General features: G+C 39.7%; 2 protein-coding genes and 3 pseudogenes across 3 annotated transcripts; 1 reads left to right on the top strand and 4 right to left on the bottom strand.

Annotated features, from left to right (window-relative positions):
• The first annotated feature begins 793 nt into the window (after window positions 1-793).
• Window positions 794-6,803, top strand: LOC103328732 (exocyst complex component EXO84B). The gene is made up of 7 exons (XM_008231143.2): window positions 794-1,234; window positions 1,487-1,584; window positions 2,431-3,478; window positions 3,580-4,095; window positions 5,099-5,287; window positions 5,954-6,090; window positions 6,381-6,803. The coding sequence occupies exons 1-7, from the start codon at window positions 1,091-1,093 to the stop codon at window positions 6,541-6,543; spliced, it is 2,295 nt and encodes a 764-aa protein (XP_008229365.1). The 5' UTR covers window positions 794-1,090; the 3' UTR covers window positions 6,544-6,803.
• Window positions 6,804-11,625: 4,822 nt separating this feature from the next.
• Window positions 11,626-27,518, bottom strand: LOC103328810 (leucine-rich repeat receptor-like protein kinase PEPR1; annotated as a pseudogene).
• Window positions 27,519-27,620: 102 nt separating this feature from the next.
• On the bottom strand, window positions 27,621-28,191 carry LOC148918287 (putative leucine-rich repeat receptor-like protein kinase At5g63930; annotated as a pseudogene).
• A 17,565-nt stretch (window positions 28,192-45,756) lies between these two features.
• LOC103328811 (leucine-rich repeat receptor-like protein kinase PEPR1) lies at window positions 45,757-48,474 on the bottom strand (annotated as a pseudogene).
• Window positions 48,475-53,615: 5,141 nt separating this feature from the next.
• LOC103328733 (uncharacterized) lies at window positions 53,616-57,627 on the bottom strand. Of its 2 annotated transcripts, XM_089051048.1 has the most exons (3): window positions 54,523-57,627; window positions 54,056-54,438; window positions 53,616-53,943 (listed from the first exon to the last, which is right to left on the bottom strand). In XM_089051048.1, the coding sequence occupies exons 1-2, from the start codon at window positions 57,431-57,433 to the stop codon at window positions 54,089-54,091; spliced, it is 3,261 nt and encodes a 1,086-aa protein (XP_088907174.1). In that variant the 5' UTR covers window positions 57,434-57,627; the 3' UTR covers window positions 53,616-53,943; window positions 54,056-54,088. The 2 variants fall into 2 exon arrangements, with proteins under 2 accessions (XP_088907174.1, XP_008229366.2); XM_008231144.2 differs by having other exon boundaries at window positions 53,616-54,438.
• Between the last annotated feature and the right edge of the window lie 3,321 nt (window positions 57,628-60,948).

Below are 60,948 nucleotides of genomic sequence, written 5' to 3'. Positions count from 1 at the left end.
AAGCCAGCTAGCAGTTCAGAAATCATGAAAGAATAAATTACACAAACCCTGCATATATATATATATATATTTTGTGGGGATTATACAAACTAGCTAACAGCCAATTGACAAAACCGAATTAAGAAAATGACAAAAAATGTCGTGAACAATGTGAAAAATAATTTCATAATGTTCGACATGTGAAAATAAATATCCAACCATCACATTCCCTTGATATAAATAGGTACCTAATTCGAATTTGGGTGCGAGAGAGCATGCTCACTATTTTGGTCAATTAATCTAATCTACATATACACGAAGGTATTTTTTATTATGACAAAGTACATATTAACTTTTTCACTAAATAACATACCCGCACACATATTCAGAGGGGATTTATGCCTAGGCTGGGGTGGGCTCCAGCTTAGTGGAAGATTTCTAAATATTGAATATGATTTAAATTTTATAAGTTTATTTGGTTTAAAAATTATTTAGCCTACCCTTATAAAAATTTCTGGATCCGCCATTGCACATATTAACGTCTTATTTGTTAAAAATTTATAAGGTTAAGAATGAACTCAAATTTGAATAATGACACTCACATATCATATGTATGGATTTAAAGTGGGAAACCTATACGCTAACAATTCACGAAGGGTATGTGTTACACATGAATTGGGTAAATTTCAAAAATTACCTATTCCGTTAAAGGATAATTACTCAATAAAGAACACAGAAGAATTAGGAAGCCGTAATTCAGAGTCAGAGCTTATTCCTTTCTATTATTAACTGCTGTCAATGTTGAGTAAATCGCAGTCAAACAAAACCGTCCCTCCATCCAAAAACCAACTAGTCATCGCAGTCGCGTTGGCTTGGCTGGCTCTGTCTCTTCACCAAAACACGCCTCTTTACGACTCTCTCTCTCTCTCTCTCTCCGCTCCCTCTCTTTGCTTAGCTCAGAAGCTCAATTTCCATGGCCTAATTGCTATCGGCGAATAAATTTGAATTTCAGTTTTTACCCTCCTTGGATCGGTCACCACCTGTTTGCTCCTTGGAGCCCTAATTTTGGAGCTGGTTCAGCTGATTGATCTGTGATCTGTTTGGTGGACTGATGGCTTCGGCGAAGACGGCTCGGTCCAGAGGCACGCCGGTCAAAGAGAACGGCGTCAAGCTCGAGGAAGGCCTCAATGTCTTCAAGTCTGATAAGTTCGATTCCCAAGGCTATGTTCAGTCACGATGCTCTCTCAATGAAAAGGTAAGTTTTTGCTCTTGCTATACAGATAAATAGATATACACGTTGATTTGTTCCGCTGTTTGGTTGCTGAGAAACCATGGGAAAGTTGAAAAAGAAGGAACTCTTAGAATTATGAATGCAATGCTTTTTTGCTTAGTCGTAGGATTTGATTTCTTTTAGCAATTTCCAGATAGGCTCTGAACTTCGATTTTATGGAATTACGAAATTTCAAAGGGCAAATGTTAAATTTATATACTTGAACTTTGCTTGCAGGAAATAAGACAATTATGTTCATATCTTTTGGACTTAAAGAGAGCTTCTGCCGAGGAAATGCGTAGAAGTGTCTATGCTAACTACACGGCATTCATACGGTGAGTTTTCATTGAATGGTTAATGTGAGAAGTTTGTGAGTTTGTAACATCCTTCATATGCAATTTTATATGTTCATGTTCCGAGGTGCTTCACTTTAACAGCATTGTATTTGCTTGGTATATGCTTGGGTATTTGGGTTAGTTTTTGACTCATTTGACACAATATTTGGATAGCGAGATTCTTTAGATTTTAAGTGTGGTATGTAAAATATTCCCACCATTTCTAGCTCTAGGTAAAAAGTATAAGACACTCCGTTGGTTCATTTAAATTGTATTTCACATAGTATGAAATTTTATCAATGAAATCAGTTGCATGGACGTATCAAGTTTTCTTTTTTTATTAGTTTGGTTTTTGCTGCTGTGTTTATGGCAGGCTTACCCAGATTTTTTTCTTTCAACTTGTTCAGAGTTTAGAGATAATTAAATTTGAGATCCAAAATTTTATTCGTACTTGGTGCAAGGCATAGTAATTGTGTTTCGTTCTTTAAGTGAGAGTTGAAGCATTTTCGGTTTTTGTACCTTTGTGTGCTTTCTTGTTGCTTTAGTTTTATGATTGATAAAAATTGGTATCCAAGGTAATTTACCGCCAATATGGTCACACTCAAAGTGATTGTATTTGATATTTTCATTTTTGTAATTAGGAACTTCCAATTCTTGTCAACCTTTTTGCATAATCGACTCTTGTTTGGGTAACTTTCATGTATTTAGTTAACTTAAATGCCATTTTCACATTCCATTGGAAGGTTAAACTAGTTTGTTCTTCAATTATGGAGTCATTTCTTTTAATACACCATTCTTCGTTGTGTGTAATTTGGATTTTATGTTAACTGCACTTCTTACTCACAGCACTTCCAAAGAGATATCTGATTTGGAAGGGGAGCTTTCTTCTATCAGAAACCTGCTATCTACTCAAGCTGCTTTGATTCATGGTCTAGCTGAAGGAGTTAATATTGGTTCCTTATCTGTTTCTGAAGGTTCTACTGCAAATGGTGTATTAATTTCTGAAGATAAAGAACCTTCAGACCTGGAAAAGTGGTTAGTAGAATTTCCTGATCTCTTGGATGTTCTGTTGGCTGAGAGGAGAGTGGATGAAGCTTTAGATGCCTTGGATGAAGGTGAACGTGTGGCTGCTGAAGCAAAACAACTGAAGCTGTTGGATCCAGCTTTACTCATGTCTCTGCAGAATTCTATTGTCGAGCGCAGGCAAAGGTTAGCTGATCAGCTTGCCGAGGCTGCTTGCCAGCCTTCGACCCGCGGTGGTGAACTTCGTGCAGCTATATCAGCACTTAAAAGGCTTGGGGATGGCCCTCGTGCACACAGTTTGCTGCTCAATGCACATTTCCAGAGATATCAGTATAATATGCAAAGCCTTCGTCCATCGAGCACCTCATATGGAGGAGCATATACTGCTGCACTCTCACAGATGGTGTTCTCTGCTATTGCTCAAGCTGCCAGTGATTCCTCGGCTATATTTGGCAAAGAAACAGATTATACTTCCGAGCTTGTGATGTGGGCAATAAAGCAAACCGAGGCTTATGCCCTTCTCATTAAAAGGCATGCATTAGCTTCATCAGCAGCTGCTGGGGGATTAAGAGCTGCTGCAGAGTGTGTTCAAATAGCATTAGGTCATTGTTCCTTGTTGGAAGCTCGTGGTTTGGCACTTTGTCCTGTGCTTTTGAAACTCTTTAGGCCTAGTGTTGAACAAGCACTAGAAGCTAATTTAAAACGAATTGAAGAAAGCACTGCTGCCCTAGCTGCTGCTGATGACTGGGTTCTTACATATGCTCCAACAGCTACACGGCAACCTGGCAGGCCTTCAAGTACATCCCTTAATACGACAGCATTCCAACATAAACTCACAAGTAGTGCACATCGATTCAATTTGATGGTCCAGGTAAATGATTTTTCTCCCACATAAAATCAATTAATTAAGTTTCTGTGTGTGTGTGTGATCCCTCATTTCATTTTAGCTTCATAATTTACCTGATCTTGCAGGATTTCTTTGAGGATGTAGGACCATTGCTCAGTATGCAATTGGGTGGTCAGACATTGGAAGGTTTGCTCCAAGTTTTTAATTCATATGTGAACATGCTCATAAAAGCATTACCGGGTTCAATGGAGGAAGAAGCAAACTTTGAAGGTTCTGGGAATAAAATTGTTCGCATAGCTGAGAATGAAGCTCAACAGATTGCTTTGCTGGCGAATGCATCATTATTAGCAGATGAGCTACTTCCACGTGCAGCCATGAAGCTGTCTCCACTGAATCAGGCTGCATACAGGGATGATCTTCGTAGAAGATCATCAGATAGGCAAAACCGGCATCCTGAGCAAAGGGAGTGGAAAAGGCGGCTGGGCAGCTCGGTTGATAGATTAAAAGATAGTTTTTGTCGTCAGCATGCTCTAGATCTCATTTTCACAGAGGATGGTGATAGCCATCTTTCTGCTGATATGTACATAAACATGGATGGGAATGTGGATGAGGTTGAGTGGTTTCCATCCCTAATATTCCAGGTATGCTGAATACTACTTTTCTCTATTGTCATTTCTGTTTGAACTATTTTATTTTCCTTTTTTCATAATGGACCTGCAATTGCTAGTCATTGGTATTCATTTCAAAGTAGTCCTCTGCTAATCTGCTTTGCATGTTTCATATCATTGTTAAAGAAGAATACATGTCCTCTATGGTTATGAAAATTTGTGAGGACCTCCTCTTGTGTATTTAGCACTTTGCCTGACGACTTGGTTTTTTAAATTTATTTTATTTTTCAAAGGGTTTTCTGACTTCTTGTTGGAGGATCAAAGTTGCTATAAAAGAAATATCTTATGTATAATTAATTTTTGTCCATTAATAATACATGTATATCTTTTGTAATGTACAACTAATCGTTCTTCATGTGTGCATACATGTACATATATAATTGTTGCATTATTTGTTATTTTATTTTTATCCTTTTCGCCCTTTGAAGACTTGAAAATTCTTTTACGATAATTATGGTTATCAATACTCTAGGTGCCGTTCAATTATACTCAGAAGAGAGATTCTATGCATATGGATTATCTTATGCATATATGGAAATTGAACTTATTTGCAAAGTATTCTTGGACGCCTACAGATTTGTATATTCATGTCTCTGTTGCATTAGCGTCAATGGTACCTTAAGATTGAATTACTTTACTTAGTTACCTTGAATAGTATTGTTACATGAGCTTCAGGTGTGAAATGCCATCCTTACACTATCTATACTTTTGGTTTGTTATTGACTGTCTGAACTAACAGCAAAGGCTTTTGAGACAATCTAAGATTCCAAAGAGGCATTGATCAATTTTAAAGTTTAAGGACATTAGAATTGACCCAAAAGTTCAGGGGGCATATGATATCTCCCTTTAGATGTCTATATGCATATTCAACTTATTTGTGGTGCATACATGTGATCTGAACACCTTCTACTTTTACATGCTTTTCTTATTGATTTTTTTCAAGTCCTAAGTTTCTTTTTTTTTTTTCCCAATCCAGGAACTTTTTGTAAAACTAAACAGAATGGCCAGTATAGCAGCAGAAATGTTTGTAGGCAGGGAAAGATTTGCTACATTGCTATTAATGAGACTGACAGAAACTGTCATATTGTGGCTTTCGGAAGACCAGAGCTTCTGGGATGATATTGAGGATGGGCCAAGGCCTTTAGGCCCTCTTGGCTTACAACAAGTACGTAATTTCTGGTCACACCATCTATTTATTTTGTATGTGTTGCATTGTATTTTCATGTGAAGATTGTTCTGTTTTCGCAATGTGAGAAGGACCTATATCATACAAAGTAGAAAATAAGTAAATGAAGATCTAAAATGTAGAAGAAACAAAGAAAAATAGGATGGAAGGAAAAATCATGGCTTGGTCTATTTTGAGAGAGGGAGGGGAAGGGAGAGTAGAAGACCTGTCACAGTGATAGCTCTAGTGTTTTGCAATCAATCTTTCGATGCTGACTGTATCCCCAACCTATCAAGCATGAAAAGGACTTCCACGATGTTATGCCGCCCCATTTTTTTTCTTCTTCCTTTTGCTTCCCAGTTTACTAACTGATAATTTATACAGCCTAACATTGGTTAAAAACTTACAATCTTTGCATGCCTACAACTTTGTGATGAAATTGATGTTAAATTAGAAATATGAACTTAATGCAGATTACTGACCAGAAATTGTATCATATTAAAGGATTATCCTAACGAGGACTCATACTCAATGATATATCACAGCTGTCTTCCCTTGTCATAATTTTGAGGAGTTGCCTCATTGAACACCCAATGCTCCCTCCCACCCCAACCAGCCATGTCCTACTAATTATGTTCTTATTATAACTTCTTTTATCTGTTGCAGTTCTATCTGGATATGAAGTTTGTCATATGCTTTGCTTCACAAGGTCGTTACCTATCTCGAAATTTGAATCGAGTTGTAAATGAGATCATATCGAAAGCCATGACAGCATTTTCTGCAACAGGCATGGATCCCAATAGGTATGCTACTTTATTTAGTTTCCTAATATTATCATCATCACGAATTATATACGTACGTATAAACATAAATGCACATATATTGAAGCAGCAATACACATTGTAGAAATGCACATATATTGAAGCAGCAGTACACATTGTAGTATGAAATTGCAACTAATTCTAGTTTTCTATCCCCACACGGATAAAAATTGCCGGCTTGTAGTATATGTAAGCACAATTTAGGCTCGAAAATGTCCTGGTAGCTTTTAAACAGTTGATTTATTTTATACTGAGCTTTATTTTTATTTCAGTGTGCTTCCGGAAGATGACTTGTTCAATGACATGTGTCAAGATGCAATAGAAAGATTGAGTGGAAGACCAAAAGCCGCAAATGGGGACCGGGATCTTAACAGCCCAACTGCTTCCGTTTCAGCACAATCAATCTCGTCTGTTAGATCTCATGGGAGTTCCTGAGGCAGTGAGTTTCATCCCTGTAAATTAAATAGAAAACCATCCTTGTATCCTTAGAGGTTTTTTTTCCCTCCAATATAATTTTTGTCGACCATGATCCTTTTTGTCATTTTTGTCATTTTTTCTAGTGTAAGGCCCTACATTTCTGTTGGATGATATTTGGTGTCATAATTATGGGTAGGAATTCTTTTTGAATAATTGAGTTTGTAAAGTTGTTGATTGCAATTGTTTGATTTTAAATACAAGTTTGTATAATTCTTTGACGAGCGTGGGATGGAGTCTGTATTGGTGTCCAATCATCACCTGATTTCATGTGATTATGTCGTCTTGGCAACCAATAAAATTAGATTTCTTGCGTTTGCTTATAAATGAGCTTGAAGGTGCTTTAGGGAAAAGCCTGTAAAATTGAAGATCATATGTCGAAATTTTCAGTCTCTCGCCTTTGCCATGGACAGTCGTCCTCATGTGATTGTAGAATCCGGATCCTTTGCTTGACTTTTATTTTATCATGGCCTTGCCACCACATTAAATCCTAAGAAACCTATCTCTCTGACAAGGAATTTTTTAGTAAAGCTGTAAATCATTGGTTCCCTTTTCAAATGATTTTCACTCTTTAAATTCGTGTTCTCCCATCGCTCATTCATGTGTCCATTTTTTTTTCCTGTTTCGGGGACTTTTTTTTGTCACAATGGTTTTTGGTGAAGCTTTGTGACACCATAGGTTAGAGTCTGATTTTATAATGGTAGAGATCTCTCAGCTTTGTTTTTTAATATTTAATTTCACAATTAGCTCCATCCATATATTTAAAGCTAATATTAGTCTTTAGCAAAGCTCGAGTTGCTATTAAAAAAAAGGATACTGCTTCCCTCCTTCTCTGTAAGGAGGTATTCATACTCCTACAAATCACAGTTTGACACATGTAAAAACAACGCATTAAAAAAAAAAATATCTACACTCTGATTGGCAAGAAAGTAGGAGCTCCTACTTCCAGGGAAAGAGACAAGTATTTTCCTAAAAAAAAAAAAGGATCATGTATTAGTAATACGACCCTAAACCCTAAACCAAAGTCTCCCTGCATTAAATTGGGTGGAAGCATTTGTGCGATGCCTTAGTGATGATGACAAAACTTCATGTAATGACGTAAGCACCCTTCGATTTCCATTAAACTCCAACATCGTAGAGCCCATTTTTGGAAGCATTTCATGTCGATAGGTAGCCAAAATCGACCTAAAATTGTATCATGGTGGGAGGAGGAAGAAGGAAAATGTGCATCTTGATGTGGAATTAAAGAGGGAGAAATATTATTAGCTTGATCTTGCACCACAACTTGCAATAACTTGATAAATATAATCGTTACCACCAAAAGCATCCTCATAATTATTATGTTTCTATAAATCTTTTTTGTTATTTGCAAGTTGAAGACAACTGACTAGGGTTTTTATAAAGGTCAATTGCATAATTTTATTACATTTATAATGAAAATTTAAATATTTTATTAGATGAATGACAAATCTTACATATGCATAAAGGGATGTGTATGATAGCTCTAGAGCGACTTTTATTTTTCTTAAAGTAATCTATGCCTCTTAGGTTTGTGGTCATGTCTTTAATTTCACAAGCACAATCTATTTCTTATTACTATCTTCTTTTCTTTTGATGAGAAACACATGATCTATCATCGCAACACATTATTGCAATAAGAATTATCGTGTTTTATGGTAACACTAATTACGTGGTATAGTGTTGTGTTATTATTCACGGAATATTTGTATAAACTCCCCTCCCCAATTGCAATTGCTTGTACTAAAAAAACAAAATTAGAGAGAGAAATAATGCAATCATGGTTTTGCCAATAATTAGCTCAAAACTTAATGCAATGGTGGGGGAAAAAAATGGCTACAAAGTTATTGAACAACCCAAATTGATAATAATGGAATACAACATTAGATTAAAAGATAATGCATGCCTGGTCTTTGTAACCCGCAGGGCTGCAAAATGAGCATCATCAACATTTGTGTGCCCATAATTTTTAACTAAAAAGTTACATGTGAGGAGTGAGAGAGATAAATATGGGGTTCTAAAAATGAATTCTTCATATAAAAGAAATAAAAAGTCAAGATGTGTGCAGCTATGACTATAGATGACAAAACTGCATGCAATCCCTTAAGCACTCTTCGTACTCTCCGGACAGACGAAAACAAACTGAAGCACAAGATTCGAACCACTTCAAGCTGATACGATACCCAAATCGATCAATAATATTTTGTTGGGGAGAAAAACACAAGAAATTCGTATCTTGGTGTGGAGGGAAAGAGGGAGAGATTGAATCATTTGCTTCCAACACTTGTAAAAGCTTAGGACCCGTTTGATAATCATTTGAATTTTAGTTTTTAGTTTTCACTTTTTGTGCTAGAGTACAGAGGAAAAAGAGAGAATGGAAGTGAGAATGAGAGTGGAGATGGAATTGAGAGGAAAGATGTGGGGAGGATGTGATGGAGGAGTAACAAAAATGAAAATAAAAACTAAAAATTGAAATCTATTTGAAATTATTTTCACTTTCAACGTAATGTTGTAGAATTTATAATTCAACATATATAGATGATTTGATTGCTTAAGATGTTTGAGTTACCAAAGAAGCGATGAGAAATCTTACATTGAGTTTTCTCATAAGTGGCTTTTAGCTTGGCTTTCGAGTTTTCTTGGCCAAGATTCATTTGCAACATAATTTCATTAGTATAGAAGGATGTAATTAATGCTTATGTATGAATAAAAAGTGCAGTGGAAATCAACATTTGTTTGTTGATGACTATTGAATACAGTTTACCATTAAATCTATTAAGCATTTTATGTATTCTTCCGGTAGTTCTAGACAAAGATCAACCAAACCTAGGTAGCATTTCATATTTGCACAAAAGAAAAATCGCTTTGTATCATGTTGGGAGGGGGAAGAAGAAGGTGTATCTTTGTATGGAATGAAAGCTAAAGAGAACTTAATCAACAAAGTAATCGCCACCACAATCATCTTCACAATATTTCTATCCATACCTCTTCAAATATTCTGTTGTTTGGAGGTTAAATAGGAATGAATATTCATGATGCATGAGGCTAAACCCCTTTGTCTAGAAGACTTATTGAATAATTTAAAATAATATAATTTTTAATTGAATTTGTAAGATGAACATATTTCACTAAAAGAAAACAATTTTAAAATTCTCAAATAGCTTCTTTGGTTGGGGAAAGAAGTCAATGAGACATTTTAGATATCTTAACTCAGGAATCTTGGTTTAGCTTTTGAGTTTTTTTTGTTCTTTTTTTCCCAAATATTTTAGGTTGTAATTCATTTTCACCCACTTATGGACACGCAATTTCTCTTTCCACAAATTAAAAGGAAAAAAAAAAGAAGAGGGAATACGAGAAAGCATTTTATCATTTTATTTTTTTCAAAAAAAGCAGGCACTAATTAACAAGGAGGCAAACACCCACAACTTGTTTCTTGGAATGTCAATGGACGCGGAGTAACTGCTAGATGTATCTGATCATGATGACATTTGGTCTGAATTTGATCTGGAAATTTGACTTTTAGTGACGAAAAATCTAAAGAGCACCGTCGTAGAAACCTTTTAGCCACGACAAAGCTGAACAACCATTGCTAAAAACCTTTGGTGATGAAAAAGCTTCAAATTTCTGGGCAAAACAGCATCTGGGTTTTTTGGGTTTTAGGTCCTTTTTTGAGCTTCAAATTGTCCTAAACATAATGTAGGCCACCTGAGACCCCCAAACCTGGTCCAAATCATCATATTAACCATTATAAACATGTCAGTGGCTTCAGATTGACCAGAAAAACAACAAAAAAGACATTAGGCAGAAATTTTGATTTTGGCCAAAATAATAGTTATGTTACTATTTTTTGGCATTTAAACTCAACCAATGACCAGAAAAGCTTTTGTAACATCTGAAACGTGTTGCAAACATCATAGGGCTAGAAAAATGCGAAAATTGTTCTTTGGAACACAAAATCCTTTGTTTGATGACATAAAACTTAACAAAAACAACAAAAACAAAAACATGAAAAATGTAAGAGAAATCACACAGAAGAGAGAAGAAAAACGAACAAACAAAAACAAGAATGAATGCTTGGGTTGCCTCCCAAGAAGCGCTTAAGTTTAAGTCTTGAGCTAGACTTTGATGCTGAGGACTAGATAGAATCCGGCTGGCTCACTCAAAAGGAGGTCTTCTATGTCAAAGGGTGACTTGAGGTAAGGCTTCAAGCTATGACCATTCACTTTGAAAGTCAGCCCATCTTTAATATTCTGAATTTCAATGGCACCATACAGAAAGACTTGCAATATAAGGAAGGGTCTATACCATCATGACTTAAGCTTGCTAGGGAAGACTTAAGCTTGATAAGCACTTTTTTCTATCTTAATTTAGGAATCTTGGTTTAGCTTTTGAGTTTTTTTTTTTTTTGGCCAAATATTTTAGGTTGTAATTCATTTTCACCCGCTCATGGACACGAAATTTCTCCTTCCACAAATTAAAAGGAAAAAAAAAAGGAATATGAGAAAGCATTTTATTATTTTACTTTTTTCAAAAAAAAGAAGGCACTAATTAAAAAGGAGGCCACTTAACATACTCACATTAATAAGAATGAAAATAAGAGGAACATGCTCTTCCCTTTCTCTTACTAATCAATGATTTAACAAAACCATGAGCATCCTCACATTTATGTATAAAACAAAAAACTGACATTCTAGAATAGGTCTTTTAGTGGAAGATCTGTTTCTTTGACTAAAATCTCAACAAAGCAAATGATCCTAGCGATGGTAACAGTTGACATGATCTTCAAGAGCTTAATTTAAGGTGTAAATGTCTACGAAATTTTTAGTTGACAATACACACCAGTAGTCAGTAGGATCCACCCCTATTTGAAAATGTCTGCACTTCAAGCCTGAAAAGATCCTCATCATTCCTGTCTTAATTTCTCTAAAGATTTTTAAATGCTGATCATCCTAATCTCATAGGGATGCAACACTGTAAAGCAGAAAAAGTATACCAGTTAGACCTATAATTTGGAAGATTCAAAAGCTAGCCTCTTATGCTTCTCACTTGGGGATTTGCTTCTAATAACTGCTTGATAACATCTCTCATTGTTGGTCTTTGTCTCGAATTTTGGCCAGGGCATCTAAAAGCCACCATCAGCACATCGACAACTTGGTTAATGATATTTGAATGCAGAAGGCGTGAATTAACTATCTGATCAATGTCTTCTGCGTTGCTCCACACTGACCTAGCCCAACCTACAATGTCTGTTTGCTCACCATATGATGGATCCAATGCCTTCTTTCTAGTTATCAGCTCAAGTAAAACAACTCCATAACTGTACACATCAGATTCCACGCTCCTTGTTGGTACGAATGCATTTTCTGTCACAAAATATGGCAAATCCTTACATTGTATGCAAAATATAAAGACAAATTTGGTGAAAATGAAACTAGAACAATTACCTGGTGCAATATATCCAGTTGTGCCCATAACTGCAGCGGACGACGTTGATGCAGAAGACTGATCCAACAGTTTAGCAATACCAAAATCAGAGACATAAGGCTCCATATCAGAGTCTAAGAGAATGTTCATCGGTTTGACATCTCAATGAACTATACAGGGGTCACAATCGTGATGGAGATACTCCAACCCTTATGTTGTTCCAAGTGCTATCCTGTCGCGACACTCCAATCAAGAGTTAGTGGGGGGTATTGAAAAACATCATGAAGGCTCCCATTTTGCATGTATCTGTACAAGATCAAACCATGGTCCTCTCTTAACCAAAATTCTTCCAATTTAAGCAGATTTTGATGCCTAATTGTCCCCAAGATTTAAATTTCTGTAACCATGCTCGAACGGCTTCCCTCATGCCCTGCAAATAGAATCTTCTTAACAGCGTAATCTTTGTCTGGAGCCACATGGGCCTTATGGACAGTTCCATGGGCTCCTCTCCCAATGATATATTGATCATTGAGATTCTCTATAGCCTCCATTACTTGGTTGAGTAAGGAAGATGGATCCTCTTCAGTAGCGACCTCAAGTTCCTGCTTGGTTTTTTTGCACATGAGGAACACATACACAAGTCCATAAACCACAGAAACAACGACTAACGAAGACACCAAGGCTGTCAATACAATTTGCAGTATACTAATGCCTTTACGATTGCTTGATTGACTGTTGCATAGCTTAAAACTGTTGTTTCTTGCACAAGTTGAGCCACATGATGGAAGGTAACTGACACATACGTAGGAATTGCCCAGAAACAATAATGGGGATGAGTTCAACAGCTTCATCAATGTCTCTGGTACTGCACCTGTGAAGTTATTGTTTGCAACATCAACCTCAATCAATGAACTCATATAACCCGGAGCTTCTAAAGTCCTTGTCAAATTGTTATGAGACAGATCAAGTTGTTGTATCCTTTTCAACTTCCCTAGCTCTGGAGGAATCGGACCTGTCAATGCGTTGTTGCCATGCTACTAAGATTCAATGCATAAAACAGATTAACCAATTCTCCAATTGATGAGGGAATGGCACCTCCGAAAAAATTTCCTCCAAGTTCTAGCTCTGAAAGCTTTCCTCTAGCAAGAAAGGTTGAATACCGCAGGTGAAACTGTTGTCACTTAAAATCAAGGTTGATAAATCTGTCCAGCTTCTCAAACTCGATGGAATGTTGCCATTCAACAAATTTGATCTCACATCAAACTTATACATTTTGGTACACTTCGATAGCTGAGGAGGCAGAGGACCAACCAAATTGCTTTCCAAAATATTCAAAGAACGAAGTTCTGCAAGATTCCCTAGCTTATGGGGTAGAACTCATGTTAACTTGTTCCTACACAAATTGATGCTTGTAAGATTGCTACAGTTTCCCAAGCTTGATGGGATTTCTTCAGTAATCTCATTGCTGCTGATGTCCATGTATGAAAGAGTTGGATTTGTTTTTGCAAACTGTGGAAGAACCCCAATGAGTTTATCCTGGTCCAGGCTCAACCTTGAAAGAGAAGAGCAAGTTCCAACATTAGAAGGTTGTAAGCATGTAGACATTAATTAGGTTGGCTACTCTAAAGTGGCTGTAGGTTGGTTGTGGGTGGGGTGGTTGTAGGTTGGCAATAGGTTGGCTGCTGTATAAGCTGTTGTATATGTTGGCTATAGGTTGGCTGCTGCATAGAGTGGCTGTAATTAATGTAAAGCTTGAATAGCAAGCTCTCTCCTAGTATATATATTCTGCTGTAAGTATCACAAACATACAATGAAATATTGAAACCAGAAAATCTCTACACTTTGTTTAATTCTCTACAATTTGGCATGGTATCAGAGCAGTCGATTTTGGTTGCCTCTGCATAACATTGTTCTACCTTGTTCTTCTTACCTTGGTCTTACCTTGTTTTTTTTGCCTAAATTCTACTCACCCTTGCTCATACTTTGCTGCTATATTGTTCCTATCTCATACTTTACCTTGCCTTGAAATTGGTTGTGGTCACAATCCTAATTTGTGCTCTTGATTGCTGAAGTTCTAAGCTTGTTTGCTTAAACCTTGTTCTTACTTTGCCCGAACTTAAAACTTGTCTCTACTTAACCTTGCCCTTGCTTCTTTGCTCCTATATTGTTCCAAGACAAAACTTGTGTTGTGTTCCGTCGGTTGTTTTACCATTCTGTTGCATCTACTTATGCCTACTTGATTCTGTTTTCCCTTATCCTTGCCTTTGCTTTACCTTTGCTTAATTCTTGCCCTTGCCTTACTTTGCCTATGCATAACCTTGTTCTTACCTTATCTTCCATAACCCTGTCCTTGCATAATTCAAATTTTTGTTCCTTTGGTTACTTTGTTCTGCTGTACACTTGCTATGTTCTTGAAATCTTCCGCTGCATTTACGTATCCATACTTTCACACAAGACCCGCAACATGGCACCCAAGACTGCTTATGTCATGACTACCGGTGAGTCCATCTCATGCCTTACTCTCCAACTCCAACCCCGACTCAGGTACACGCTCTACTACATGGATAATGATGATACATGCCACTGATCATATGACTTTTGACTATACTGTTTTTTCCATCTTATCTCCTAAGTCTCGTTATCCATCACTAGTGCCAATGGGGCTCATTCTAATGTTGCTGGAGAAGGGACTGTGGGAACCAATTAAATCAAAACCCTAGGTCAAATAATTCCTTCCATTTGGGGATTATTTGACCTAATTGGGAATTATTCAACCTAATTGGGAATTATTCAACCTAATTTGGGAGTTACTCAACCTAATTGGGAGTTACCCAATTAAATTGAGAATTACCTAATTAAGTTGGGAATTGTTTTGATTCCTACCCCAATTCCCAATTAAATGAGGAGTTACCTAATTAAATTAGGATTTGATCTGATACCTATAATGATTAGGGATTTGATTTACCCTAATAAATCAAATCCCTAATTAATCAAATCAATTCCAAATAGGGGAGGAATAATTCCCTTCCATCTATGGAATTATTCCTCTGAAACCTAATCTGAGACCATTATAAATACTTGGCACATGCACAAAGGTCAAGGTACGTCTAAATTCCTACTGAAACTCTTCGCAGAAATTATTTCTCACAAACCCTAGCCACCACTTTCTTTCTCTCTCTGACACAAGGCTCCGGCCACCACACACGGCTCCGGCCACCTAGGGTTTTCCTTGAAATACCCTACCTAACTTAGGCATCGGAGGGCCTTTGGCCAACACCCGGTGTGGTCCTTTACCCGATACATTTTGCGGTAGAGAGAAGAGAAGTGGAGAGACGAAGGAATCTTTGCGAATATTCTAGCGGACGTAAATTTGCTCCCACAAATTGGTGCTTTCGTTGAGAGCACGAGATATATTCAAAGCGTGCTCCAAATCCATCTTTCACACATTTTTTCAAACAACCATGGTTGATACAAGACGTTCGAAGAGTAACGCCACCACGATGGGCCCATCTCATGGTTTTGTGGTGGAAACCTCAATGCAACCGCACGGAATCATGGCTGCCAACGCCTTGCAGCCGTCTTCTAGTGCTTTGCAGCCGCCTTCAACTACTGGAATTGCAGAACAGCCGCCACATGACCCTAGGGACCTCCACAGCCTTGCAGTCGCGCGCAACGCCGACATCGAGCCGCTATCGCCTTAGCCTTCCGAACCGCTTGAGAGCACAGCAAGAGCCACACCACTTAACTACCGGACGGTGCATCCCCACGGCTACTCTGACGTCGTCCCGGTCTTGGAGCAGATCCATTCTCTCCCTCCTCTGCAATCACACTTGACATGCACCTGTGCGCGTCTAATGGAGCCCTAGCCCACATGCCGTTGGGCCGTACACACCACTCTACTTGACCCGCGCAATCAGGTGGACCTTAACTCACGGGTTGATCAACTCACACAGAAGGTCGATGATCAAACAACACGATTGGCCCCTACTCGAGGCGAGATCAGCAGATCAAGACCTAACCTTAGACCGTGATGAGGAGAGGAGGGCACACGAGCATCCGGCGAGCAATTCGAGAGGTCCCAGTTTGAGGGCTCAGGGAGACGAGGAGCAAACCGGCAGGAGAGAGCGAGATCGTGCAGACGAGACGCAGCCTTGAAGTACCGTGAGCTGTCTCGAGCCGTTCGAGGTTAGGTCCAGTGACCAATGTGGCGAGAGGCTAGGCCCACAATCAATGTTCGTGCTCACTTAGGTCCACAAGGAGTTCGAGTTCGTAGCGGTCGCGGCGACAACATCGACGACAAGGCTGTGGAGGATCCTCCCAAACTCAACCTTCTCTTACTTACGCACGTGAGGCAAACCAAGGTGATCGACCCTTGGGAGCTGGAGAAGAAGTTAGCCAATTAAGCTCGAGGCACGAAGGCGCGGCTGAACGACCTTCCTTGCGCAGCGGAGGATGACGATCGACGCCTACCAGCCGGGGCGAGGACCAACAGCGGTGACAAGTTGCGGAGAGGAATCCTCACAAGCTCAATCTCCTAATTTGCCTCACGGCGAGCACCCAAGGAGATCGACCCTTGGGGCTGAGGAAGAATTGAAGCTGATCACGCTCGAGGCACAAGACAGACTCTGCGCTGAGACTCCAACCTGGCGGCAGCAGGATGTTGCAAAGCTAGTAAATGACCAACTCGAGGTCTCGACTCAAAGGAAGCGGAAGAGGCCATGCAAGGAAATTGATTGAGTTGATTGCTCGCCCTTCACCGAGGCGAGGTGGAGCGAGCTCCGCCGCCGAAGCGGTTTATAATGCCATCCATCACTCCATTCATGGGGGACTCGACCTCGGAGCCATTTGAGGCACTTCAAGGCGCCATGATCTGTACACAAGGCGCAGCTACGATGTGCAAAGTGTTCGCGATGACTCTGCGAGGGCAGCTCAGGTTGGTTCCACACCCTACCGTCCGCGTCAATAGGCAACTTCAAGGAGTTCGCCATCATTTTCACAAAGGAGTACACCTCCTACAAGGCGAGCATCCACAATGCTCAACTGCGCAAGAAGCCACGACGAGTCTCTACGAGACTACCTGAGACGGTTTAAGGTCGAGAAGGCTAACATCATAGGATGCAACGACAAGTTGCATCCTCAGCTTTCAAGAAGGGCTTGCCAACCGAGCACGAGCTATAGGGAGCTGGCCATAACTCCAAGTCAAACCTTGACGAAGTGTTCGCGATGGCAGAGCGCTACGCACTTTGAGACGATGATCGTATATCGCCGCAAAGAAAGCTAACAAGCAAGTTGACCACCCAACGGCGGCAAGCCAAAAGAGCAACAAGTTCGAGCAAAAAGCCCGAGATAAGCGCATATCGCGGCCCCAGAGGAAGCTCGAACAGGGACCTTTCTTGAGTTCGCTATCCCAATCCACAGATCCTAGCTCAGGTGAAGGACAAGCCGTGGATAAGGAGACCACCATCCATGAAGGGAGACCCCTCTAAAAGAGACACCAGTAAATACTGCGCATTCCACTGAGGGAGCACGGTCATTACACCAACAAGCTAGCAACGCTTGGAAAGGCACCTTGAGGAGCTGGTCAGAGAAGGCCATTGCACAGAGTTCGTTGCAAAGAAAGCTATCCAGCAGATCGAGGATCGTGATGCAGCCGCCAAGGAACCTCCCCAAAAGGTCATTCGAATCAACACCATTCTAGCCGACTCCCAAGAGTCCGGGCTGACCACCAAGGAGCGCAAGAGAAAGATCGCTCAGGCAACTTATGTCTCCCAAGTCACAACGGGAGTACCAGCTATTGTGGATACACCTATCATCGGCTTCCAGAAAAATGACTTGATCGGGCTTGACCTGCCACATAATGACGCCCTAGTCATCTGCATCCAAATTGAACAAGCTGTGATCGAGCGAGTTCATGTAGATGAGGGCCGGTGCAGCCAACATCCTGCAACTATCTGTTATCCAACGATGGGGTTCGAGCCCAAGATTAGCAAACTTGCCAGATCGCTCATCGGCTTCAATGGGGCCACATCAATCACCGTTGGAACGATCGGCTCTGATGTCCACTCACCCCTGGTCTGCTCGCAAACCTTCATGGTCATCGACGAGGTTTCCCTGCACAACGGAATCTTGGGCCGTAGTGGATCAGGCAAGATTGAGGCCATCACATCGCTACATCGAGAGATCGGCTATCCGTCCCGAGGGGCGAGGATCGGGACGATCAACAGCGATGACAAGCCATGGCAGGAGATGCGGCCAAGGGCTCAAGAAGACAAGCAACAATGCATTGCGATTCACGATGTACAAGCGCCAGGCAGAGTGAGCGCTCCTAGGCGACAAACAAACCGAGTGGAAGGAAGTTGATGCCTTACAATAGCGGTTAAGAACCAGGATCAAGGAGAGGAAATCCGCGGAAGACTCACGGGTTGGAAACACGAGGATGACGCGTTGAGTTAGTACCCGATCTGCCAACCCGCATAAAAAGCGCGCATCGGCTCGTGCGGAATCCAAACAAGAAGGATCGAGGCGACGGGAATCCTTGGCTGAAGGCTCCTTTGGAAGAAGGTTGAAGCTTTGAGGGCGCTTGAGTTAGTACCCCGATCTGAGTCCTAGAGAAGGAGGCACAGGTCGGCTCGCGCGGAGTTCAAACAAGAAGGATCGAGATGAGGGAATCCGCCGGAAGGCTCCTTGAAGAAGGTTGGCAAGCTTGAGGAAGGCGTTGAGTTAGTACCCCGATCCTCACTAGCGACAAGAAAGGCGCTGATCGCTCGCGCTAAGCCCGCATTTAGAGAAAGATTGCTGACCATCTTCCTCCAGAACAACAAAGACATGTTCGCGTGGTCACCATTTGACATGCCTAGCATTGACCCAAACATCATCTGCCACCGGCTCCATGTCAACCCTGCTAGCAAGCCCAGTGGTGTAGAAGAGACGCAACTTTGCTCTCCCGAGCGGGTCGCGATCATTGAAGCCGAGATTGACAAGCTCCTAGCTGCAGATTTCATTGAAGAGGTCTCCTACTCGGAATGGCTGTAACGTGTTACTGTGGCGAAACAAGAAAAGGGAAAATGGAGAGTATGCGCGTTGATTACATCGACCTCAACAAAGCATGCCCTAAAGACAACTTCCCATTGCCGAGAATTGACCAGCTCGTGGATTCAACCAAACCGGCACCAACTGCTACTTCATGGATGCCTCGGCTATAATCAAATTATGATGTACGATGATGACAAGGGGACCTCTTTCATCATCGAAAAGAGGGACCTCACAGCTAATGGTCATGCCCTTTTGGGCTGAAGAACGCCGGAAGCAACCTACCAAAGGCTCGTGAATAAAATTTCAAGGCAGCAGATCGGCAGTGAACCATGGAGGTGTACGTGGACGATATCTGGTTAAAGCCCCAAAGCGGGCAGTAGACCACCTCAAAAACCTCACCGAGCGTTGACAAACTCTCCGCCAATATCGCATGAAGTGAATCCAAGTAAATGCACATTGATTGTATTATCGGCGGTTCTAGGAGTACTTAGTGACGCCTTACGAGGTATCGAGGCACACCCGCGCCAAATCAAAGCCATTCTCGAGATGAAATCGCCACAGTGAAGGAAATACAAAGCAGCAAAGTGACCTTAATGATTCTCTCAAAGTCTACCGACAAGTGCGGACCATTCTTCAAAGCTTTGAAGAAAGGACAAAAAGACAAATGGGATGAAGAGTGAAATAGCTTTCGAGAATCTAAAGACCTACCTTACATATTCTCCTCGCTCTCAAAGCCGTTCCTAGTAGAAGACTTGTTAGGTACAGCAGTGTCCAACTCGCCGTCAGTCGGCTCCTCATCAGAGAAGAACTTGGGGCCCACATCCATATTCCACACGTCCAAAAGCTCTCCTCAATGCAGAGACTCACTACCCGAAATTGAGAGAAGCTCATTTTGGCCCTTGGGTTTCATGCAGAAGCTCGCGACCTTATTACCAAGCTCATAGAGTCATCGTCATGACCGACTTTCCTTTGAGATTAATCCTTCACCACTGACTGCTTTTCGACTTATGAAGTGGGCTATGAGCTAGCCACGACACTTCCTCCCACCACCGCCAGGCGCAATAAAAGCTCAAGCCTTCAGCAGATTTGTTAATTCACACCATCAACCGAAGAAGAGAGAACAGAAGGAAAGTTCGAAGCGGACAATACCTTTCTTGAACTGACCAACCCGAGAGAGACATGGCGGTTGTGGCGAGATGAACCGCCGAAGTAAGGAGGAGGCGGCGTCGTCATCATCAGATGGAACCCCTAGAGCGAGCTATCACGCCAGCCGAACAAACAACGAGGCGATCGAGGCATTGCTCGTGACTTGCACTTGGAAAAGGCACCTGCTCGGTAGAAAAGTTGGTCATCTACTCGATTTCAGGTGATTTAGTCACAAAGTCAAGCCTTAGGAAACGTGCGTGGCGGCACCCGAGGATGATCCTGCCTGACAAAGTCCAAGAGTTGTTGAGCGTTCCCCCACCTTCACCATCGGCAAGTGCCCGGCGGGCGTGCGAGATGCACAGCAGCTTAGGATTAGCGGCGATACCCGTTGAGCGCTCCATCCCGATCGAGCACCTCGACCAGCCTAGCATAGAAGAGCGAACAGCGGACTGATGCGGATCGTAGAGATCTGGTGGCAAGACCATCATTGACTATCTAGTGAATGAAAACCTGCAGAGGACAAGCAGAGGCGAGAAAAATCTGCGAGGTTGCAAGATACTACATGGCGACATGCTTATCCGCCAGATCATACTCGAGCCTCGTCTCCATTGCATACAAGCTGCTTCCACAAACACTAACGAACTCAATGGAGTCTTTGAGCATTGTGTCACCTGACATCGCTCATGACGACTTGACAGGCTTCACGAGCACAAACTCAATGGAGTCTTTTGAGCCACGACATCATTCTCATCTCTATCAGTGCAGGCCTCTTCACACAATGCAAACTCAATGGAGTTTTTTGACATTGTGTCTATACGCGGCATGCGCTCGCGGGCGAACTCAATGTCCTTTTGCCTCAGATCTCGTACAACTCATCTCCATTGCGGAGTGTTGCCATGAAGCCTAACTCAATGGAGTCTTTTCAGCATTGTGTGTCACGACATGCGCTCGCAGCCCGAGCCTCCATCTCCATAGATGCCGCTCCACGGCATGAACTCGCTGTGGAGTTTTTCGAGTATTATGTCCCGATATGTAGCGAGCGACAAGCCTCACCTCCAGAAGACACATCGTCATGTCAGACATACACACACCATGACGGCGAGAGCCTTACCTCCACTTATAGGCAAGCTACTTCACAGTACAAACTCAATGGAGTTTCTTTCCAAGTGCTATATCTCCGGATATACACTTACAAGATACAATGAAAGGGAAGTTTGTGACAAGCTGAAAATTCCATAACAAAGGCCAACATACACAATCTACTCAGCGGCCTCACTGCTGCCTCCTTACCTTCGCATCGGCTTAGCCTTATTAAGCTCGCCTTGGAGTTGTCTTCCTCCATTCTGACTTCATACGCACATCTACTCTTCAAGGCTGCCGCACCCACAACATTACTCTGCTCACTTTGAGTAGAGGCGAGGTCAGATAAAGCCTTACCGTCTTCATGTTAGAAGGCAACAAGGAGAAGCCTTATCACGCAATCCAAGTATCGGCTTGTACACGTGTAGCGATCTCATGCTTGGATGCCTCCGCTTCAACATGAGTGTCGAACTTGACGGTAGACTATCACCAACCACGGATTGGCGGTTGGCGCAACAGGACTATTGCCAAAGCCGGGCAGACTCTTTCTCTCCTTGGCGAAACTTCGCAACATTGAGTCGACTCCGCGCTTGGTGTTCCCGGTGGCTGAGTAGTCGTGATTGCTAGACATATATGCCTCTCGGTTTGATCCCAAGATCGGCACAACTCAAACCACCTGCTTCTCATTCCTCCCGAAGTAGATCATGGGTTTAGGCGGTTCGGCGGATACCGAAAGGTCCGGACCTCCTGATGCATGCCATTGATCTTCTTCTATTTGCGGCCGCCACGGTAGGCGCTTGAGTCTGGCATATGAAGAAGCAACTCCCATATGGACATTCTCGATGCGAGACCCCACTTATAGGAAGACTTCTCGTGGAAGAATGAGGAAGCTTGTTGAGGACTTCTCTGCTCAACTAGCGGATCATTTGTTTTGAGCCATACAACTCCATCTTTCAACATCTTGGTAGGCGAGGCCCACACCTTTTCGATGTTCACTTCGGCAACCAGCGCAATCCACGAGGCACGGCAAGGATGTTCAAAGCTTGATGAACATTGGGTGGAAGTGTCAGTCGAGATCAAGCTTCTTGTGGATGTCATTTCTACAAGCGAGAAGATAGATAGTCGGTCGGACACGGTATTCATAGCTCTTATGGGCGGTCAAAGAAAGGATGCAACACCATCACGGTGGTGAGGGCAATGGACCGTCGCCAACCTCCCACCCATCTGTGTGACTTCCAACATGTCCGTGCTCCACATGATCGCATTCACTCATCACATTCCTAGTTCATGACACAAAAAGGAATTGAAGCGGTTTGGATCAACCACAAATAAGCCGACCCAGCACCTGCTGCCAGTGGGCTGGTGGCTCCTCAACGATTATAATTTGGGCGGCCCAAGTTAAAGACCAAGTGGCAAGTCAAAGACCTCCTTCGAGAGCCCAAATCAAAGAAGGAAGCCCGATTCTGGTGGACAATGACAGATAATTCACATCTCCTACATGCCGCCAGCATGCATCAAGGGCATTTGTGGGAACCAATTAAATCAAAACCCTAGGTCAAATAATTCCTTCCATTTGGGGATTATTTGACCTAATTAAATACTCAACCTAATTGAGTTACTCAATTTAATTGGGAGTTACCCAATTAAATTGAGAATTACCTAATTAAGTTGGGAATTGATTTGATTCCTACCCCAATTCCCAATTAAATGAAGGAGTTACCTAATTAAATTAGGATTTGATCTGATACCTACAATGATTAGAGATTTGATTTACCTAATAATCAAATCCCTAATTAATCAAATCAATTCCAAATAGGGAGAATAATTCCCTTCCATCTATGGATTATTCCTCACTGAAACCTAATCTCAGACAATTATAAATGCTTGCTCGCTGAAAGGTCAAAATGTCGTCTAAATTCCCTCACTGAGCTCTCAAGCGAGAAATTATTTCTCACAAACCCTAGCCACCACTTTGTTCTCTCGACACAAGGCCGGCTACCAATTACAGCTCGGCCACCGGTTTCCTGAAATACCCTACCTAACTTAGGCATCGGAGGGTGGCCAACACCCAGTGTGGTCCTTTACCCGATCTGCTTTGGTGAGGAGGAAAGAGAAGTGGAGAAGGCGAAGGAATCTTTGGCGCGATATTCTAGCGACGAAATTGCTCCACGGACTATATCACTTTCTCCTAAATTATCCTTACCTCATACACTGCTTGTCCCCTCTATTAAATGCAATTTGTTGTCTATTGCCCAATTCCTTGACTCACATAATTGTTATGCCACATTCTATCTTTCTCATTATAAGTTTCAGGACCTTAGACTCACGAGACGATTGGGCATGGTAAACGGAGAGGGGGGTTGTATACCTTGGCGGTCTCATCACCACCACATGCTGCTCATACTCATGCTCCAAACTCACGCGTGCTCAACAACAGATTTTGGCTATGAAATTGTCGCTTAGGACATCCATTGTTCGGCTATCTTCGACGGTTATTTCCATCTTTAATCCGAGGTTTAGGTGATTCCCAGTTTCAATGTGAAACATGTGTGTTGGCCAAGAGCCATCGAACCGTATTTCTTGCAAGTGATACTAAAACAAAATCTCCTTTTGAGTTGGTTCACTTAGATATTTGGGGTCCTGCTGAAGTCTCTTCAAATGAAGAGGTGGTTTGTTGCATTTATAGATGATTGTACTTGCATGACATGGGTATATTTGCTCACCTATAAAAGTGATGTTACCTCCATAATCCGTGAATTTCATGCTATGATCGCCACTCACTTCCAAGCTTCCATTAAAGTATTTCATTCCGGCAATGGTGAGGAGTATGTGAATGGTGTCTTGGCTCAATTCTTCCGGGACCAAGACATCATCCATCAAACCTCTACACCTTTCACTCCACAACAAAATGGTGTCGCAGAATGGAAGAATCACCAACTACTTGAAGTTGCACGTGCTTACATGCTTGACAAGTCAATTCCCCACTACTTATGGGGTCATGCCCTTCTCTCCGCAGTCTATGTGATCAATCGGGTGCCTAGTAGTGTTTTGGATTTTCAAACTCCACTAGACACTTTGTCTCATCACATGTCTTTTCCTACCGTCCTCAAATTGCAGCTTTGTGTGTTTGGATGTGTTGTTTATGCTCATGTTCCCTATCACCAATGAAGTAAGTTGGATTTGTGTGCCCTTCGATGTGTGTTTGTTGCATATGGTTTAAATAAAAAAGGATACAAGTGTTACCATCCTCCCACACACAAGCTCTTTGTCACTATAGATGCCACCTTTCATGAAGATGTGTCCTACTTTGTGGTTTACATGCCCCTTTCTCTCTTTAGGGAGAGAGGGAGGAAGAAAGAGGTCAAACAGCGGGAGGAAGAAGAAAAAACCCAAGACTGGAGTAAATCAGTGGTCCTAACCTTGAGGCCTCGGTCTTGGAGCACTCTGTACTGAGGGACGACCGGTCTTGAAGTAGAGCAAGATGATGCAATTATTTGCGACCCGGTCACCGTCTACCCTGTGACCTAGCGCGGTCGGTCCTTTCAAGCGAAGCAAGATGATGCAATCAACTCAAAACCGGAGTTATAGAGAGAACCCAACGACGATTGCTGTTTTCAAATAATGAGCGAAAATTCTAAAAATTTCAGTTCTGATCTTAACTCCAGTGAGAACCTTGAGACCATGGTACTAGAAGTTGATCTAGATGTCCTTGATGATCAACTACAAGATACAACCCCCCCTGCCCTGCCATTGCATCATTTGTCCAGTGATGAAGATGCCTTTGAGGTAATCACTGAACCACCTAATTTTGCACCATATACACTTCCACCTAGATCTACTAGGGGAAAACCTAAGCTTCAATATTGCCCTGACCTTAATGCTAAATCTAAATACCCCATCAATAACCATGTGTTCACTTATAGATTGTCAAAGTTATATGCATCATTTGTCAATCAATTATCTACTATATGTGTTCCAAGTAAGTGTGATGCGTGACTGATTCCATACTAAAGCAATGGCGATTGAAATGGAAGCTCTGAAAATGAATTCTACATGGGAAATGGGTTCCTTTACCACAAGGGAAGAAACCAATTGGATGTCGGTGGATATACACCATTAAATACAAAGCTGATGGATCCATAGACCGATACAAAGCTTGATTAGTGGCCAAAGGGTATACACAAACATATGGAATTAACAACCATGAGACATTTGCACTTCCTGCCAAGATTAACACTGTACGTGTCCTTATATCCTTAGCTTCGATTCTTGCTGGCCATTATTGCAGTATGATGTAAAGAATGCCTCTCTTCATGGGGACTTACAAGAAGAAGTGTATATGGATCCACCACTAGGGATTCCTATGATATCCAGTCAAATTCAATATCATGCAAGCTCGAGAAAATCTATGTATACAGTTAAAATCACCCTGAGGCACGGTTTGAGAGATTTACTAATTCCATGAAGCGATTTGGGTACACTCAGAGTAACTCGGATCACACATTGTTCTTAAAGCATCGTGGTGAGAGACTTACGACCCTGATCATCTATGTAGATGATATGGTAATTATGTAATAATAAAGAAGAGATGCACGATTTAAAAAGCTTTTTGCAAGAGAATTTGAGATGAAGGAACTGGGTGAGTTGCAGTATTTCCTTGGCATAGAGGTTGCTAAATCAAAACATGACATATTTCTATCCTAACGAAAATATGTGTTAGATTTGTTGAAGAGACTGGAATGCTAGACTAACGGTGACACACTTATTGAGCAGAATCTTGATGTTTCCAGACTAAGTTCCGACTGACAAAGAAAGGTATCAAGATTAGTTGGGCGATCGATTTACCTATCTCATACGCATACGCCCACATAGCTTATACTTATCTGTGAGTGTGGTAAGTCAGTTCATGCATCAACCAACTGAAACACACATGAATGGAGTAATACGGATAATGTAATACTTGAAAGCTGCCCCTGGCAAAGGGTTGATGCTTTCCAAACATACACATATGAACCTAGAAGGATACACATATGCTAATTGGTGGGTCTATCACAGATAGACATTCTACTTTTGGATATTTTAGATTTGTGGGTGGCAACTTAGTCACTTGGAGAGTAAGAAGCAACGAGTTGTGGCTAGATACAGTGCAGCTGAAGCGAGTTTAGAGGGAATTGCTCAAGGAGTATGTAGTACGGATATGGAGTTACTAAAGGATCTTGGAGTAAGACAAGCGAGAGCCACGAACCTATATTGTGACAATAAATCTGCTACTCGCTGCGAGATAGCACATAATCCAGTACAACATGACTGTACTAAACATGTGGAAGTCGATTGGCACTTCATCAAAGAAAAACTAGAAAATGGTATGATTGAATTTCCGTTTGTAAACTCAGAAAACCAACTCACGATATTGGCAAAAGGCAGTGTCAAGTAAAGTTTTCTATGACTCTGTTGACATGTTGGGCATGCGTGATATCTTTACACCAACTTGAAGGGGATTGTTAGCATGTAGACATTAATTAGGTTGGCTACTCTAGAGTGGCTATAGGTTTGCTACTCTAGGTTGGCTGTGGGGTGGCTGTTGGTTGGCTATATGTTGGATGTTGTATAAGCTGTTGTATGGATTAGCTGCTGCATAAAGTGGCTGTAATCAATGTAAAGCTTGAATAGCAAGCTCTCTACACTTTGTTTAATTCTCTACAATTTGGCAAAGGTATGATACCTTGAAATCTATTGGATCCCAAAATCAATTTCCTTAACTGCTTCCCATGGCAAAGATTTGGAGGGATTTTACGTGAAATTATTATTGGTCAAATCTAACACCGACGAGTTGCTGTGAATCTCCAAAGTTTGAGGTATAACTCCAAAAAACAAGTTGTTGTGCAATGATATATAATTCAATTGCTTCATCACAGTCATCACTAAAGGCAGCTCCCTAGTGAGATTATGATCGAACACAAGGATCCGTTTTAGACTTTGAAGCTTCCATATGCTAACTGGAATTTCACCAGTTAAATGATTTCATTGAAGCTGCAAAGTTTTGAGGTACTTTAGTTGGCCAAAGGAAAATGGAATACTCCCTTCTAAATTGCTACATGTAGCAACCAATTGTATTAAATTACTACAATTTCCAAGCCCTGATTAAAGACCTTCACTAAACTTATTGTTTGACAAATGTAAGTAATTTAACTTCTTACAATTACCTGAACCCAAAGAAATGCTACCCTCAAGACCATTTCGAGGTATATTTAGATATACCCGAGGTTGTCAAGGTTGTTCCAGACTCTTAGGAAGCTCTCTGTCAAGTGTTTTACCCAAAAACAACTCTTGCAACTTCTCTAGTTTCCAACAAATGAAGGAATCACTCCTGAAAACTGATTGTCAAATAAATAAAGCTGCACAAGCTCACTCAAATTCCCAACATCTCTAGGGATGGAACCATTCAACCTGTTAATACTCATATTTACATAAGCTAAGGCAGGAATTGCAAATAAGGACTCAGGGTATTTCACTAGAAAAGCCATTTACAAACAAGTCCAAGTGTTCAAGAAGACTGTAATTGGCCAATTCTTTTGGCATTTTGCTAGAAAATTTGTTGACACTCAAATCAAGAGTCTGCAAGTGCCTAAAGCTGCCAACTTGAGGTCCCAATTCACCAGAAATTCCATAAGCAGGGAGCTTCAAGGTAACCACATTGTGGTCATTGTCACATTCTATCCCAACCCATTAGCATGGAGTGGAATCAGAAGCATTTCAACTTAAGGATATGGAAGTAGGGACAAATGTCTAGTGTTTAGAGAGTGACAACAAAGCCACCGCATCAGAGTTTAAACCAGATACAGTGGATATGGACAAAGAGAAGCACAACAACAAGAACAACACCAAGATATTGAACATACAAAGCTGCATACTTTCTAATGAGTTGAAGAAAATTACTTGGTAAAGATATGAGTTTTACTAATCGGCAATGCAAAACCAGCTTACCATATTTAAGTTTAAACTGAGCAAAACCGAAGAAATTATCGAGACTCTTTCTTGTTTACTGTATGAACAGAGATTTCTTTTCATAAAATAAAATAGTATCTACAATCATAGAGTAAAGCTTGTGGAAGTAATCTCTTTTGTTTCAAACTCAATTTGGATTGCGGAAATGGAGAGGATGTCTTGTTTTTAGTAATGTAAACCTATTATTGGGTTATGTGACTTGTGTTTATTCTTACCTGACCACACTATGTTCATTCATGAGTGGAGGCCGTTAGGGTAGGATTATTGAGTGAAGGCATTGAACCTGGAAGGAGTCGTCGAAACAGAAAGCGTCTCATAATAAGCTTTTTGTTTCTTCTTTGAAGATGGAAAAGAACGCGAACAAAGTTCAATTTTAATTTTGAATTTTGTGTCTAGAATAAATTCCTTGTGGATCAAATAATATTTCTAATGCTTGATGTATGGGTGTCGAGGGTTCGTTGCCCGGATGCAAGGTGATTGTATTGCCATAAGGTAGTGTGACTCGTTATCCGACCATAAGACATGTCGCCTATGGGAGACAACATTTGATGGTGAACCCCATGCGGGGTGGTGAGAGTCATGAATATCATGAAATAGGAAAAGGCTAATTAGGATTCGAAGGGATCTTGGGCCGAAGGGGTTGTGCTTTGAGCGGCTGAAATGTGTGTTTAACGCTTCAAGGAGTTGCGCTGCTCGCTTATCCAATGACAGATGGTATCAAAGCTGATCGATTCAAATGGTGGTTTCTGCTCAAACAATTACACCTTGGGATACAAACCTTGAAGCTCTAATCCTATAGCGGATAGTATCAGAAATGGCCGATCAACACCTGCCTAGAAGAGATTGATGATGGAGGAACTTAGATAGCAGGTCATTGCCTATGATGGTTAGTGGTCCTATGAAGACCCTAACGTCACGTGGATGATTGTTGGAATCAGGGTTGTGTGTGGTTAATGAAAACCCATCTTAGTGCTGGATCCTATTAATGGGCAAAGGTATCCAAAAGTTTGCCTTGAAGTTTTGAGATGACTCTAAGATGTGGGATGATGGTTGGTTCTGCTGCTCGGTTGCCTAGTTTTCTAATTCATGCAAGCGCGGGGTTAGGTAGGTGGTTCTAGTGATTTTGCTTGTTTAGTTCAGGATGTGGGGAGGATGGGAAAATAAGTTCGGCGAGAGTGTTGAAGATTGGCTTACACTTGAACCATGACATACCATTAAAGGTTGTGTTAGACTTTATTTGTAACAAGTGTTGAACAAACAATGCAAGACCTTTGTTCAGGGAAGATTTGTAAGGGCCAAAGACCAAAATGGGGCAATCTTCGAAATGAGTAAGTCACTGATGGACTAGGCTCCATTGAGGGAGTAAGTTGCTGAAGGACTACGCTTTAATGAATAAGTCACTCAAATGGTTGCTCTTGCAATTTTGGAGAATGTGTAGGTAATGCATACAGTTTGACACAAGGTTGCTAACTAATATTCGGAATGTTGGAGTGTTCCAAAGATGGATCCCAGAGTCTTTCTCGCGAGGATGGTTGCTAAAGGACACAATATGTCCACGTTTAATGGCAAGCCAAAGATGTAGTAGCTTAAGGGAGGATGTCTTACTTGTTCCCTTGTGGATGCTACAGAAGTAGGTTCTATCGAGTCCAAGTGTGGGCGTTGGTTAGGCGGTTCTACTCGTAGGCGGGATGACGTCAAACCTTGGTGAATTGTAAAGGCCTAAGCGTTGACGAGCTCCAGCTTTGGAGGCACATTGATGTGAGGGTGTGTTGACGAGATAAGTTGGGGCGACCTACGAATGCCATAAAGGTATGGCAGCGCATAGGCGCAAATAGATTGAGAAACCTTGGAGGACACATGGTTGACAAAGTGATCTTGCGTGTTCAAGGCCAAGATGTGAGAAAGATGGCAACGCAAGTTTGGTGAGAGTGCCTAAGATTGGCAATACTCAAACCATCGCATTCCACTAACGGTTGTGTTGAATTCAGTTGGTGATGAGTGTTGAACAAATGGTGCAAGACCTTTGTTCGGGGAAGAGTTGTGGGAGCTCAAGCCCAGAATGGTGTAGTCTTCAAAGGGAGTAAGTCATTGATGAGTTAGGCTCCATTGAGGGAGTATGTCACTAAAGAACTAAGCTTTAATGAAGGAGTCACTTATGTGGTTGCTCTTACAATTGTGGAGAACGTGTGGGTGAGACACAATGTTTGGCATAAGGTTGCAAACTAATATTTGGAACCATGAAGTGTTCTAGAGGTGGATCTCAGAGCCTTACTTGCAAGCATGGTTGCTAAGGACATGGAGTAGGTCCGCACTTGATGCTAGGGCAGAACCACACTAAGGCTACAGTGGGCTGAGCCCAAAGGTGTGGTATTTTAAGGAAAAAAAAAAATATAACTTATATATTTAACTTATTTTCAATATTAGCTCAGTCAGTGGCGCTTACAGATTACCTTATTTCCATTTTCAACATTTAAGTAAATGTCTTTGTCATTTTACTTTTATTTATTTTAATATTACTCCATTTACTTAAGTTTACAATGTAAATAAAAAGTACCCCCCATTTGGATTCAAATAAAAATACTAGAAAATCAAATTCCCACCAAATCAAAATATGAAAAATCGGTTTTAGTGCCAAATACGATTTAGGCTAAAAATGATGGCTCATTAAGTCAATATATACTTCATACTAAAATCCCATAAAATCAAGTTTTCTTATTTGATGTGTGAGGAATAAAAGCACTGCGAAAAATTATCTTGAGAAAATGATTATTTGAAAACCCATTTTCATACTTAGTCAATATTTTACATAAAATAACTTTTCATCTATAATATGAATGCATGAAAGAACCTAAGGTCAATCTAGGTAAAACCTTAGATGTTCAATCCACTATGGTGTTAAACCCTATTTGGTTTATGTTAAAACTGATTGAAAATTAGTCTATGGAGTTATGAACTAGCTTGGTTTATATGATTTAATGTTTACTTCTATTTTTAGAAAGACTATAGAAATTGTAAGTACCAAAAAAAAAAAAAATCACTAAATTTTAAAGCTAATAACTTTAGCTAGCCCACCCGTTGAAAAATTTCTGGTTCCGCCCTTGACTTGATGGCAGACAAAGTTTGAGTAACTTGGGTGTTGACATCTTACTTATTCTCTTGTGGATGTTATAGGGTTCTGCCAAGTCCGAGTTTGGGGCGTTGGTAGTTAGGTGGTTCTACTTGTAGCATGGATAATGTCTAACCTTTATGAACTATGATGGCCTAAGTGTTGTTGAACTTTGTTGTGGAGGCACATTGATGTGAGATGTGACGACGAGATAAGTAGGGGAGAACCACGACAGCCATGGAGGTATGGCCGTGCAAATGTACAAACAAATGGATGTGATGTGGAAGACACGGTTGGGCTTATGAGTCACACCAGGCGGGGTGCATTTCTTTCAATGTGGAAATATGGAATTACAGAGCTATGTGTTTGTTCAATGGTTGAGTGCGACAAGAGATAGAGGCCTCGTCCCAAAGAGGGAAAGACGTGGAACTTTGAGAGAAGTTGAAAAGGATGAACACAATGGTGCATTATGGTCCATAGAGCAAGGAGAAGAGAATATTCTTATATGGGGTTGTTATGCGACAGTCAGGTGGGCATGTCGACGAGGACATCGCCACTATTAGTGGGGGAGAATGTCACGGATCGCATATATGCAAGTGCTATCGTGATTCCATAGTCGGCAGTGCAGTTGGCACATCGATGAGGATATCAACACTATCAGTGGGGGAGAATGTCATGGGTGACACATAAACAAGTGCTACCGTGACTTCATTGGGACATCCATGCACTTATAAGGTAGTGTAAGTGTGGAAAGGCAAGAGCTTAAGAGTTAGAATGGTTTGTCCTGGCTAGGTTGCACTTGTGAAGGATATTTTGGGTATTTACGAAGCTTACTGGAGGAATCTGAGGAAGCTAAGAGTACTGGGACATTCGTGATGTTGAGATGCATGCAACGCAACTGACAGTTCGCCATTCGGAGTTCATATGAAGGAGTTATGCCCAATTATGACCCCTCGTGCATAGGTGGTGTTTCCTCATGACAGAAGGCTAAATGTATAAAATGCTATATAGGGGGTGACATGGTGTCATGCTCTCCACCACTCTTGGTGCTTACACCCTTGTGGCATTAAGCAAGCATCCTTATGACATTGGAGGTAGTCATAAGGGTGGGCATAAGATTGTTGAAGGATAATCTATGTCTCTGAAGGAAAGAAATTCCGAGGACAATACGAACACGGGCCTTCGAGATTGTGCATTGTTACGAAGAGTAAGGTCAACGTATGACATTCACTATGCCTTCGGCAAGCGAGGCATTTGGCAATACTCGATGGATTTGGCTTGGGTTCTGCTTGTCCAATGTAGAAGAAAGATGTTCGGATGCCAGACGCATGAGTTGCGACCCCATGCAATGCATAGATGATTATGTGGGACATTCAGAATACATATGTTGCCAAGGCTTGGGCGACATGCAAGTATGACAGCTTGCGTGTATAGCTTAAGGATGTGGGCTGTCTTGATTGCTAACGGAATAACCAATAGAAGTGTGGGTCAACCAATGGTGTGTTGGATCACTATGTCTTGACTTGGACATGAGAGTTAGGCATTTGACGTGGTCGATGCAGTTGATGTGTCTTATGCAACGCTTGATGTATGGGCGTCGAGGGTTCGTTGTTGGATGCAGGGTGATTGTTGTCACAAGGTAGTTTTAAAAAAGACCAATGCATGAAAAGTTTGATGAATTTTGTTTAGTTAGACTCTAGCCAACAGAGAACAAATTTAGGAATAAAGTTATTATTTTATAGGGGTATATGTAAGTTTTACCATTTTGTCTGTTTCTGGGTACCAAACAGACGAAGAAAAGCTACTATTTTGGAAGAGACCTTTTCTCCATTATCTCATAGTTTGCCAAGATTGCATTTTTAAAGCTTGCACTTTTGCTGCAAGTTACCTTTTCTATGTTAAGGTTATCTGGTCTCAAGTTACCTCCTTTAAACTCTTGGTCCGTTAACATACGTCCTTTTCAGTCATATCGTCTTTGTAAGTTAGCATTTCTTAAGTTGTGGCTCTGTTAACAAGGCACCACCTTTAAACCTTGGTTAATAGCATTGTTAGCCTTCTGTCATCGGAGGGAACATCACCTATGCGGCGCACGAGGAGTCATAATTGAGCATAACTCCATATAAACTCCAAATGGCAAACGTTCAGTCGCGTTGCATGCATCTCAACATCACAAACTATTAGATTCCTCCCGTAACCTTCAGAAATACCCTAAATACCCTTTATGTGTGCAACCCGGCCAACATAAACCATTGTAGCTCATAAGCCAACCGTGTGTCTTCCACGGTACCTCCATTTGTTTGGGCATCTGCACTGCCATACCTCCACGGCATTTGTGGTTTTCCCCTACTTATCTCGTCAAGCACACCCTCACATCAATGTGCCTTCACAGCACTTAGGCCATCACAGTTCACCAAGGTTAGACATCATCCCTACTACGAGTAGAACCACCTAACTACCAACGCCCCAAACTCGGACTCAGCAGGTAGCATCTACACGGGAACAAGTAAGATGTCAACACCTAAGTTACTCAAACTTTGTCTACCATCAAGTGCGGACATATTCCACGTCCTTAGCAACCATTATCACAAGTAAGGCTCCGAGATCCTCTAGAACACTTCATCGTTCCAAATATTAGTTAGCAACCTTATGTCAAACATTGTGCCTCACCCACATGTTCTCCACAATTGTAAGAGCAACCACTTAAGTGACTCATTCATTAAAGTTTAACCCTTCAACAACTTACTCCCTCAATGAAGCCTAGCCCATCAACAACTTACTCCTTTTGAAGACTGCATCATTCTAGTCTTAAGCTCCCAAAATTCTTCCCCAAACAAAGGTCTTACACCATTCGTTCAATACTCATCACCAACTGAATTCAACACAATCATTGGTGGGATGCGATGGTTCAAGTATTGCCAACCTTCGACACTCCCACCAAACTTGCGCTGCCATCTTCCTCGCATCTTGCTCTTGAACAAGCAACATCACTTTGTCAACCATGTGTCCTCCAAGGCACCTTCATTCGTTTGCACCTAAGCGCTACCATACCTCTATGACATTCGTGGGTCTCCCCCACTTATCTCGTCGACGCACCCTCACATCAACGTGCCTCCGAAGCAAAGCTCTATAACACTTTAGGCCTTCACAAATCACGAAGGTTTGTCGTCATCCCTACTAGGAGTAGAACCACCTAATCAACAACCAAACTTGGACTCGGCAAACCTTACTTCCATAACATCCACAAGGGAACGAGTAAGACGTCCTCTCCCAAGTTACTTCAACTTTTGCTTGTTATTAAGTGCAGACATACTACGCCCTTAGCAACCATCCTTTCAAGAAAGACTCTGGGATACATTTTGGAACATTCCTTCATTCCGAATATTAGTTTGCAACCTTATGTCAAACATTGTGTCTCACCCACATGTTCTCCACTATTGCAAGAGCAACCACTTGAGTGACTTCTTCATTAAAGCCTAGTCCTTCAACAACTTACTTCTTAGTAGAGCCAAGTCCATCATTGACTTACTCATTTCGAAGATTGCACCCTTTCGGTCTTTGCACCGTTTACTCAACACTTATTACCAACATAGTTTGCCACAACTTTCAATGGTATGCCATGGTTTGAGTGAAGCCAATCTTCAACACTCTCACCAAACTCACGCTCACATTCTCCCTACATCCTGAACTGAACAAGCAACATCACTTCATCACAAGTCAAAACCACTACTTACCCGATTTTCCGGTGCTTGGTGCACGGATTAGAAAACTAGGCAACCGAGCAGCAAAACCAACCATCATCCCACATCTTAGTCTCATCCTATTTGATGTATTCTCACAACTTTGAAACGAACTTTTGGATACATTCTCCCGTTAATAAGATCCAGCACCAAAACAGGTTTCCATCATTGGTCACACAATCTGATTCCAACAATCGTCCACAGTGACGTTGGGGTCTTCATCCAACTTCACAGGATCACTACTCATCACAGGCAATGACCTACTACCAAAGTCTCTCTATCACCAATCTCTTCTAGGTAGGGCTCCCTCACATTGAAACCACCTTATAGGTTGATCGGCTCTGATACCATCTGTCATGGGATCATAGCTCAGCATATGTATCCCAAGGTGCGGATCGTTTGAGTAGAAACCACCATTTGAATCGATCAGCTCTAATACCATCTATCACGAGATGAGTGAGCGGCAGATGTGAAACTCACATTTCACCACTCAAAGCACAACAGGTTGTGCGGCCCAGATCCCTTCAATCCTAGTCAGCCTTCTCCCATCTTCATGATCAAGTGTCGTCTCCCACAGGTGCCATGCCCAATGGCTAGACAACGACTCACACTATCTTATGACAATACAATTACTCCGTATCCGCAACAAACCCTCGACACCCATACATCAAGCATTGCATAAGACATGTCAACTGCATCGACCAGGTCACATGCCTAACTCGTGGGTTTCTCATGTCCAAGTTAAGACATAATGGTCCAACACACCATTGGTTTACCGACGCTCCTGTCGATTATTCCGTTAGCAACCAAGATAGCCTACATCCACAAGCTATACACGCAAGCTGTCATACTTGCATGTCGCCTAAGTTTTGGCGACATATGTATTCCAAATGTCCCAAATAATCATCTATGCATTACACGGGGTCGCAACCCGTGAGTACGGGCATCCGAATATCTTCCTTTTATATTGGACAAGGCCGAACCCAAGCCAAATCCATCGACTATTGTCAAATGCCTCACTTGCCAACGACATAGCGAATGTCATACGTTGACCTCACTTTTCACAACGATCGCATACGAACGGACCCATGTGTTTGTATTGTCCTCGGGAATTCCTTTCCCTCGAAGGCATAGATTATCCTTCAACAATCTTATGCCCACCTTTAGGACTACCTCCAATATCATAAGGATGCTCGCTTAATGCCACAATGGTATAAGCACCAGGGGTGGTGGAGAGCTTGACACCATGTTACCGCCTATATAACATTTTATGCATTTAGCCTTCTGTCAGGAAGGAACATCACCTATGCAAGAGGAATCATAATTGGGCATAACTCCTTCATATGAACTCCAAATGACGAACTGTCAGTTGCGTTGCATGCGTCTCAACATCATGAACATTCCAGTTAGCTTCCTTAGATTCCTTCGGTAACCTTCGAAAATATCCAAAATACATTCACGTGTGCAACCCGGCCAACAGAAACCATTCTAGCTCTTAAGCTCGCCCTTCCACACTTAGACTACCTCATAAGCGCATAGATGTCCCAATGGAGTCACGGTAGCACTTGCTTATGTGCGACCAATGACATAAGGCACCACCTTTGGGTCTTGCTCAGTTAACACCATTATTTCACCCAAGGCACCGCCTTTTTATTTAGCAAGGCGCCACCTTTTTCTTCCATACATAGATCATATACACCTCAGCAGCATAACAATCCCTTGACACACACCATTATCCAAATACAAATCGTCTTTCTCTCCACTCCAATCTTTCTTCTCTAGCTTTCATGATGAGAACTGCTCTCACTTTCTCCCCCTTCCTTCCCCTACATTTTCTCACAAACAGCCCCTTTCCCTTCCTCTCACTTTCTCCTTCCCTTCACCCAAAACACCCACCCACTTATCCCCATGCACAGCCATTCCACAAACCTTCGCATCTTCCAACACAAGAGCATGCACCGAATGACCTCCATTTCTCCGATCAAGGCCCTCTACACCTTCCAATGCTGACGATGGCGACATGCGGAGAGCGCTGTGTATCTCTCACTACCTTTGTTAAAGACGGCAGGCATAGCTGACCCGGTATCATCCTCTGAGGGTTATGACCTGATGATGCAAAGGGTTCATCTCTTTTGCCAATGCTAGGGTCCAGGGTATCATCATAGAGGTCCGTGGGATGTTGTAGAGAAAAAGCCAAGGGTTTACAACTAGAAATTGTATTTGGTGATGTCTGAGATGGCACGTAGGTGCAAATTGAAAGTTCGGGTTGTGTTGGCGTTTCACGAGGGTGGCATTACACTGGATCCGTTGTGTGCCGATGGATATGATTGGTACTTTTCTTCACAAATCTTTGAATCTTTCAACTCTTTCAAGGGGTTAGTTTATTAATAAATGTTTGATAATTGTAAATATTTGATAAATTTTAAGTCTTTAAGGAAATCTTGTGTTGCAGTAATATTACTAAATTCACTCAACCTTGCAATTATTTTTTGAGGAATAACGGTGCAATTATTTTATTATTATAGTATTAAAATAAAACTGATTGATGAAATTAATTGTTAACTTTGTGATAAGTTCGCTTTCTGGAAATGATGATAAAATCAACCCACACATATTCATCCCAATTCACCACAATTGTCAAAACCCTAGGCCCAAACTAGTAGCTCCTTTGTTTTTTTTAGAAAAGGCTCTATAATCTCTCACTAGAATTAGCCACCACATAAAGATTTATTCTTTTTGTTGGTTTTGGTGTTTTACCCCACTAGTTCATAAAAAAAAAAAAAAAATTATGCTTTATTTTCTTATCTGTCCTTTATTTTCGATGTTGTAACTTGTAAATGGTAGCTAGTGATGTACAAAGTCTAATGGACTGCATTAGAATACAATACATTCATTTTTTTTTCTTTCAAAGTAGTCTTATTCTAAGTCTAGGTATGCTAAATATAATTAAGCTAAGAAGTAAGTAGAAATTGATGTCACCATCTCTGGCAGTACTCTGTAATTTACTAATTCGTATAGGTTTCTTCTTATTTGGTTCAGTAATCAAATATCCATTAACAATTTGAGTTTGACCACAAGATTTGAGAGTTGAACAATACTTTCAATGCATTGCATCTGCATGCTTATAGCCTAAATCACGTTCATATCACATTTAACTGTTAACTGTTAGATGTTATGAATGAATATTTTATTTGTCCATTGAATGTTTATTTCTGCATTGAAGGTTTGTCCTCCCTCCTTGGGTGAGGAAGGAGATTACTGAATTTCCAGAGTTAGCATATTGCGACAGATCTGGGGGAAAATATTCCAAATTAATATCTCTCGGTTGTGATGATGTTCCTTTCCTGAATGGCTGTACACCAATACAAGTGTATGCAGATTTTATGATGGCTTTTAAAGATACTTTCAAGAGCTATCTTGGTGAAGTTATAATGGTGAGATTATATGAGTGAAAATATTCAATAACAATAAATTAGTGCATTATATTAATCATTGCATGCTGTGTTGTTGTAGAGAATCCAAATCGGAATGGGTCTAGAGGGAGAATTGAAGTATCCATCTTTCAATCCTAATAAGGAGCAACCTTTTGAACTCTAGATTGGAGAGTTCCAATGCTATGACAAGGTACGAAGTTCGAGTATGCTTTATAAATTATTGTATTATCATCTAATATCAAATATATATATATATAGTTGTGTTTCAGGTACAGTGATTTTATCCTTTTGTTGTCCTAAATAAAAGCAAGCAAACTTGGTTTAAGTTGCTAATTATATATGCTGACTTGTATATATTGGGCAGTTTATGTTTGCACGTGGATGTTTGAAGCTAATATGCCTTTTGACTATGAATGCTTTGCTTCTAATGAAAGATGTAAACGAAGTGATGATGCAATCCTTCCTCCAAAAAACAAATGATGTTGTTATTTATAAATTACAATAAGTTTACACCAAATAATTCAAATTACTCAGCAAAAGAAAATATGACTATTAGCTACTTAGCTCAGCTGCTTCTTATAATACTTGAAACGGGACACATTAATCTTTGTCCTCCTCTTCTCAGGTATTGATTCAATTGAACATTCAGAATAGCCACGTAGCTTGAACCAATCTGAAGTTCTAGTTGAAATCAAGAAAAGCTTCTCTAATCCGAGATCAGAACATGCCTTCTTCTCAATGTAATCAAGTAATTTATATCTGTGTCCTTGTCGACAATAATCATAAGCAACTACAATAGCAGCAATCTCTCCGCATTTTTATTCCAAGAAAGGAACCAATGATTTGACGTTCTCTTTCCATGACAATGAAGTAACCCAACAATATCATCTCAAGTAGCCCTTCGTCACTTCTCCCACCAACCAATGTAATAGATGGTTCTAAATGTTGTATAATTTCTTTTATTTCAGAGCAATCCGATTCCGTAGCCATTTTGATTCCTTCATAAATATCACTAGAAATTCGATCATCGCTTTCTTCCATCGAATGCCCGAACACATTGTTGCAGCATGTGAATGTCGACATTCCCATCTTGCCCGTCATTGTTCCCTTACTTACCATAGGTAGTAGCCGTGAGGGTTTTCCGGTTCTATTTATAGCACAATAATGGTGAGGAGGAGGAGGCAATTGCAGCTTGGTTGCAACTGCTTTGGCCAAACTCAAAAAATTTTCTCTTGACACCCTTGCCGAACGGCAAGGCTGTGCAACAAAAACGGAGGGGCTCAAAATATGACTGCAATCATGACTTCTTGTTGGCTGCGCAGATCTCATGCTGGTGCTCCGGGCCGAGGGGATGTCGTTAACACGTGACGCCCTTCTTTGGATGCGGCAGGTTGTGCGCGGGCGTGCCCAGCCACGGCTCACCGTGCCGAAATGGTGATGAGGTTTAGGTAGAAGATGGTTAAATGATGCGCCTGCTTTTGAGTTCGACTCCTAATCAAACGATTGTGGCCGAGAGAGAACTGATCTCGGCCGTCGTTGAGGTTCACGGCCTGAGCTACAAGGCCGTTTAGTGGTGGTGTTGGTGTTGGGTTTTAGGCGGTGCTCCGGCGCTTGCTCAGAGAGCGACGGTCGATGATATATGGGGTGAATGAGATGATAACAGAGATGGTGCTCCGGCGCCTTGAAAATCAAGGGTCGTATGATATATTGATGAATGGATTTTCCTTACAATCTACCACTACTCCTAAGAAAACAAATAAATGTATTGAAAGTGCATTACAGGAAAATATAATTTGCTCCGTGGGAGGCTTTTGGTTTGGTGTTTGAACCCCTTGAATGTAGTCTTGAGCTTAGTATTTATAGGGACACCTGGAGGGACAATCGAGGCTGAAAAGATCTGCGTGGTGGAGCCTGATCGAGGCAAGTGGGTAGTCAAATCGGCATTTAAGATCGTGAAGCATGGTGGTGTGACCCTCATAAATCCCGGTAAATCTCATTTGGGAACGCATTTAATGCCCTGGTCTGGTGGTTGGTGATCTGACCTCAAGTTGTAAGCATACTTGTGAGAATGTTTGCGCCTAACCATTCTGATTTCCATCACCAAATCCTGACTTCAGTCATGTTGTGAATTACAACCTGAAAAATAGAGATTATAAAGATTAGTCTAAACACAAATTATACTCGCAAGTGCACAAGGTCAATCGTGATATAGTATGGCAAATACGAGGTCATTCCCATGAGGATTGATTTCAACTACCAACTAGTCTAACCTAATTTACTTCACAAAATAGTTTAACACTCTAAATATATAGACAAGAAATTAAACACGTAGCATACTCACGTAAACACGAAAGGGGTTTTTTGAAAGAATGATTTAATTGACAACGAAATTAAAAAAAACAAAATAAGTAGAAAGTCACGAAACACAAGATGAGAAATTCAAATTGATAAAAGCACTAGGACAATGAATTCACCACTTGTAATCCGATCTAGCCTCTTATTCACCTACCTATTAACTAACCATTTGATGTCGCCGCTTAGTTTTTTTCATGAATTACCTATGGTATTTAGGCTAACTCGTATATTCCTACATGCAATTCGCCTATAGTGTTTAGGTCAAATATCAACACATAGAAACTCGTTAAGATCAGTGAAAACCTCAAACAAGCATGTAAACCCTAGGAGTATGGTATTTACCTTAGACGAATTACAAATCATAATCACAAGAAACAAGCCTCAAATTAAGTATGGTATTTACTCTAATTTGCATCCGATTAACTCAATTATTGTGTCTAGATGGTGATCAAACATCAAGATAAGAAACCAAGTTATTAAGCACAGTGATTAAGAATCCAACATCAAACGGCAATCAATAGATAGGTAAAATAAGAAAACTAGATTATCATACTAGGGCTACATCATGCCCTAGCAAGAGGAAATTAGTTACACATAATCATAGAATTCGACATAAGAAAAAATATAAGGAAGAAACAATCAAACTTAGCCAATAGCGGTACTCTTCCGGTGTCTCCAATTTCTCCTTGTCTTTTCCTGTCCCTCAGGGAGTTGTTTATCATGCTTAAATAAAACACCCCCACGTCTATTCCTACCCTAGCTGGGCTTTTTCAGCAGCCCAAGATTAAAGAAAAACCTAATTAAAACATAAATCCAAAATGGGTAAGTAATTGACTCCTCTTCCTACTTGGACTGGGATAACACATCAGTTACTTTGCAGGCATGTTTAGGGTTGTTTCTCCTCCAAGAAAATTCGGCAAAAATATGGAAAGTGTAGATTTTTGTCTTATCTTTCCATCCATATATCACAAGCCTTGAGGAAAAATCAGGAAAGTCTTCAAATACTCATTCTTCCACAGCAGCACAGTTTTGACGGGATTGCACCTTGTGCTGACTTAACTTCAAAGACTGCTCTCAAACATAGGGTTATTTTAGTCACTTTTTGTTTCGGGACTAATTTTGAATTTTGAAATGCACCATTGCGTGGAGTTCGTCAATACGAGTTCGTAAATAGGCGGTAGGCTCAATTCTGAGTTAGACGATACGAGTTCGAAGACATGCGACGATACAAGTTCGTAGACATGCGACGATACAAGTTCGTAGATATGCGACAATACGAGTTCTCATCCTCTCTCATTCTCTCGCATCTGTCACTGTAGCAACAATGATTGTTCGACTTCCCGACCACCAATCGATGCTGTTGTGCACCGGTTGACCACGCCGTGTTCACAAAACTTGTTCCTCTCCTCCTCCTCTACAAAACCCAAAGAATTGGTCTTGAAAACCCAAGATTTCGCCGGATTTTTGACTGAAACCAAGACCCAAAACCATCCTTCAACGCAGGCGGTTTCTGAGATAAAACTTCATGTAGAAGCATGAAATTGGGTGTAGAAGCATTTGTGCGATACCTTAGTGATGACAAAACTTCATGTAATGACGTAAGCACCCTTCGATTTCCATTGAACTCCAACATCGTAGAGCCAATTTTTGGAAGCCTTTCATGTCGATAGGTAGCCAAAATCGACCTCAAATTGTATCATGGTGGGAGGAAGAACACGGAAAATGTGTATCTTGATGTGGAATTACAGAGGGAGAAATATTATTAGCTTGATCTTGCACCACAACTTGCAATAACTTGATCAATATAATCGTTACCACCAAAAGCATCCTCATAATTATTATGTTTCTATAAATCTTTTTTGTTATTTGCAAGTTGAAGACAACTGACTAGGGTTTTTATAAAGGTCAATTGAAATATATGGGGTTCTATTGAAGTGAAGAAAGATTTGTGCAGCAACGACTATAGATGACAAAACTGCATGCAAGTGTGATTCAATCTCTCCCTCTTTCCCGCCACACCAAGATATACGAATTGCTTGTGGTCTTCTCCCCAACAAAATATTATTGATCGATTGGGGTATCGTATCAGCTTGAAGTGTTTCGAGTCTTGTGCTTCAGTTTATTTTCGTCTATCAGGAGAGTACGAGAGGTTTTTGTTGCTTGAGGTTGAACAAGAATTCATGATTTATAAAGTTTATGTATCGTAAAGTTTTTATTTTTATTTTTATCTAAATTTTGTTTATTTGTGCAGTATAATGTTGTAGAATTTATAATTCAACATAGTAGATTTGATTGGTTAAGAGGTTTGAGTTACCGAAGAGGTGATGAAAAATTCTTACATTGAGTTTCCTCGATAAGTCAATGCGTAATGTGACATGGCAGTTTTTTTATGTTGCAATTAGAGGCTCGAAGTAGGACATTTTTGGCTTAAAATTGACTTGAAAATCTGATTCTGGATGCTTAAGCAGCAAGCATGAAGCGTAGGGCATTACTTCTTCATTCTTTGGATATTATGATTTAAGCTCTCTAGATCAAGAAGGTTTGAATCCTTAATCAATTACGATGCAGAAAAGAACTTAAGCCAAGCTAGCTCCCCATTTGGCTCAGAATTGTTTGATTCAAAGTTAGATTTATTAGTGCACATATCTCACGGATATTTTCTCATTCTACCAAATATTTGGTGGTCACAGACTCAGATAATCATTTGGTGATCACACGTTCGAAATTCTACCAAATTTTCTTGAACTGTTTGAATAAAAAAGTGTACATTAGTCATTCAACTATTTGAGAGCTCAAGACTTTCAACATATAGCAACAAACACTAGTAAAATTATGTGACATGGAACAAATCTATATATATATATATATATATACAGTTCCCTTCTATTGAGGATCCTCAAATAATTTTATTTGAGGGACGCCCTTTAGGGTACTCTACAATTTTTTTCCCAATGATCCAAACAATCTATTTTTTAGATCTTCATTCATAAATCATCCTTACAAAAAATTAGATAAATCGAAAACCGTTTCGACATCCAATTGTGTCTTACAAAATCAATGAACACGGTGCTTCAAGAACATACTAAAATTTCAATAACTCAATTGAGTGGTCAAATGATATCGGATTCAAGTGATTTTTTTTAGAGATGATCTTTGAATGAGTATCTACAAAATAGACGGTTTGGATTAGTGAAATACAATCCGGAGTGGGGCCTACAAGGGGTGTCCTCAAATAAGTTTATTTGAGAGATCCCTCAATGAAAGCTCTCTCTGTGTATATATATATATATATATATATTCAATTATGAAATTACTTTTTCTAATTTGGTCCATTGAAGATAGATAGATAGATATAGGTTTGTACCATATTTGGAAAATGGACCAAAGTTGGTTTTTTTTTCAAATAAGATTACATTAGACCCAAGCCCAATTTCTTTCTTTCAAAACCAACAAAAAAGGCTTTGTTGTACATGGGCCATTAATTAGTGAAATCCACTCAAAGGCCCATGTCTCAAGAAAATCAGACTTAACCCACAATAAAGTTAGAAAATGGATAACTGTTACCAATTGAGCCATATGAATGCATTTTCTGTCACAAAATATGGCAAATCCTTACATTCTATACCAGAATATATAAACAATTTTGATGAAAATGAAACTAGAGCAATTACCTGATGCAATACATCTAGTTGTGCCTCAACGGGGGAATCATGAATTTTTCAACGGGTGGGCTAGCTAAAGTTTAAAATTTAATTATTATTTTTTTGGTACTTACAATTTCTGAAGTCTTTCTAGAATTAGAAGTAAACATTAAATCATATAAACCACGCTAGTTCATAGCTCTATAGACTAATTTTCAATAAGCTTTAACATAAACCAAATAGGATTTAACACCATATAGGCTTTGTACTTGTTTATGTTCCTCTTATCAATAAAATACTATCGCTCTTTATCAAAAAAAATATATACATATTAAATACAACTGAAAAACGCATATGATCAAAATGAAAATATGTTCAATAATATAACTGAAAGTGAAACTATTTTAATGTGTATTTTTATTGCCGCCCTCCAACTAAATTTATAAATAAATAAATTGGACTTTTTTTGGCTTTAATAAGTTAATATATACTGGGCTCACTAGCAGACCCATGAATTTTTTAGCGAATGTGCAATTTTGAAAGGCTAAAAAATCTTCATGGATTGAACATCCAAGGCTTTTTATCTATATTGACCTTAGGTCTCTTCATGCATTCATATCATACATGAAAAATTGTTTTATGTAAAAATATTGACTAAGTTTGAAAAATGGTTTTTCGGAGTAATCATTTTCTCAAGATAATTTTTGGTGACTTTTATTCCTTACACATCAAATAAGAAAAATTGATTTTATGGTTAATGATCCATCATTAAGTATTTTTACCACAAATAGTATTTTGCACAAAAATCGATTTTTTATATTTTGATTTGGTGGGAATTTGATTTTCTAGTATTTTTATTTGAATCCAAATTAGAGGTACTTCCTTATTTACATTGTAAACTTAAGTAAATTGAGTAATATAAAAATAAATGAAAGTAAAAGGACAAACACATTTACTTAAATGCTGAAAATGGAAATACGATAATCTATACACTTGGAGTGCACCACCACCAGCTGAGCAAAAAGGCAATTTGAAGCACCTACAATGGTTTTCCATTGAAAGGAGGTGTAGCTGCACCTCATTGGGCATTAATAAGTCTGCCACTAACTGGGCTAATATTGAAAACAAGTTTAATATATAGGTTTTATATTTTTTTTCCTTCAAAAACCACACTGGGCTATAGTGGGTTGTAGCCCTTAGTGTGGTTCCACCCATGTTGTACCCATAATTGCAGCGGACGACGTTGATTCAGAAGACTGATCCAACAGTTTAGCAATACCAAAATTAGAGACATGAGACTCCATATTCGAGTCTAAGAGAATGTTCAATGGTTTGATATCTTAATGAACTATATGGGGGTCATAATCGTCATGGAGATACTCCAACCCGTATGTTGTTCCAAGTGCTATAATGTAGCAAACACTCCACTTAAAGAGTTGGTAGGGGTATAATTTCAAGTAGAACATCATGAAGTCTTCCCATTTAACCAGATTCCGGTGCCTAATTGTCCCTAGGATTTTAAATTCTGTAACCATGCTCGAATGACTTCCCTCCGACCCCGCAAATAGAATCTTCTTGACATCATAATCTTCGTCTAGAGCCATATGGGCCTTATAGACAGTTCCATGAGCTCCTGTTCCAATAATATATTGATCATTGAGATTTGTTGTTGTCTCCATTACTTGGTTGAGTAAGGAAGATGGACCCTCTTGAGTAGCGACCTCAAATTCCTGCTTGGTCTTTTTATGCAAGAGGAACACATAAACAAGTCCATAAAGCATAGAAACAACAACTAATGAAGACCCCAAGGCTGTCAATACAATTTGCAATATACTAATGCCTTTACAATTGCTTGATTGACTGTTACACAGTTTAAAACTATTGTTTCTTGCACAAGTTGAGCCACATGATGGAAGGTAACTGACACATATGTAGGGATTGCCCAAAAATGATAATGAGGATGAGTTCAACAGCTTCATCAAGGTCTCTGGTACTACACCTATGAAGTTATTGTCTAAAACATCAACCTTAATCAATGAACTCATATAACCAAGAGTTTCTAAAGTCCTTGCCAAATTGTTATGAGACAGATCTAGTTGTTGTAGCCTTTTCAACTTCCCCAACTCTGGAGGAATCGGATATATCAATGCATTGTTGCTAAGATTCAAAGCATAAAATAGATTAATCAATTCTCCAATTGATGAGGGAATTGCACTTCTGAAAAAAATTTCCTCCAAGTTTTAGCTCTGAAAGCTTTCCAAACTCCGAAAAGAAAGGTGGAATACCGTCGGTGAAACTGTTGTCTTTTAAAATCAGCGTTGATAAATCTATACAACTCGATGGAATGGAACCATTCAACAAATTTGATCTCACATCAAACTTATACCTTGTGATAGCTAAGGAGGCAGAGGACCAACCAAATTGTTTTTTTTTTTTTTTTTTTGAAATATTCAAAGAACGAAGTTTTGCAAGATTCCTTAGCTCCTGGGGTAGAACTCCTGTTAACTTGTTCCTACACAAATTGATACTTGTAAGATTGCTACAGTTTCCCAAGCTTGATGGGATTTCTCCAATAATTTCATTGCTGCTGATAGGCATGTAAAATGGGTTGGACCGGGCCAACCCGATCTTAAGAGAAGTGAGCCCAAGCCCTATCTTATCACGGGCTTTGTCGAGCTTAAAAATTAAACAAGCCGGCCGGGCTGGCTTCATATTAAATAAGTTAAGCCTAGGCTTTACCCATGGGCCTAAAATATTTGGGCTAATTTTCGGGCCTAAAGGCTGTTCTCATGCCTCATTGCATAGGATGGCATTTCCTATTTAAAAAAGGAAAATGCTAGAGGCACCAACTTTGGGCACCAACTCTCTAATAGGCGTGGGTCCCGGTGTATTAGTGGGCTCCACCTCTATTAAAGAGTTGGTGCCCAAGTTGGTGCCCAAAGTTGGTGCCTCTAGCACCACCCTTTAAAAAAATAGAAATGTTGGGAGGGACATCAACGTGGCGACAACATGGTCTCCCCAAATTCCAAGACCTCTGCAGCTGCGCATAAGTTTGTTTATTTCAAGCAAATTAATTCACAAAAATATGCTTTCCTTTAATACCTGTAATTTTCCAACAAAAGTTCATTAAGCAACTTAAAAATTAGGATTGTGATTGCCTCTTCTTTATGAGTGATGATAAGAGTTCAATTTGTTAAGATAGATGTCAGATGATGGACCAAATAAACAAATTAATATAGATGGCTGACAATGAATTCCATTATAATCATTATTAATTTAAATAAAACTTAATTAATTATAATCGGGTCGGGCTTTTATAGGGCTAAAAGAATAGCCCAAGCCCTACCCTTTAGACCTCAGGCCAGGCCAAGCTAGCCCATTGCTTTTGGCCAAGTAAGCCCATAAGTTAAAAAAATCAGGCCGAGTTAGGGCCAACCCATCGGGTTTGGGCTTTATTTACAGGCCTAGCTGTTGATGTCCCTGTATGAAAAGGTAGGATTTTTTGCAAACTGTGGAAAAACCTCAATGAGGTTATTCTGGTACAGGCTCAACCTTGAGAGAGAAGAGCAAGTTCCAAAATCAGAAGGTATGGTACCTTGAAATCGATTGGATCCCAAAATCAACTTCCTTAATGCTTTCCTTGGCAAAGATTTGGGGGGATTTTACAAGTGAAATTATTATTAGTAAAATCTAACAGTGACAAGTTGATGTTAATCCCCAAACTTTGAGGTATAACTCCCAAAAATAGGTTGTTGAACAATCTTATAAATTTTAGCTGCTTCAGCTCAGTCACCATTACAAGCAGCTCCCTAGTGAGACTGTATATTATTGAACACAAGGATATGCTGAAGACTTTGAAGCTTCCATATGCTGACTGGAATTTCACCAATTAAATGATTTTGAGGAAGGTGCATAGCTCTGAGGTACTTCAGTTGGCCAAAGGAAGATGGAATACTCCATTCTAAACTGCTACCGGCAGTAAGAAAATGTGTTAAATTACTACAGTCCAAGCCCTGATGGAAGACCTCCACTAAACTTATGACTTGACAAATCCAATGAGTTTAACTTCTTAGAATTACCTCAACCCAAAGGAATGCTACCCTCAAGACTATTTATAGCTACATCTAGATCTACTAGGTTCTCAAGGTTGTTCATACTCTTAAGGAGCTCTCATGTCAACTCGTTGTGACCCAAAACCAACTCCTCCAATTTACTATAGTTTCCAATGGATGAAGGAATCACTCCTGAAAACTAATTCTTAATTATAGACAGCTGCACAAGCTCACTCAAATTTCCAACATTTCCAGGGATGGAACCATTCAACCTGTTAATACCCAAAGTTTGTCGTATAACTCCAAAAAATAAGTTGTTGTGCAATGATATATATTTTAGCTGTTTCATCTCGGTCATCACTAAAGACAGCTCTCCAATGAGGCTATTATTGAACACAAGGATCTGCTCAAGACTTCGAAGCTTCCATATGCTAATTGGAATTTCACCAGTTAAATGATTTCATTGTAGCTACAAAGTTGTAAGGTACTTCAGTTGACCAAAGGAAGATGGAATACTCCCTTCTAAATTGCTACCCACAAAAGAAAATCATGTTAACGTACTACAATTTCCAAGCCCTAATGGAAGAACTCCACTAAACTTATTGTATGAAAAATCCAAGTAGTTAAACTACTCACATGTAGAAAAACCACCACTAAACTTATTGTATGACAAATCCAAGTAGTTAAACTACTCACATGTAGAAAGACCAGGTTCTCAAGGTTGTTCAAACTCTTAGGAAGCTCAGTTGTTAACTAGTTCTTAGCCAAATACAACTCCTGCAACTTACGACAGTTTCCAATAGTTGAAGGAATCACTCTTGAAAACTGATTTTTATATAACGACAGATGCACAAGCTCACTCAAATTCCCAACATTTCTAGGGATGTAACCATTCAACCTGTTAATATCCAAATTTACATAGGTCTTGGAGTGTTTGTACAACACCTTCCTTATTTTTGGGTGGAAAGTGTCATCCTTCACGTTGGTAGTGCGTTTACCCTAAACCTTAAATCATTTCCCATGTTATTTCCCAAGGGATGAGAAATAGAGATTCATTTCCCATGTTTGGTAATCCAAGGAAAATAACCAAGAAATACCACTTTATTTCCTTTCACATGTATGGTTTGTGAAAGAATATAAAACAAAATTTGTTTAATTTTTCAATTATACCTATATGAAATTAAATAAAAAAATAATGCATTTAATGCAATATTGTAATTCTAAATTGTTAATGGAGATAATATGGTCATGAAAAATGTGCCTTTAAAGTTAGCTTATTTTTCCTAAACTTTTCCATGAGGAGGAAAACAAAACCCAAGGGGGAAGGAGGGCTTCACTTTCCCTCTACTTTCCCATGTACAAGGCAACGATTTTCCATGCCTGAACTTACCCAAACATGGGAAAACAATTAATTTCTCATTCCCAAGCCTCTTTTCTCATGAACCAAGCGGGGCCTAAAAGGTGACACATGTCCCATAGTTAACCTTAATTAACTTTTATTTGAGAATAAATCAGGTTAATTATGGGACATGTGTCACCTTTTAAGAGTGGTGATGAGCATACACCTTTTGTTAATGTGGTGAGCCAAAATGGTCCCTCTCATGAAATGCATTTGGGGAACCACACAACAAGGACCCACCCAATCATCCACCTCATCAGCCTCCACCCAGGCCCACTGGACCAGGCCAACCCTATCTTAAATATAATAAGCCTTAGGCCCTAACCAAGGGCTCATGGGCACACCAATGGGCCATGCCTATATGGCCCTATTAAATGAGTCACTTATTTAAAAAAATTAAATGAAATCACAGTGAATTAAATATAATCATAATGAATTAAATACAAAATCTTATGCATGAGATTATAATGTTAAGATTGTGCTTTCAAACACCGAAAAAAAAAACCAATAAACCAACTTTTCCATCTCACCTACTATAATATTGGGCTGAGCCAGCCCATAACCTAAAAAATAAGGTCGGGCTCGGCCTAGCCCATCATGCTAGGGCCTTTTTTTACGGGCCTAGTAAAGGCCTTAGTAAAGTGGAAATAGCATTTACAATCCTCGGGTCTTCATTATTCGTTATTTTTATGCTTTATAGACTAGTTTATATGTTCGTCTTGCACTAAAAGATCAAGAAGGAATTAATAAAGTAATGGAGGCTACATAAAATCTTAGTGATAAATACATCATTGGGAAAGAAGCCCATGGAACTGTCTATAAGGCCTCTTTAGCTCCAAACAAAGATGCTCGTATTTGCAGGGCATGAAGGAAGGGGTTCGAGCATGGTTAGAGAAATTCAAGCCCATGCCCTATCTAGTTACGAGGCTTTTTCACCCTAGGTTTGAATGGGTCAAGCCGGGCCAACCTAATCTTAAATATGGTAAGCTCATGCCTACTCAAGGGTCTAAGGCCCCATTTGGTTCATGCGAAATGAGGCTTGGGAATGAGAAGTCATTTGCTTTCCCATGTTTGGTAAGTCCATGTATGGGAAATCGTTGCCTTGCACATAAGAAATTATGGGGAAAATGAACTCCCCCTCTCTCCGCTCTTGGGTTTTGTTTTCCTCATCATGGGAAAATTTGGGAAACTTAGCCAACATTAAATACACATTTTTCGTGATCATATTGTCCCCATTAACAATTTAGAATTACAATATAGCATTATATGCATTTTTTTATTTGATTTTATATGGGTATAATTGGAAAATTAAACAAAATTTGTTTTACATTCCTACATAAACCAAACATGTGAAAGGAAATAAAGTGGTATTTCTTGATTACTTTTCCAGAATTACCAAACTTGGGAAATGAATCTCCATTTCCAATCCCTTGAAAAATGACATAGGAAGTGATTTCCCCTCAAATCCGTTCCGTAAACCAAATAGGGCCTAAAAGTTTCAGACTCCTGGGCAGACCAATGAGCCCATCCTACATGGCCCTATGAGTCACTTATAAAAAAAAATTAAATGCAATCACAATGAATTAAATGTAATCATAATGAATACTAGTTTTTTTATATATAATAATAATACTAAATGAATTGATTATTAATATTCATATTGGATGAGTCATTAATTTCTTTTAAATCTTTTAATTCAATGAAAGGGTAATTAACATTAATTATATATATATATATTATCTATTAACTTAATTATCGGGTTTGGCCGGGCTGCCCATGTTCTTAAAATTAAGGCCCATGCCCTACCCATTACAGGGCTGGTTGGATAACATCGGGCCAAACCAGCCTAGAGCCAAAATAATTGGGTGGGGCGAGAACATATCATAAAGAAAGCATGCAAGCACTTCCAATTTCACATAAGTTGTGGCTTTGAAACATCCCGGAGCCCATCTTGTGAAACATGCCACGTTTACATATAACCAACGAATTTTTGGACTTCCATGATTCTTAGATCGACCACAACTTGCAATTAGAGCTGGCAATGGGTTAGGTCGTGTCGGGTTCGTGTCGTGTCGGGATATTAAACGTGTCAAGAATGCTCAACCCGAACCCAATCCATTTAATAAACGTGTCGTGTCGGGTTCGGGTCGTCTTTTATCGTGCGAGTTTCGAGTCGTGTAACGGGTTAATAAATAATAACATGCATGTTACAAAAGTCACAACTGAAAAAATTTAAATAAAAAATCGGAGAGAGGAGAGAAAATATAAGGAAAAGAAAGAAAAAAAAGGGAGAGAGAGAGATAGTATAAGGAAAAGAAAGAAAAAAAAGGAGAGAGAGAGAGAAGGAAAGAAATAAAAATAAAAAAGAAAGGAGAGAAAACTAAAGAGAAGGAAAAGAAAGAAAAAAAAAATAAGAGAGGAGAGAAAACTAAAGAGAAGTAAAAAAAGAGAGGAGAAAAGAGAGAAGGAAAAGAAATTAAAAAAGACAAAGGAGAAGATAGACGGAAAATAAAGAAAAACAAAAGAAGAAAAAGAAACATTATAAATATCAAAAAGCATAGTATATAAAGAACTTGCTGGCTTTACTTGCTTTGCCTTCAAAAGAGGTTATGGTTACACTTCCCCTTTCTGGCTTGCTCATATCATAAAATCATTTTCACAAAGTTATATCTAGCATGGTGGATAAGGTGTTGGAGAGTTATGAGGATCGTGGGGGTTCGAAACCACATATTTGTGTTTTGAAGTATCTATTTCTCTATATTTTTTCACGGGTTGGCGTATCTTACACGGGTTACACATGTGTTTTAACGGGTTGGTGGGTTGACCCGAAACCCACCCGTTTAATAAACGGGTCAAAACGGGTTGACCCGAAAATTACCCAATTATTAATCGTGCGGGTTTGAGTCGTGTTTTTTCCGTGCGGGTTTCGAGTCGTGTAACGGGTCGTGTAGGAAATTGCCACCTCTACTTGCAACAACACCACCATCACAAGCAATCTCATAATATTTTCTTCCACACCTCTGGTTCTCTTTGAATTTTTTGGTTATTTGGAAATTGAAAATGAATTCAAGATTTATAAGGTCATACCCACACCCCCCCGGGGCCGCAAAAATTTTGAGACTGTTTTTGAGCTTTTTACACTAAACTTGAGACACTGTTTTTCTAACAGTGATGAAATGTAAGATCCGTCTCTTTGAATTTTTTTGTTATTTGGAAATTGAAAATGAATTCAAGATTTATAAGGTCATACCCCTTTCCCCGCCCCCCAGCCGCAAAAATTTTGAGACTGTTTTTACACTAAACTTGAGACACTGTTTTTCTAACAGTGATAAAATGTAAGATCCGTTTCTTCGACTAAATATGATACTGTGTGCGTGTATCTCATAAATTCTCAACAAGCAAATGATCCTCAGCAAGCTTGAAACATCTTGAGAAGGGCTTTTCATCAAACAGCATTATAGATATGGTAACAGTTGAGATGATCTTCAGAGGCTTAAACTTGTAAATGTGTGTGAACAATTTAGGTTGATCAAACATTTAGTAGACAATACACACCAGTAATCAGCAGGATCCTACCCAATTTAAAAATGTCTGCGCCTCAGGAAAGCTTGAAAAGATCCTTATCATTCATGTCTTAATGTCTCTAAACATTTTAACATTTAACAAGTGATCGGACTAATCTCATAGACCTCAAGAAGTTATCTTTCTGACTCAAATCACTAATATGGTTATTATGATAAACTAAGAAAGCTATACTGCTGGCAAGCGAGCTAACTAGCGTAGCAAAAATTGCATAGGCAGAGGATCTTATCAGGGGTCAATAGCAGGCCAGTACACATGTTACGTATAGAAGCAACAAGCAACAGGCTACAGCATGGGAATTTCCTATCTCAGCTTCCGAGGCTGGGCGACTGACTTCAATGTTCCAGCAACTGTGTGTGTGAGAGATAGACAGGATGCTTTGAAGTCATTTCCCTCATAATTACATATGGATGCAACACTATCAAGTAGGACTAAACCTAGTGTACAGTAGAAAAAGCATACCAGTTAGAACAACCCATTCAGAAGATTCAAGAGCTAGCCTTTTATGCTTCTCACTTGGGGATTTGCATCTAATAATTGCTTCACAACATCTCTCATCGTCGGCCTCTTTCTAGGATCTTTATCAGTACATCTGAATGCCACCATAAGCACATCAACAACTTGGTCCATAATACTTGAATCCAGAAATTCCTCCTTAAGGCTTGAATCAACAATTTGATCAATTTCTTCTGTGTTGCTCCACACTGACCTAACCCATCCTACAATGTCAGTTTGCTCCACAAATGATGGATCCAATGCCTTCTTTCTAGTTATCAGCTCAAGTAGAACAACCCCATAACTGTACACATCAGATTCCACGCTCTTTGCTGGTCTAAATGCATTTTCTGTCACAAAACATGCCAAATAGTTTAGTTCATTGTACCTGAATATAGAAACATTGTTGATGAAAATGAAACTAGAAGACTTACCTGGTGCAATATATCCAGTTGTTCCCACAACTGCAGTGGACGCCGTTGATGCAGAAGACTGATCCAGAAGTTTAGCAATACCAAAATCAGCAATATGAGGCTCCATATCAGCGTCTAAGAGGATGTTCATTGGTTTGACATCTCGATGAACTATAGGGGGGTCACAATCATAATGGAGATACTCCAACCCGTATGCAGTTCCAAGTGCTATCCTATAGCGGACACTCCACTCAAGAGTTGGTGGGGGTTTAATTTCATGCAAAACATCATGAAGGCTCCCATTTTGCATGTACCTATACAGGATTAAACCGTGGTCCCTTCTTAACCAGAAGTCTTCCAATTTAACCAGATTCCGATGCCTAATCGTCCCGAGCGTTTGAATTTCTCTAACCATGCTCAAACGCGTTCCTTCATGCCCCGCAAATAGAAGCTTCTTGACAGCATAATCTTTGTCTGGAGCCAAAGAGGCCTTATAGACAGTTCCATGGGCTCCTTTCCCAATGATATACTGACCATTAAGGTTCGCTGTAGCCTCCAATACTTTGTTGAGTAAGGCAGATGGCCCCTCTTGAGCAGAGATCTCAAGTTCCTGCTTTGTCTTTTCACGCAAGAGAAACATATAAACCAGTACATAAAGCACAAAAACAACGAATAATGAAGATCCCAGGGATACAAATGCAATTGCCACTTTACTAAGACCTCTATGCTTGCTTGATTGACTGTTGCATGGCTTAAAACTGTTGCTTCTTCTTGCACAAGTTGAGCCACATGATGGAGGGTAATTGACACATAGGAAGGGATTGCCCAAAAATGATAATGGGGATGAGTCCAAAAGGTTCATCAATGTCTCCGGTACTGCACCTGTGAAGTTATTGTCTGAAACATCAACCTCAATCAATGAATTCATATAATCAAGAGCTTTTAGAGTCCCTATCAAATTGTTATGAGATAGATCTAGTCGTTGTAGTCTTGTCAACTTCCCAAGCTCTGAAGGAATCCGACCTGTCAATGCATTATTGCTAAGATTCAATGCATAAAACATACTAACCAATGCTCCAATTGATGAGGGAATGGCACCTCCCAAAAAATTTCCACCAAGTTGTAGCTCTGAAAGCTTTTCAAACTCCGACAAGAAAGGTGGAACACCGCCAGTAAAACTGTTGTCACTTAAAATCAGCGTTGATAAACCTGTCCAACTTCTCAAACTCGATGGAATGGAGCCATTCAACAAATTTGATCCCACATCAAACTTATCCATTTTGGTACAATTTGATAGGTGAGGAGGCAGAGGACCAACCAAATTGTTTTTGAAAAGAATCAAAGAACCAAGTTCTGCAAGACTCCCTAGCTCCTGGGGTATAACTCCTGTTAAATTGTTCATGGACAAATTGATGGCTGTGAGATTGCTACAGTTTCCCAAGCTTGATGGAATTTCTCCACTAATCTCATTGTTGCTGATGTCCACATATGAAAGGCTTGAATTTTTTGCAAACTGTGGAAGAACCCCAATGAGGTTGTTCTGTTCCAGTTTCAACCTCCAAAGAGTAGAGCAATTTCCAACATCTGAAGGTATGGTGCCTTGAAATCGATTGAAACCCAGATTCAACACTCTTAAATGCTTTCCATGGCAAAGATTTGGAGGGATTTTACCAGTGAACTTGTTATTGGTAAAATCCAACTGCCACAAACTGCTGTTAATCCCCAAACTTTGGGGTATTACTCCAAAAAACAGGTTGTTGAACAATGATATATTTTTTAGCTGCTTCAGCTCAGTCATCACTACAGGCAGCTCCCCAGTGAGGCTATTATTGTACACAAGGATATGCTGAAGACTTTGAATTTTCCATATGCTAACTGGAATTTCACCAGTTAACCGGTTCTCAAATAATTCAAGGTCCTCTAATTGAGTCAGCATTCCCAATTCACCAGGAATTTCTCCCACTAGTTGGTTCTTATACAAGTGTAGTTTCTTCAAGGATTCACACTTGCCAAGTTCAGGAGGTATTTTTCCAGACAAATGATTTAGAGGAAGGTACAGGACTGAAAGGTACTTGAGTTGGCCAAAGGAAGATGGAATAGTACCCTCTAAGTTGCTACCCACAGCAGAAAATTGTGTTAAATTACTACAATTTCCAAGTCCTGGTGGAAGGCCTCCACTGAACTTATTGTATGACAAATCCAAGTAAATTAAATTCTTGCAAGTACCTGAACCCAAAGGAATGCTACCCTCAAGACTATTGTTAGCTACATCTAGATATGCCAGATTATCAAGGCTGTTTAGACTCTTAGGAAGCTCTCCTGTCAACTGGTTGTGACCCAAAAACAACTCCTGCAATTTACTACAGTTTCCAATGGATGAAGGAATCACTCCTGAAAACTGATTCTCATACAAATACAGATGCACAAGCTCACTCATATTCCCAATATTTCCAGAGATGGAACCATTTAAACTGTTAGTATACAGATGTACATAAGCTAAGGCAGGAATTGCAAACAAGGATTCAGGTATTGCACCAGAAAAGCCATTTGTATACAAGTCCAAGTTTTCAAGAAGACTACAATTGGCCAATTCTTTTGGGATTTTGCCAGAAAAATTGTTGACACTCAAATCAAGAGTCTGCAAGTGCCTAAAGCTGCCAACTTCAGGTCCCAGTTGACCAGAAATTCCATAACCAGTGAGGTTCAAGGCAACCACATTGTGGGCATTGTCACATTCTATTCCAACCCATTGGCATGGAGTGGCATCAGAAGCACTCCAGCTTGAGGATATGGAAGCAGGGACAGAGGTCCAATGCTTGGAGAGTGACAACAAAGCTAACCCATCAGAGCTCAAACTAGATACAGTATATATGGACACAGAGAAACACAGCAACAGCAACAAGAAGAAGAAATTGAACAGATAAAGCTGCATGTTTTCTAGTTAGTTGAAGAAAATTACTTGGTAGAGATATATGAGCTTTGCTGTCAACAGTGCATCGCTAGCTGCTTTGAGCTCACAGGAAAACCCAGCATGCAGATTGAACTTGCGTCTGTCTGAAATGAGTTGGAAACAGAGTTGAAAATGTTGAGAGAGAGAGAGAGAGAGAGAGAGAGAGAGAGAGAGAGAGAATGGATATGTAGGGTTGGCATGTCGGTTTGGGCTTAAATAAAGGATTTGAGCAGTGTGTATTGTGCTGCTGAGGCTAACCCATTGAACCAAAAAAAAGAAGGAATAAAGTAAATAAACACTACGCGGTCTGTGGTCTCTGACTGTCTGCCACGTTTTGGAGGACTTTCTCTATCCTAGAGGTGAGAGAGCGACTTGAGTCATATTTATACTGACAAAACCAAGAAAAGATAAAGACTCTTTCTTTCTTGTTTTGCTGTGTGAACAGAAGATTTCTTTCCTCCTTTCTTTTTTTAATAAGTCCACAAAAGATAATAACTTAACTGAAATTATATATTATATGGAAGGTTGCAATTGTATCGTTTTTAATTGGATTATAATTTATATGTCCCCCAGCAGCACCTACTTGGTCTAAATCAGCGGGCCGTTTCACACACAACATGCTGTAAGCAGAGCATGCTTTCCACAGCCTTTTGACCACAATATATTTATTGTCACTCCCCTCCCTTTGGTTTTGTTCCAAGGCAAAGCATGAGGTTTGCATTGCATGCTTTCCATAAACATCGCCATAAAATAATCTCTTGGAATTGTTGTATAAATTATAGAAGCATGTAATTCAATGTGAAAAGCGGGTATGGACTTCGTCCTGTCCACACGTGGAGTGCGAAGTTCCAAATAACCATATATTATATGCTATGACTCCACAAGGCCATGCCAACAATGTTTTCCATTTGAAAAAAAAAACTTAGTGCGGTGGTCAAGAAGGTTATGTGCTCATTAAAAAAAAAACTACACATTATGTGCATGTAGGTTGATTTTGTCCGTTGATGTATTGTAAATCATATATGTATAAATGGTGAAAATAAATTCACACGTAATAATTTCATTACTAAGATTCATTCGAGCGTGAACAACTGATCATACCATTCTTCTTCCTACTTATAACAAGGCCCTACTTCAATTTTCTATTCTGACTTCACGGGGGTGTAAAAAAAAAGGATCGGAGAAGTTAGGTGTGTATACATACAGCAGCTGGAGATTCAGCCTTTTTTGTCAAAGAAATACTGGGTGGTGGAGCCTACTGACCATGACTACTCTATTAACATAGATGGTGATACGGGGGGTTTTTATAGCTAGAATTAATTTAGCTTGTGGTCCATACGGGTACACAAATAATAAATATAGGAGGTCAATTATTTGTGTTATAAATTAAATAAGACGAAAGGGCTTACCAATAATTTTGATATATTCTTCCTTTTTATGATATTAGGTTAGGCAGGTAGAGCCAAGTTGTAATGGGAAGCAACTCGCAAGTAAAAAGAAAACACAGCTTTCCCTCTGCCCTCCTCCTTCTGCCTCTACTTTTAGCATGGCCTACGGAATCAACAATAAAAGATAATTCAATTATAAGAAAAAATAATTATGAGACTGATCTTATATTATTGTATGTTGATAGCTGATGTTATCCTATTAAAGTATCTGGTAAAAGAATCGTGTCTTAAATAATATTTTGGAAAGTAAATATTTTGTTAACCTCTTGTATCCTTCTAAGTAAAAGCTATGAAGTTTATGTTTTAAACTTGTACTATTGGAAACACCAATGGAAGTGTTTATGTTTAGTTCTTAGTAGTGCTAATTGAGTAAGTTAATGAGTTTGACTTAATTGTTCTTTCAGTGAATTTGGTCTGATTTTGGGGCGTGACAATTTTATTCCGTAAACATAATGAGATTATTTAAAACAAAGCTAAAATTCATATAGAAAGAGCTTATACGACCACTGGTGAACCTATGCAGGTGCAAGGAGGTGCACATGCATCTCTGGTCTCCGGAAATCTCCATTAAAGCTACTGGAGTTGCACCTCTGCTCTGGTTGCTGTTGCACTCCAAGTGTTTGAAAAAAAGCTTAAGCAAACTTGCTGGGTTTCTTTCTTTTGCTGCATGCACATCACAGTTGCTGTCCTTTTGTTTTTTAAGTTATGAGCAAAACGATGTCATGTTGCCCAAAAAAAAGAGAGGAATAAACATGTGAGTGCGACTGCAATTCCTACATGCTATTTAGTATATGATAAATCAATTGGGTCATTGGATGAAAAACAAATTGGGCCTTAAATAAGGATTGTCCTTGCATAAATTTGTAGGGCTGCAAAATTAATTGTCTATCAAGTCTGCAACGTTAATATCGATCAAGTATGTATAAAATTGTATTATTTTAAAAAAAAAAAGAAAGGAACCAAGTTTGTATTAATATTGTCATTGTTTTCATAATATGGAAGCTCGTGGTGAACAATTGTAACTTAATTGTAATGTAATATTTTTTTTCTATGAATTATAAATGACATTAGTATTGTTCAAATTCTAAGTTTTTTTTTTTTTTTTTTTTTTAGCTTTTAGCGTTTTAAAAATTGCCCTTTTTCCGAAAAATTATTGAGTCCGCCAGTGTATACAACATCATACGAAATCTCTTTATCTTTTACAGTGATGAAACTGAATGGTTAAGGTTTTATTTCCTTCTTGAAGATGGAAAAGAACTTTCCCGCTACTTGGGAACGAAGTTATAACTTGAACTTTAAATTTTTTGTTTAAAAATAGCATGTGGTAGTTGGGTTCGTTTTGGTAAAGTCCGTTGGTAGTTGGGTTCGTTTTGGTCAAGTCCACTGGTAGTTAGGGTTGAGAAGTGAAAAGACAAAATGATAGTAGGTGAGATGGAAAAGTTTGCTTAGGAAATTTGTGCAATGGAAGATCCTGAATTTGAGACTTTCTACACCAAAAATATTCTCTTAAACGAAAGTATTCATACTTGGCGGTTCAAGATCAGCTTCATGAAAGTCCATTCGTAGTTGAGAAGTGAAAAGACAAAATGATAATAGGTGAGATGGAAAAGTTTGCTTTAAAATGGCAAAGTTGGTTTCTCGGATTCTCACCCCAAAGCAATTTTCTTTTTCTTTTTTTCTTGACTTCATACGTCTCATGCATAAAAATAAGATTGTATTTTTTTTTCCAACTTTTTATGGAATCTTAATTACGCAAAAAAAATTCCCATTATCTTTCCTTTAGTAAATATTACGTCCCTCTCTCTCTCTTTCACTCTTTTCCGTGCACATATTAACAAACACATACAAAAGTGTAAAGGCAAATATCCAAATCAATGACTAGTGACAAGATCAAGAGCACCGTGTGAGGTCAACCAGGGCATGCAGAAAGTGAACCAAGAATTGAAAAGTAGCATCGTATGGAACATTAAACTCACTTCTTTTCTTCTTCTTTTCACTTTTCCATGTTCTTCACAACCTATATTTCATTTACAATTAATCAGTGTCACC

This window comes from Prunus mume, linkage group LG4 (assembly GCF_029339155.1).
Source record: "Prunus mume cultivar Tortuosa linkage group LG4, ASM2933915v1, whole genome shotgun sequence".
In the NCBI taxonomy this organism is placed as follows: domain Eukaryota; kingdom Viridiplantae; phylum Streptophyta; class Magnoliopsida; order Rosales; family Rosaceae; genus Prunus; species Prunus mume.
The sequence above is the reverse complement of the archived record's forward strand: the minus strand, read 5'-3'. Positions and strand labels throughout refer to the sequence as shown.

What these genes read in the sequence shown, in the direction of transcription:
- LOC103328732 (XM_008231143.2), top strand. Translation starts at nt 1,091, where the DNA reads ATGGCTTCGGCGAAGACGGCTCGGTCCAGAGGCACGCCGGTCAAAGAG. An exon ending in GATGCTCTCTCAATGAAAAG is followed by an intron (nt 1,235 to 1,486) that starts GTAAGTTTTTGC and finishes CTTTGCTTGCAG; the next exon opens with GAAATAAGACAATTATGTTC. An exon ending in AACTACACGGCATTCATACG is followed by an intron (nt 1,585 to 2,430) that starts GTGAGTTTTCAT and finishes TCTTACTCACAG; the next exon opens with CACTTCCAAAGAGATATCTG.
- LOC103328733 (XM_008231144.2), bottom strand. Translation starts at nt 57,433, where the DNA reads ATGCAGCTTTATCTGTTCAATTTCTTCTTCTTGTTGCTGTTGCTGTGT. An exon ending in AACTGGATATATTGCACCAG is followed by an intron (nt 54,439 to 54,522) that starts GTAAGTCTTCTA and finishes GTTTTGTGACAG; the next exon opens with AAAATGCATTTAGACCAGCA.